Source organism: Panicum hallii, chromosome 6 (genome assembly GCF_002211085.1).
Source record: "Panicum hallii strain FIL2 chromosome 6, PHallii_v3.1, whole genome shotgun sequence".
NCBI classification, from domain to species: domain Eukaryota; kingdom Viridiplantae; phylum Streptophyta; class Magnoliopsida; order Poales; family Poaceae; genus Panicum; species Panicum hallii.
This window is the reverse complement of record NC_038047.1, coordinates 32197368-32269456: the sequence shown is the minus strand read 5'-3', so window position 1 is coordinate 32269456 and position 72089 is coordinate 32197368. Positions and strand designations below refer to the sequence as shown.

The 72089-nt window shown below is 47.3% G+C and overlaps 1 protein-coding gene across 1 annotated transcript; it reads right to left on the bottom strand.

The window, feature by feature from the left end:
• Positions 1–28579: 28579 nt before the first annotated feature.
• Positions 28580–31469, bottom strand: LOC112898205. The gene is made up of 2 exons (XM_025966579.1): positions 30436–31469; positions 28580–30339 (listed from the first exon to the last, which is right to left on the bottom strand). The coding sequence occupies exons 1-2, from the start codon at positions 31467–31469 to the stop codon at positions 28734–28736; spliced, it is 2640 nt and encodes an 879-aa protein (XP_025822364.1). The 3' UTR covers positions 28580–28733.
• Positions 31470–72089: the final 40620 nt, after the last annotated feature.

Here is a 72089-nt window from a genome sequence, read left to right as displayed (position 1 = left end):
CAAGATCCCAGGCCCCAATGCAGTATAGGACTCAGTCCCAAGTGACGGGAACACGGGCCCCTGAAGCACAGCCCAAGAGTCAGAATACCATGAGGGCCCCGCAGAGCAACACAAGTCTGGCCGCCTCCGACAACAACAATGTTAGGGCCTGTTTCAACTGCCGTGAGACGGGGCACTTCATCGCCAACTGCCCTTACGCCAAGAACAAGCCGGCCACGTCAGCCTTCTCCAACACAGTGAATGGGCCCAGACCAGCCCTGACCGGTGCCAACCGAGTGCCCGTCCGCAACAACGACGGCAGCCAGCAGGTGAAGCAGCAATCATTTGGACGAGCCCGCGTCACCCACATCGACGCGCAGGAGGCTCAAGAAGCTCAGGGCGTAGTGCTCGGTGAGTACTTAGTCAACTCGACTCTGGCGACAGTATTATTTGATTCTGGAGCATTACACTCGTTTATATCCTCGAGCTATGTGGAGAAACACAAAATACCTACAGTACTACTAAAAACACCCCTATTAACCCGGACGCCTGGAGGCGACATCAATTGTCAGTTAGGGTGCCCCCGGGTAAGGATCAATTTAAGTGGGGTAGACTTTCTAGCAGATTTAGTAGTACTTAAGCCTGGAGGAATAGACGTGATCCTTGGGATGGACTGGTTAAGCCGACACAATGGTCTCATAGGCTGTCCCGACAAAGTGGTACACCTAACAAACCACGAAGGAGTACAAGTAATCTGCCGTACCCGGGATAGCAAGTACGACCCAATGGTATTTAGCATGGAAGCCAAGCCCTTAGAAGGAGTCCCGGTAGTAAACGAATACCCAGATGTGTTCCCCGAAGAGCTTCCCGGTATGCCGCCAGATAGGGATATAGAGTTCGTCATAGACCTTATCCCCGGAACATCCCCTATAGCCAAGAGACCCTATAGGATGGCGGCCTCTGAGTTAACAGAATTAAAGAAACAACTGGAAGAACTGCAACGAATTGGATTCATTAGACCAAGCTCGTCGCCGTGGGGAGCCCTAGTGCTGTTTGTCAAGAAGAAAGATGGAAGTATGAGGTTGTGTGTAGATTACCGAGCTCTGAATGAGGTTACCATTAAGAATAAGTACCCCCTCCCCAGGATTGATGACCTTTTCGATCAGCTAAAAGGAGCCAAGTACTTTTCCAAGATCGATTTAAGGTCGGGATACTTTCAGCTCAAAATTAGAGAAAGTGACATCCCTAAGACAGCTTTTGTCACCCGCTACGGGCAGTTTGAGTTCACCGTAATGTCCTTCGGACTAACTAATGCCCCCGCCTATTTTATGAACCTCATGAATAAGGTATTCATGGACGAGCTAGATAAGTTTGTCGTAGTTTTTATTGACGACATACTTATCTACTCCAAGAGTGTTCAGGAACACGAGCAACATCTGCGGGTAGTGTTGGGAAAGCTAAGGAAGCATAAACTATATGCTAAATTTAGCAAGTGTGAATTCTGGCTGGAGAAAGTAGCTTTCCTTGGTCACATTCTGACCGCGGAAGGCGTAGCAGTGGACCCAGAGAAGGTCGAAGCCGTGTCCAATTGGCAGCAACCGACCAATGTTAGTGAAATCAGAAGTTTCCTTGGATTAGCCGGATACTATCGAAGGTTTATTGAGGGATTCTCTAAGATAGCCCGGCCCATGACGGAACTTCTTAAGAAGGAGAGGAAGTTCGCCTGGACGGAAAATTGTGAAAGAAGTTTTCAAGAACTGAAGCAAAGGTTGACAACCGCCCCAGTGCTGACCCTACCGGACATCCATCGGGACTTTGTCATTTATTGTGACGCATCCCGACAAGGGTTAGGGTGCGTGCTGATGCAGGACGGGAAAGTTGTTGCATATGCTTCCCGCCAACTCCGGACCCATGAGCAGAACTATCCGACCCATGATTTGGAACTTGCAGCCGTGGTGCATGCCCTTAAGATTTGGAGACATTACTTGATTGGAAATAAGTGTGAGGTTTACACCGACCACAAGAGTCTGAAGTATATCTTTACCCAGCCGGATTTAAATTTGAGGCAGAGAAGATGGTTGGAGCTGGTCAAGGACTATAATTTGGAAATTCAGTATCACCCCGGAAAGGCGAATGTGGTAGCCGACGCCTTAAGCCGGAAATCCTATGGGCCCAAGGATGACAACCTGCGCGAGGAAATGGCACGATTAAATGTGCACATTGTCCCTCGAGGTTCCAGCCATGTGTTAAGCGTCCAATCAACCCTAGAGGATAGAATTAGAGAGGCTCAAAGCTCGGATCGAGAGTTAGTAAAAATTTGCAAACAAACTGGAGAAAACAAAGCACCGGGCTTCAGGGTAGACGATAAAGGAACGTTATGGTACGAGAATAGGATTTGCGTACCCCAGAATGGAGATTTCCAGAAATTGATCATGGACGAAGCCCATAACTCGGCCTACTCTATCCACCCAGGATCCACCAAAATGTATATGGACATAAAGCAAAAATATTGGTGGAACGGAATGAAGGCGGATATTGCAAGATTCGTGGCTCATTGTGATACCTGCCAAAGGATCAAGGCCGAACATCAGAAGCCAGCAGGATTATTGCAACCCTTGCCCATCCCGGTCTGGAAATGGGATGAAATAGGAATGGACTTCGTAGTAGGCCTACCCAGAACACAGAAGGGACATGATTCCATATGGGTAATAGTGGATCGACTCACTAAATCGGCACATTTCATACCCGTAAGGACCACTTATGGCGGAGAAAAGCTGGCAAAACTTTACGTGGAAAATATAGTGAAGTTACATGGAGTGCCCAGCAGAATCGTCTCGGATAGAGGGACCCAATTTACATCTAGGTTTTGGAAAAGCCTACATAAAGCCATGGGCACTAAGTTAGATTTTAGCTCCGCATACCACCCACAGACGGATGGTCAAACCGAGAGGGTGAATCAGATCATGGAAGATATGCTGAGAGCATGTGTCCTGACCTATGGAAATGATTGGGAACAGAGTCTGCCCTATGCAGAATTCTCGTACAACAATAGTTACCAAGCCAGCCTGGGCATGTCGCCATTCGAAGCTCTCTACGGAAGAAAGTGCAAAACTCCCTTGATGTGGTCGGAAGTTGGAGAGCGTGCACTAGTGGGACCCGCACTTATAAAAGAGGCAGAAGAAAAGGTAGCGGGGATCCGCGAGAAATTGAAAGCAGCTCAGTCCCGACAAAAGAGTTACGCAGACAGAAAGAGGCGAGAGATAAGTTTCCACCCAGGAGATTTTGTTTATCTCAAGGTCTCACCCATTCGAGGAACGCGAAGGTTTCAAGTACAAGGAAAATTGGCCCCCCGATACATTGGACCGTATCAAGTTCGGAAGAAAGTCGGAGCCGTAGCATACCAACTGGAGTTACCAGAAGAAATGTCAGATATACACCCCGTATTTCATGTCTCGCAATTAAGAAGGTGTTTAAGAGTACCCGAGGGAGAACATGTGCCGGTGGAAACAATAGATCTGCAGCCGGATCTGCGATACCAGGAAGTGCCGGTCAAAATTCTGGACACAGTCATCAGAAGGACAAGAAACTCCGAAGTACGGATATGCAGAGTCCAGTGGAGCAGACACGGAGAAGAGGAAGCCACCTGGGAACGCGAGGAGGCCCTAAAGAAAGAATTTCCCCATTTGTTTAGGAGCTAGCCGAATCTCGGGGACGAGATTCATTTTAAGTGGGGTAGGTTTGTAACATCCTGAAAATTTTACCCAGAAATCACGCGCTAAGAATTTCGTTTTCGAGAACCATTCCACCGAAACCCTAAATTTTACGGCACCCGAATCTAATCACAGTCACGCTATCTTTTCTCCTCGTGCAGCGCGCGAGCGCCGCGCGCGCGTGACCGACCAGCCGCGGTCACCGCCGTGAAATTCGCCGCGCGGTTGCCGCCGCGAATTCCGCCGGCACGCGTCGTCCTTTTCCCCTATTTTCTTTTCCATTCTTTTCTCCCTTTTTCCTATTCTGTTTTTTTTCCTTTTTTTCCTATTTCCTTCTTCCCTTTTTCTTTTTCTCCTCTTCTTTTCTCTCCTCCTTCCTTCTCCTCCCTGTTTCCTCCTCCTTCCTCTGCCACCCGGCCACGCGCTTGCCGTGGCCAAGCGCACGCGCCCGCCCGCGCGCCCCGCGTGCCCCGCGTGCCCACGCGCCGCGCGCCGCGGTGCCCGTCACCCCTGGCCCGCGCCACGCCGCGCCGCCCGCGCACGCGCGCGCGCCGCCCGTCGTCGGCCGCGCCGCCCGCCGCTGCCCTCTGCCGCACCCCGTCGCGCGCGTCGTCGCCCTGGCCGCACAGCGCCGCCCCGTTCCCGCCGCTGGCCGAGCTGTCCCGTCCACCCGCCGCTCGCGCTCCGCTCCGCGACAACCGCAAGCGGCCGAGCGCCATTGAAGGCACCCCGCGCCGCTCGCCGGCCCTCCCCACCGGTCTCCACCGCTCCCCCCATCGCGGCCGCCTATAAATGCCCTCCCCCCCCCGCGCCTCGGCACCCCGCAGCCCGCGCCACCACTCCCAGCTCTCTCCCCCAAGCTCCCCTCGCCGCCCCATCAACCCGCTCTGCCCGACCGCCGCTCGCCCGTCGGCCGGCCACCTCGAGCCGCCTCCGCCCGGGGTAAGGCTCGGGATGAGGTCCCCTACTCCCCCTCCCTCTTTTCCCCCGATCCCTAGCCGCCATTAAGCCCTGGGCCGCCGGATTGGGGCCGGCGCCGAGCTCCTTCCCCCCCCTCTGTTTTCCACGGGCATGAGGAGGAAGAAAGGGGGCTGTTGCCCAAAAGCCCCTCCCTTTTCTTTTTTTTTTTTCAAAGAAGCCCCCACTCTAACACCCCTATTCACCTCTTTTCACAAAAGGAACCCCGCTCTTTGTAATATTTCAAACCAAGCCCCCTCTCACCACGTAAACCTAATTACACTCGACACCCGTTAGTATGCCTGAATATTTCTAGTATTTGCAATTAGACCCCTACCCATTTCAGATAATCGTGAATGAGCCCCTGGACCCCTGTTTAAGCCCTAAAACCCGCTTTGGCGCGTCATTTTATGTGCGAAACGACCTCCGATCGACCCGAAACTTTACCACGCCTTTTATAGTATAGTTTTAGCCATGCCATTAAGGAACCACCTAAAGATATCACCCTTAACTCCGTAACTAAATTATTTCCGATTCAAGCCCAACGATAAAAGCTTTTAGTTCTTTCGCTTGATTGTGTGTCTGTTTGTTTGCGTCGTAGGAGACGGAGTGAACGACGAGGTTCCCGACTGCGACCAAGCAACTGAGGACCAGTTCTGCGACCCCGAACCCGAAGGACAGTGCTTCGATCAGGACTTTCCGCAAGGACTTGACGATGGCAAGTTCAATTCCGCCCTTTGATGCATGTTTTTGTCCTAGTTTTTATAAACACAACCCGATGGCCTGTTTTATAAAATTGCATGGTTTTTGCGTGCCGTAACCATGGTAGGATAGCCACCCTTGCTGTGACAACCATACCTGGAACACCTGATTCTATAAAGAAAATGCGTGTGTGTGGGAAAGGGTAAAATGTGGATTTGAAAGACGAGTCGGACGGGATGGATGGCATTTCTGTGTGATTGCCGTTGGTGTGCTCGTACTTGTGTGGTTGAGCGTGGAAGGGAGATATCCATCTTGTCACCCCTAAGGACCGAGTTGATGTGTCGTCTCACCTAGCTTCCTGTCGTGCAAACCACTTGACCGTTGTATGGGCAACGGCTTGGCCTAACCCCACTAGTTAGTCTGATAGCCATCAGGAGAGCTGGGAGCAACGGGTGATCAAGGAGACGGGATAAGCTCTGTGTGACTTATGCCCCGGTTAAACCTCGGAGATAGGTCGAATGGCCCCTTGATGGATCCTGTGGTGGCTAGTCAGGTCTAGCTAAGGTGGGTAATGGCTTTGTTGGGATCTGCACCGGCACTAAGGTGTTCGTGCTGTGGTACCCCACCTGTGGGTAAAGTTGCACACCTCTGCAGAGTTAAAATCTATTCGAATAGCCGTGCCCACGGTATTGGGCAAGTTATGGTGTGGTCACATAACTAGTGTTTCTCTTGGGAATGATTGGGCTGGTGTGAGTTGTTTGGAAAGTGTCCGGCAGTTGTGCCGTGTGCTACGGCGGACGGGGAGTCCGGTAGCGGTTTAAAACTTGGATCCTGCATGGATCAACATCGTATGCTCTTTGGTACTTGAAAGCTTGTTTTGAAGATGTTTTAAACAAACCTTTGCATGCAACCGAGTTTTTCTGCAAATAAACCCCAACACCATCCTTGGATTATCCTGTGCATATAATTCTGTTATTTCCCCTCCGTGGGTGTGATTGAACTTGCTGAGTACGTTTGTACTCACCCCATTCTTACTTTTACAGTGGAAGACCCCGACTACGTCCCCGAAGATATCGAGTAGGGTTCCGTCCTGCACCCAGTCTTGCCTGTGGTCGAGGCCACCACTGGGACTCCGCATGGCGCAAGACTCTGATGATCCCCTTTTCGTAGTTAGTGTAGTAGTGTGGGTTTTTGTTGTAATCCTCGCGATAGTGGCGCTTCACTGCCCATTACCGCGTAGAGTTGTACGGTGATGTACCATCTGATGTAATAAAAGTGTTATCAGCCTCCTGGGACTGATAAGGCAACACTTTTAAGTCTTCCCTGATGGGGAGGACGCTTCAGATTAGCATGGTCTTCTTTAGTCCTGGAATATATCAAAATATCATCGATGAAGACCACGACAAATTTGTCAAGTTACGGCATAAAGACTGAATTCATAAGATACATGAAATATGCCGGTGCATTGGTAAGACCAAATGACATAACCAGATATTCATAAAGTCCATATCTGGTTGAGAAGGCCGTTTTTGGAATGTCACAAGGCCTAATCTTGATCTGATGATAACCAGAGCGTAGGTCAATTTTTGAGAAGACCTTAGCTCCAGCTAACTGATCAAACAATATGTCAATGCGGGGAAGAGAATACTTGTTTTTAATGGTAACCGCATTGAGTGGACGATAATCAACACATAGCCTTAGGCTATTGTCTTTCTTTTTGACGAAGAGAGCGGGACAACCCCAAGGTGACGCACTTGGGCGTATAAAACCTTTATCAAGAAGATCTTGGAGTTGGATTTTCAATTCAGCCAATTCATTTGGAGGCATACGATACGGCCTCTTCGAAATAGGAGCGGTGCCAGGTTGGAGTTCAATAATAAATTCGATGTCTCTGTCTGGTGGCATTCCAGGTAAGTCATCTGGTAAGACATCGGGATATTCACAGACTACTGGAATATCTTTTACTTTCACGTCTGTGATGGCATAAGTGCAAGAGTGCAAATACTCTTGCTGAGGCAGATAGAGGGTAGTTGCTCCTTGATGTGGTGAATCAATCTCAATAACTCGGGAAGAGATATCTAGCAGTACTCTATGTTCTGCCATCCAATTTGTCCCAAGTATAATATCAATACCCTCTAGGTTTAATAGAATCAAATCAGTTCTGATTTCCTTGCTACCCAATTGAATTGGCACCTTTTTGACCATTTGGCCAGATGAAATTTTTCCTCCCGGGGTAGAGATCACATATGACCCCTTAGTAGGGCAAAGATCAAGTCCTATTCGGGTACTGCAGTTGTTACTAATGAAACTATGAGTTGCTCCTGAATCGAATAATGTAACAACTGGTTTGTGGTGTACCGAAAATGTACCCGACATGATAGGAGCTCCATCCGGAAGTTCTGCAAGGGTAGTGAAATTGATTTGTTCTTGCCGGACTTGCATCATCGGCCTCTTACCCTTGTTCTGATCATTCTGACTGGAACTCTGCCCTTGATTAGATCTCTTGAGTTGCGGACAATTTCTAAGGAGATGATCCGCACTTCCACACTTTAAATAGCAATGAGTGTTGCTTTTCTGTCGAGCTTGTTGAACATTCGGCCGTGGCCCAAATTGTTGTGGTTGTTGTAGAAGTACAGGAGGTCGATACTCTTCTTGCTGTTGAGGCGGCTTAAGAACCAGTCTGCCGATCGGAGCATTTCGTGGTGGTGTTTCAGGCAATACATTCTGACCAAACTGATACCACGAGGGTTGAACACTCATGGATCCAGTGGAGACCTTACGTTTCTTTTCGGCACGATGTGCCGTGATGCAATCCTCCTGAGTCAGTGCCATGTTGACCAACTCACTGAAAGTATTCGCCTTGACAAGATTCAGATGCTCCTTGAGCTTAGTATTCAAACCTCGACGAAAACGATCTTGCTTCTTGGCATCATTATCAACATAATAACCCGCATACTGACATAGGTGATTAAATGCCTGTGCATACTGCAGTACAGTGCGGGTTCCTTGAGTAAGTGCCAAGAACTTATTCAGTTTCCGTTCCACCAGCCCTTCAGGTACATGATGTGCCCTAAAGGCATTACGGAATTCTTCCCAGGAGATAGCATGACCATCAGTTTGCATAGCACAATAATTATCCCACCAGATACGGGCAGCTCCGTGCAATTGTTGGGCAGCAAAATAAGTCTTGTTGGAGTCCGCACATGGAATCGTAAGAAGAGCAAACTTAGATTCAGTGGTGCGGAGCCAAGCATCAGCATCCAAGGGCTCCTCCGCTTTACTGAACAGCGGGGGCTGAGTACTGAGGAAATCTTGATAGGTTGCCACCAGAGGTTCAATACGACCTTGTGACTGCTGGTGTTGTTGATTCTGCTGTGCTTGTACCAACAGATTGAGAAGTTCGGTTTGCCGAGCCATAACTTCGGCTAGATGTGAAAGTGATAGGGATGGTTGTTGGGTATTGCTGGATTGATCTGCCCGGAAACCTTCCGGGGTTCCACGTGTGGCTCCAACCATCTGAAACAAGAATTTAGATGATAAAATTTATTTACCCTGCTGAAGACTTACAAGGTAAATAGGATGAGACAACTGATTTTGATATGGCAAGGGCTGGAAAGCAGAAAGATACTTAAGAGACTTTATCAACACTACTACAAGAATCCCACTAACCACACCAAAGATCAACATTCTACCACACATCCTTAGAAGAACTAAGACACACATTGTATTCATGTATTTAATGATGAGTGATGCATGCACGTTCTACTCGTCCTCACAAACCAAAAACAACTGCCGAATATCTTCGGACTTACGTGGTTAGTTTCGGTGGCATAATACATACGTCTCTCACTATTAACTAGTCGATAAACCCTATCCGTCCTAGTTTCGTATTCGTGGTTAGTGTACCTGCAGAAAACCATAATATATAACCAATGAACCTTTCATGCCAGCATGTCATGAAAGCGTCCCCAATCATTACTGTTCACTATAGAAACAGCATCTGTACAATTACCGCCGTACAGACAACGTTAACATACGTTATCGAGATAACGTATTCACGGGGGGTACCGCAAAATGCGGGGATATGAACAGCGATCGCCATATCCTGCGCCGAACCATATACTCCCAATGTAGTCAACCGAGGTTGGTACATTGGCAGCATCTCAAGTAGGCCACTGCTTGAGAAACAGCGTTCGGTTCGCATCACCGACGGGAAGGCCAAGCTCCCTCAGTTGGCTGAGGATCCTTACCTTCTTACCTCACGATCGAAGGTGTCGTTACAGAAAGTAAGGTTGGGTTGTGCATGAATTTAAGTTTTGACAGAAAAATAATGCTGGTAGATAAGATTATATATATATATAGCCACCTCTATTTTCCCTTAAACATTACCCTAGGGCTTTACGTACTAAGCTCAATCCTTACGAATCCAACGTAGTTTTGCCAAACCTTTGGTTGATCAAACTTTTATGCCGAAAACATTTTTAAGGTAAAATGTATCTCCAGGGTAACCTTACAGCTCTGATACCAGCTGTGGCAGAACCAACCTGAATTATACCGGCTCAAGTACGCGAGTCCACTCTAGAGGGCTCCAACGTGCTTCAAACGGTATAATCCCTTGGCCTGTCGGGTAACGTCCCGATAAACCACCGATACACAGGATCAAATAAGGTTACCTCACACGAAGGTGAGTCCAGAGATACAATCACCATCACATTTTACATCACAGAGGAAATTACGTTACAAGGGTTCCAAAAGAGGTACGAAGATTTAAAAATTCAGAGAAAAGATTACAAACTGGTAAAACTATAGTTTTTAGCAGCGGAAAACATATGCGATAATTACAACACGTCGTTAAGACGGATGCCATGCTAAGCCCGAGCATGACATCGCTCGATATCACCAGTGTTGGCCGGGGACGGATCCCATTCCACGGACCAACCTTCTGAAAGAGCACAGGACCAGGGCAAGGGAAAAGTAGGGTCTTCAAGACATAACCTGCAAAACATATAACTAGCAAGGCTGAGTATACTAATACTCAGCAAGGCTTACCCGGGATTGGGTATACTTAGCCCATAACTAGACTTATGAAAGCTTATAATGGTTCTGGGTTTAGTTTCAGCTGAAAAGCAACAAGAGTAGATCCTTAATTTCAAGTTTTAGCTTTCAGATTCTAGTTAATTATCTATTCTAGGTAAGCACCTATAACTAAGCAAACATGGTGTAATCTTTGATCAAGCATCATCCTTGATAACCATAATATTGCTCTTGTTACTCTATGTGGTAAAGGGATCAAGCAGTCTCAATCTTCGTGAGAAGCGGACGATTCAGAATCGAATTTTCAACCTTGCAAGGTAAACCTAACTCACACGCTTGGAACATCCAACGATAGTTCCGAAGCAACAGTTTGCCTTTCATTCCGACTCGTGGACAGGTCCACCACAAGCGACTGCAGGAACATACGCACATCACTCGTGCAGGACATACGTCTGTAGCGCGACTACAAAACCCGTATTCCTGGTTGCCCTTGCAACACGTATTTCCCCAATCGAACCAAGTAACCAAAAGAACCAAATACATGTGGTGGGAGGTATGTCCACTCCTCGGGCCGATTGGCTACTAGGCTTACCGCTTACCCATAACTCACGGCATGTGGCTAGTACTTTCCAACGCTTAACCCGCACTACCACACACTGAGACCTTATCAGATTCATCAACACAGACGGGGTATCATCTCGACCATGATACCGTACAAAACTCCCGTCCGGCATCCTTATAGTGGTAATCAGGAATGTAAACATTACAATTCCTATATCGCGCGAGTGACAGGAAATCACCCGACTTCTACCGGCCCTATTAGCAGAGCATCTAGTCGATATGACCTCAAGTGCAATACATTGGTTCCTAGGATTTATGCATCTAGGGTTTCAAGCAATTCCTAAGAACTTAATGCATAGAATACATAAATAGATATAAATTGCAGTGTAATAAAATAATAGGTTATGTCCGGGGCTTGCCTTTACTGGTGGGCCTGGGGTTAGTCAAGTTAATAACATCCGAACTTTGATTCGGGCCTTCCGAGAGTTCCTTGACGAAGTTCTTGAGGTCTTCAGAACAACCTTCTTCTGGTTCCAGGATCTGTAAGAATTTCCACGGCTTGGTCCACGATCAGCTGATAATCACCTCCAGCGAGAATAGTCGGATCTATATGATATGCAAAAATATAGAATTAAGGGATGCATAGTCTTTTTATTTTATTTCACAATACGTTGCAGTCCAAAATATTAACACCCAAGAATTCATGGTGCAAAAGAAACTTAAATTTTGAATCATAACTATTCAACTTACGACTATAACATTAATTTAATTGGAAACAGGAATTAAAATACTTAAATTTAAATTTAAGATTGAAAGTAAACCCTAAATAATTAGGGTTATAAAGTTTTGAAAACTTAAACACAGATCAATTGCATATTTAAAAATTTTGATCAAAAGATTTAATTAAATAAGCTTTACTGAAAAGGCTTTAGCTAATTTTTATATAAAACAAATGGAATTGATTAATCTTATAAGAATTGAATTATAAACAAGATTAGGTTTAAAAAGTCCACATTATTACATACTTGATCTATGGAGATTGTATATTACAAATCATGATCACCAAGTTAACATGTAGGAATAGAATTTGGAACTATGAATACTATACTCTTATGTCAAATATTTAACATAGGTTCAAAAGTATTTGGTTTCACATCAAACCCACTTAATAGAAATTGTAGAGTTCAAAACCTAGTTTCAAACAAAACTGGTTTTGTAATTTTTGGAATTTCCTACAATTTTCTATTGAATTTACAAGTCAAAAATATCACCCACATGAAATAACAAACATCCCTTCACTTCTATTTTAAACACAGCACAAACCATCTACTTTCATAACATGGTCACAAAACAAAAGTGATAGGGTTTAAAATGAGGATTCAAATCCAACTAGTTTCACATTTTTTTGAATTTTCTACGATTTTCTAGGAGTTTTCAAAGTCCAGCACCTAGGAAAAGGGAAAGAAACCAAGATTTTTCATTTAGACCCTTGGAAAGAGTTCAATCTTCGCGAACAGGTCCCTCTGCCATGGATGGCCGGTGGAGCTCGGTTCCATCTCGAATTCCGGCGATGTAGCGATTAATTAACAAGAGGAATAGGATGGGGAGAAAGAGGGCACCCGGGCGCACCTAATGGTGTTCTTGGGAGGAGGAAGAACGGCCGGAGTTGGGCCGCCGGCGAGAGGCAGAAGCCGCGACGGCACGGTGGCGCGGGGGAACTGGGTTGCAGTGTGGAAGGGGTGCAACGGAGTGGGGGAACGGCTTCTATAGGTCCCGGGGGTGCTATTTATAGGAAAGGGAAGGGGAGAGAGGGGCGCACGGCCGGGGAACGACAACGGCGTGGAGGAGGCGGTACTGGTGGCGCCCAGGCGGCCGGTGGCGCGCGTGTGGCAGAGCAGGGAGGGGCCACGGAGGCGGGCTAAGGCGGCGGGCAGGGCTAGGGGCGGCGCACGAGGGTGAGAGGGCAGGGGGGCTGCACTGCAGTGACTGGAGACCGAGGAACGGCGGCGGCGCAGTAAAAACAGAGGAGCAGAGGAAAAACGGCCAGAGGTAGAAGAAAGGTAGGAGAGCGCCAAGGACCTGTTTGCAATTTGTAAAAACTTCAAGGGCCCAGAAGTAAAACTAAATTTCCCACTGATACAGGGCTCTAATGGAGAAATGACCAAAATGAAAGTTGTACAACTTTTCAAGCTCTACAACTTTGCTTTAGGGTTTGAACTCCAAAACTCATGGTATGCAACTTTATTTTGAAACTTTGGACTATCTTTAAGTTTTATAAGATTTCGTCCTTGCTACATATTTACACACAAAATTTTGGGCCTTAATGCAAGTTTCCAGGTAAGTCATGATTACTTGCATTCTTATAATTTGGCCCCTAGTAACTTTTGAAAATTACTTTTGTAACTCATGCATTTTGCACAAAAGGACTCGTATTTTTATAAAATTACACATAGGGTCTTATTGCTACAAATACAGCCAACCTTATACAAATCAACACATACATTACATTTCATGCATATTATGGTACAATTTGACACCTAGGGTGTCACAAATAATATCCCAAGCGTCTAATCAACCACTTCATCTTATGGGCTGATTGATGAGTAGCACACGTACCTTCATGGACTTCATGTAAGAGCCGATTGGATTCAATCGGCCCCAAGCACTTAAGTAGTAGCCCTTCCAGAGTCCTGTAGAACAAGTCGTCCCCTATCAAGACGTACTTCATGGCTTTGTAACGTGTCTTCTTAGGTGCCCCCGAGCTGGATCCTTCAAGTAATTGAAGATATCGGCTCTCCAATCCCCCTGATCCAGCAGGTTTATTGGGAAATCAGCTCCATCCGCCGTATCCTTGTAACCTGAAGCCATCTGGGCAAGATCATTGGCCTCTGAATTTTGCACTCTTGGTATCCAATAGAAATTTATATATCTGAACCGGGCCATTAGCTCCTGGCATTGTCTCCACAAGGGAAACAACAACTCACTCTCACATCGGTACGTTTCCGTGAGCTGAGAAATGACCAATTTCGAATCCCCAAAAACTTCTACTGCTTCTGCTCCGGCCTCAAGAAGTAATTCCATACCTTTGTGCACCGCTTCATACTCGGCTAGATTATTGGTGCGAGGTGTTGGCAATCTGATTAAAAAGGAATATGTTGCCCCCCGATGCGAAACGAGCAGGATACCTATGCCAGAACCATCTCCACAGACCGACCCATCAAAATACATTGCCCATGCGTGGATGGAAAGCGCTGCTATGTCTGAGCTGGTCCTTTCTGCAATGAGGTTGGCCAGCACCTGCCCTTTGACTGCCTTCGTAGGCTGGTACCGGATATCAAACTCTGACAAAGCAAACATCCACTTACTGAGTCGGCCTTTCAACACCGGGCTGACAACATATGCTTGATAACATCTAATTTGCAGATGACAATCGTCTCAATTTCGGTGTACCTGGTCTCTGCATCTAACATCCTTCTGCTGAGGTAAAAAACAACTCTCTCCTTGCCATCATGCAGGTGTACGATGACCGAAGCAATGGAAGTGTCACCTACTGACAGATAAACATGGAATGGCTTACCCTGCTGGGGTGGGACTAACACGGGCGGTTTGGATAAATACTGTTTGATATCTTCAAATGCCTGTTGTTGCTCTGGCCCCCAGCGGAACTCATCATTGGCTTTAATCTTTACCAACTCCATGAATGGCTCGATTCTTTCTGACAGAATGGAAATAAATCTCCTGACAAAATTGATCTTGCCAATGAGTTGTTGGAGTTCCTTCTTTGTAGTAGGTGGCACCATTGTTCTTACAGCTTCTTGACTTTTTAGGCCGATCTCAATTCCTCGTTCATGAACTAGAAACCCCAGGAACTGACCGGCCGATACACCAAAAGCACACTTCTTTGGATTCATTCTAAGCCTGAACTCCCTGGTTCGTTCCAAAACTCGCCGAAGATCTCCCAAATGCCCCTCAGCCGATGCAGATTTCAGAACCACATCATCAATGTAGATTTCCACCAGCTTACTGATCAAGTCATGAAACATATAATTCATGGCCCATTGGTATGTAGCACCAGCATTTTTCAGCCCAAAAGTCATGACCACATACTCGAATAATCCCACTGCACCTGGTACTCTGAATGCAGTCTTATGGATATCCTCTGGAGCCATAAAAATTTGGTTATAACCAGCGTTGCCATCCATGAAACTTAACATCTTATGACCAGCAGCTGCATTAATCAACGTCTCCGCAACTGGCATCGGGTACTCATCCTTTGGTGTAGCTCTGTTGAGATCTCTGAAGTCCACGCAGACTCGCCACCAGCCATCCTTCTTCTATACAGGCACAACACTGGAAATCCATTCAGCATACCTGCATGGCCTGATGAAGCCTGCTTCTAACATCTTTTTGACTTCTTTCTTGACTTCTTCTAGGACTTCGGCCTTCATTTGCCGCGCTCGTTGCTGGAACGGCCGAAATCCTAGCTTAAGAGGGAGCTGATGCTCAATAATACTTCTATCTAACCCGGGCATTTCTGTGTAATCCCAAGCAAAACAGTCCGCATATTCTTTCAGCAGCACTATCATCAACTCTCGCAATTCTAGATTCAACTTCTTAGTGATAAATGTTGGCCGTGGCTTATCCCTAGGACTAATGTTGATTTCTTCCAACTCGTCAGCAGATGTAAATCTGTATCCTAATTTTCCTTCATCCATTAAGTCGACACTGTAAATAAACAACGAATATGATGTAAAAGGATTCGGCTGATCGCAGGGACCGGCCAACTTGTTCTTTTCATTAATTTGCATCACTTTACAATCAACATATGGCCGGCTGCTCGAGCGGCCTCTTCGTGAACGTTATAACGATGTAACATGGTTGACAAAAACAATTCACTTCTTATTCTTTGGGGCCTATCGTGGGGATCGGCCTCTCCTATTACATTGGCACAATCTAACTTTGGCACCCCATCTACTCCGTAAGGCCAGTGGATAAGACCAGCCTCACCCCATTTTTTGTAGCTTCCACGCGGTCGCAGCCTTCCAAGCTAATCCCTGAGATCGGCTCCTGGTCTTCCGCATCCCAGACACTCATGGCGGCATGTGAAACTTCAACGGAATTGTCCGCATGGACCACTTCTACTTCGTCCCCATCCCATTGAATCAGACACTGGTGCATCGTGGAAGGGATACAACAATTGGCATGGATCCAATCTCTCCCAAGCAGGACGGTGTACGAGCCCTTGCTGTTGACAACAAAAAACTAAGTAGGGACGATCTTGCCTCCTACCGTCAAATCCACGTTGAGGACTCCTTGCGTCTCCGAAGTTTGTCCATTAAAGTCACTTAACGTGATGTTGGTTTTGATCAGATCCCCAATAGAATGCCCCAATTGGCGCCGCACTGAGTACGGCATTATGTTAACTGCCGCTCCTGTATCGACTAACATCCTGCTGACAGGCTGGCCGTTTATGTAACCCTTGAGGTATAAAGCCTTCAGGTGCCTGTAATTCCTCTCTCGAGGCTTCTCAAATATGACTGGCCGTGGCCCCAAGTCAAGCTGATATACTAGCACCTCCTCATGGCCTGGTGCATGAAACTCTGCAGAAAGAACAAACACCATGTGTGCATAAGACATCGGCTTTCGACTTCTTGGGATGGCACACTTTCTTAGAAGAACTCGTCTCTGCTTTTTGAGGGCGGTGAACTTTCTTCGTCAATTCCGGTCGCGCCTTCCTTAGTGTTTCCAAATATTGGGCCTCAGCTTCTTCCAGGCTGCACAACCGCTGCACCCTCCGCTTCGGGGATCGGTTAAGCCCGTCAGGGCACCAGCGTGGTCGGTGACATTTGTCTTCCTCACCTTCTGAATTTCCCCTTATGCGTGATGACTCGGCTTGTCCATGGCGGGGCTGCACTGGTCCTAAACGCTGAAAAACTGAGGCGCTTCTTGCATCTTGTTTCTGGGACTTGCACTCTAGGCAATCCTCAAGAGTAGGTAATCGTTTCATGCCAGAATCCCAATAGTACTTGAAGAACGGGCAATGCCAATGATCTCGCGTATCCTCTTGCTTCCTGAGGTATTTCCCAGTGCGTCGCTTGTATTCTTCTTCTTCAGTCTCATGTTGGAGACGCTGTTGATATTGATACTCATACTTTCTCAGAAGATGAGAGGAAACTGGTTGTTGATTCCTGACGTGTCTCACCTGCTCTTCGGTGATATAGTCCCTTTCTTCTTTTTGGGGCCGATTGCGGGAATCGGCATCCTGCTTCCTTGCATACTGACGTGATGTGTGTCCTGCCATGTTAATACCAAACGTAAAATCCAGCTGATGATGTGTTGACCGGTCGTACCTTTCCACCATGTTTACATTCGGGAATGGTTGAGTATCAACCTTCATGGCGTACTGCCCCAAAATTCATCGGCCTTGCTCAATAGCCGATTGTATCTGTCGCCGGAGTTCCTTGCAGTCACCGGTACCGTGAGTGAAAGAGTTATGCCACTTGCAATACAATCTCCCCTGGAGCTCCTGAGCTGTTGGGATCTTGCAACCTTCAGGGAACTTCAACTGCTTCTCTTTCAAGAGCAAGTCAAATATTTGTTCGACCTTGCTCACGTCACAATCAAATCCTTTTGAAGGTCCTTGTTGTTTCACCCACTTGCAGGATACGGGTTTTGCTCCCCGTGCCCACTCTGCAACTGCTATCTCTTGGTCGTCCCCAGAATCTTCGAGTCTTCAGCATCAACCATTACTACTTGTCGTTTGAACTTGTCTTGGTATAATTCTGGGTGGCATTTTTCGTATACCATCATTTTCTGCACCAGATGTGCCAAAGAGTTGAACTCCAGCTGGAAAACCAGATCTCTAATTGATTTTACCAATCCCAAAGACGCCAATTCAACTGCCTCTTTTTCTGAAATCTGAGTCGAGTAGCACCGGTTCTTAACTTCTTTGAAACATTGGATGTATTCCGCCACCGTTTCTTTCCGCTTCTGGCGGACCTGTGCCAAATCGGCAATCCCAGCCTCTGCAGCTTCTGAATGATATTGTATATGAAACTGTTCCTCCAGCTGCTTCCAGGTGCGGATGGAATCAGGACCTAATGATGTGTACCATCCAAAAGCTGGCCCTGTGAGAGACTGTGAGAAAAACCTCACTCGCAATGGATCCTACACCGAGATCATCCCTAGCTGCGCCAGATATCGGCTCACGTGCTCTATTGAGCTGGATCCTTCCACTCCGCTGAACTTGGTGAACTCAGGCAGCCGATACTCGGGCGGCAGAGGAATCAAGTCATACTCGCTTGGATACGGCTTGCTGTAGCCAATCGCTCGCCTTCTCGGGAGAATGCCAAATTGATCTCTCAAAATGGCACTAATCTGATCCATTGTATGAACTCCTGGGGCTGAGTGCGTACCTTCGTGACTCGGCCCTGTCGCGTAAGTGGCCAGCCATGCCTGTTTATCGGCATCGACTACAGATGTTCCCTGGTTATTCTCTGCGTGGGTTGCGCCGGGTTACCGCCATCCGGTATGTACGCACAAACATACCCATGCGGTACCTCCTTGGGGGGTTCACTGAAGAATTGGTGATCATCAGGGTCTCCTCCCACCTTGTTTATGACGTATGATGGAGAACCATGTTGCTCTGGAGCTGCAAATGCGTAAGGCACTGGTGACCTGGCTTGAGAAGGCAACTCCCCTTTGTGACTCCCTAAAGCAGGTCCTGTTGGAGAGTACTAGTGTTTCATAATCTCTTGCACTACACGTACCGCGACACGCTCAAGGGTGTTCACCAAACTCTCAGAATGTCGATGTAACGAATGAGCCACCATGTAGTTGACTTCCTGGCGGAGAGCTCGCGTGCGTTCTTCTGTAGGAGTAGATAGATCCACCTCGTCGAGTGCACCTTCAGATGAAAATCCCTTCCATCTGATGCCATGGTGACGGGTCCTTTCGAATGAGCCGATGAGATCGGCTTCAAAGAGAGCCTTTATATCATTATACTTCTGCTTGTGCTCATCAGACAGCTCTTCATAGGTAATCGGGTTCTCGTTCGGCATCTTGACAGCGGAAGTCAATGTAGCTGAAGAAGATGATGCAGTCGATTGTAGTTGATGTAGTCGAAGGAAGTAGTCGATGTACTCAATGAAATAGTCGATGTAGTCGATGAAGTAGTCGATGTTAGTCCCACTGGGCATGCCAGAATGTGTTGACGGTCAAAACCCACCGGCGAGCAGCGACAGGTAACACGAGGAGCCGGGAGGCTTCCGAGACGGCTGGTGGGTCCCGGTCCCTCGGTCAACGGCCCAGAAGTCCGGCACACGCCCTGGCTTGGTGAAGTGCTAGGTGTGCCACCTGACCTATACCTGATCAGGGAGGTGTAGAAGTCGTTATCAGTTATTTCCCTGCATGCACAGCCACGTCAAATATTAGTCCGAGCCGCAATCGGCTCTTAACATGACTCCCAAGATCAGCTAGAAGAGCCGATGGAGCCTCTGCACTGGGTCGGACCTGTCCTTATACCAGGTTGGACCTTCGGCTAACCCTCAGAATCGGCTATAAAAGAAGCCGATTGCACCCGTTTAACAAATCGGATCTACTAATATTTGAACGTCCGTACGAATCCGATGGAAAAGATAGAAACCTACTCCGTAATCATCAAGCTAATCCAATCTACGACAGTAAAAGTCTTCACCGTACAACCGGAACATCCTACGCGTGGTTAAGCCTAACAAGCATGAAAGATAACAAGACGCTATCCTAAAAAGGGGCCTAAAAACCAACTTAACAAGCCGATTCCCGGAACAATCCCTCCTTAGATTACCATAAAGCACCAAACATGCAGCCGGAACATTCAACCCGTTTGAAGGGCCTAATTATACAGATATTAAACTAAATTCTTGTAGTACAAAGAATTACCATAACAAATTAGATCTACTAGCCGAGAACAGAGCAAGGTGCTGCCCTTGCACCTGGGATCGCGCACAAAGGCAGCTAAACGATTACGAACAGCAAGCGGAGCATAGATATACTATCAAGATCTGATGCAGTATCATAATCGTTTAAGATAACTAGTATTGCTCGCCATCAACAACGCTTCAGCACGAGAAACACAAAGATAGATAGGTAGACACGACGCTGCTCCAACCATGCGGAGCATGATCGGAGCAGCATGTCGATTACCTGGAGAAACCCTTGGGGAAGTGGTGGCGATGCGCCGAGAGTTCGTTGTGAATATTGAATGATTGATTATTGAATCTCAGGATACATATTTATAGTCCGGAGACTTGATCTTTTTAACTAACCCTAGCTGATTATGATACAATCTCTAACTTACTATATTTAAACTATCCTTACTAGACGCACGGCCATCCCGACCCTTAATACGCTCGCACAGAAGCCGATTCGCATGCTGTCACGATTGTCTCCTTTAGCCCATGTTGCTCTCAGCCCATTCTCTGGCCCAGTCAAATTAGGGTGATAACAGTAACCTATCATAGTAGTTGGAAACTAGTAATCTGTTACTGAAAGTATGGAGTAAGGCTCCTTCAGCAAACTTACAAGTAATACCAGTCGTAAACCAGTAAACGGAGTTGTACTGGAAGTATGGGAGCGAGACCCCTTCAGTAACATAGCATACTAGTTGAAATCTAGTAATCTGTTACTGGAAGTATGGGAGCGACACCCCTTCAGCAAACTTGCACATAATACCGGTTGTAAGCTAATAAAACGGAGTTGTACTGGGAGTATGGGAGCGAGACCCCTTCAGTAACATATGATACCAGTCGAAAACTAGTAATTTGTTACTGGAAGTATGGGAGCGACACCCCTTCAGCAAACTTGCACATAATACCGGTCGTAAGCTTGTAAAATGGAGTTATACTGGGAGTATGGGAGCGAGGCCCCTTCAGTAACATATGATACTAGTCAAAAACTAGTAATCTGTTACTGGAAGTATGGGAGCGAGGCCCCTTCAGCAAACTTGCGCATAATACCGGTCGTAAACCAGTAGAACGGAGTTGTATTGAAAGTATGGGAGTAAGGTCCCTTTAATAACATAGCATACTAGTCAGAAACTAGTAATTTATTAATGGAAGTATGGGAGCGATGCTCCTTTTGCAAACTTGCACGTAATACCAGTTGTAAACAAGTAAACAAGTCGTACTGTAATTATGGGAACGAGGCTCCTTCAGTAGCACAGCGTACTAGTCGAAAACTAGTATTTTGTTACTAGAAATATAGGAGTGAGGCCCCTTCAGAAAACTTGCACGTAATACCAGTTATAAACCAGTAGAACGAAGTTGTACTGGAAATATGGGAGCGAGATCCCTTCAGTAACACAGCATACTAGTTAGAAACTAGTAATCTGAGCGTTATTGGAAATATGGGAGCAACGCCTCTTCAGCTAACTTGCACGTAATACCAGTCGTAAACCAGTAGAACGGAGTTGTACTGGAAGTACAGGAGCGAGGCCCCTTCAGCAAACTTGCACGTAATACCAGTCCTAAACTAATAAATAGAGTTGTACTAGAAGTATGGGAGCGAGGTCCCTTCAATAACATAGCATGCTAGTTGGAAACTAGTAGTCTATTACTGGAAGTATGAGAGCGAGACCCCTTCAGTAAATTTGCATGTAATACTAGTCGTAAACCAGCAAACGGAGTAGTACTGGAAGTATGTGGAGGTGACTGGAAGTCAATTAGCAAGGAAGTAACGACGAGGTCTTTCACTTGATCTTGATTAGCTCCTTGGGCAAGCCAGGACAAGTCGTATGTTGCCATTCAAAGATGTCTTGAATAGCCTAAAGGAAGTGACGACGCAATTCTTCACTTGCGTTGTTACGAAAGTGGTCATTGTGCGAAGATGACTCCGCTAGCCCGAAGGAATTCCTTAGGCAGGCCAAGAGAAGTCATATGATGCCATGCGAAGATGTCTCGGTTAGCCCGAAAGAATTCCTTGGGCAGGCCAAGACAGTTCGTATGGCGCTGAAATATGGATGAATGAACAAGCCCTGTATTGGGTAAATCCCTTGACTCCCTGGCAGAGTGGTTGAACGAATTCTTTTGGGAAAAACCTCTTCTTTCGAGATAAAACTCAAGACAGTGGTTAAATAAGTTCCCTAAAGATCTCCGTAAAACCTCCTTGAATCAGGTCTCAGTCTTCACGTGGGCAGCCGCCTTGTTGCGCTCAGCCCCAAAGCATAGAAACCAGACGAGCATAGATAGTTATCAATCTTGATTCGTTGGTGATTGCCGATGAAGCCGTATCACTCGTCGATAGAGCCAGAACGGTTTGTTGACGAGACCCGATTAGATGGAATCAATTCCAACTAGTCACTGATGGAGAGAGTCCCACATCCGACTATTTGTGCAGTCGAAGTAGTCATCAGCGGATCGCCGAGTGCCCTCGCGCGGGCGAAGTAGTCGTCGAGGAATCAAGGGTCCTGCCTTCCTGGGATGGTTCTAGGCCCAACAGGTTGTCGGGGTTGATGGCGCACAAGAGTGGGCTAAGCCGGGTAGCTTGGACGACTCCGTGCCCTTCCGATGCCCGGGCCCGCCCGACCAAGTTGGAGGCGCCATCAGGCCCTGGTGGCCGTTTGATAAGGGTAGTGCGTCATTGATGAAGTCCGAGTAGTCAGCGGAGACGGGAACCCATCGATGGATGGCGGCTAGTCCTCCTCTGACTTGTGGTAGATTATCCAAATCCTCCTCCGACTCATGGTAGACGATCCAAATCCTCCTCCGACTTGTGGTAGATGATCCAAATTCTCCTCCGACTAAGAGAATGTGGTACACGACCTCGGACCGAGGCGGATTTGGTTCAAAGGGTTCTGGGTTGTCAATCAAGTTGTCAATTGTACGGTTGACTTCCATGCAGGTGGTACGGGTGCGTCAGGCTGCTTCTGGTCAAAAAATTGAATTCTACTGAGACCGTTGGCGAGGTTATACGGGAGCAAGACCCATTGAGTAAACTACGCGTAATACTAGTTGAAAACTAGTAAACAGAGTGTTACTAGAAGTTTGGGGTCAAGGCCCCTTCAGTAACATAGAAAACTAGTTGGGAACTAATAATTTGAGCGTTACTAGGAGTTTGGGAGCAAGGCCCCTTCAGTAACATAGAAAACTAGTCATGAGCTAATAATCTGAGCGTTACTGGAAGTGTTTGATAGATAATCACGTAGGTGCTTTAATTGGCTAATGAATGGGTTCCACTAGTCATTGCCAAAGGGGGCGACCAATTTTGGGAGTCGCATGGCTCGGCTGTGACAAGGTTCCCTAAGTTTACCGAGGGAGTCATGATTAACCCGAGTAATAAACATAAATGGCAACACTAATTAAGTGGTAAAAAGGGGTGCTTTTAGGCAACTTCGAATTTGATGAACTCGATACGGTAGTTCTCCCTCGTGCCGAAGGTGACTGGAAGGACCACCATGCCAAGTGGATGTGCTGGGTTGCCTGGGACAATGCCGTAGAAGGGAGACTTGCTTAGGACGAGCATGTCCGTTAAGTCTAAGCCCATCTTTCTCAACGTGCTGGCGAAGATGAGGTTGAGACCGCTTTCACCGTCAATGAGTACTCTGGTGAGCTTGACCTCTGCCACCACCGGGTCCAGGACCAGGGGGAATTTGCCGGGCTCCAAGAAGCTAGTCCACTGATCGTCTCGTGAGAACGAGATGGGGACCTCCGACCATCGGAGTGGTCGTGGTACTGCCGGCTCGACGGACATGATTTCTCGGAGTAGTAGTTTTTGTTCCCTCCTGGAACTGAACTCTTCGTCACCTCCGAAGATGACGTTGATGGTTTTTGAGGCATCTTGGAACTTCACGTTAAGCGATTTGTCCCCTTGGTCGTCCTCTTCGGGCTCTTTATCCGTTGACTTGTTCTTCTTGTCATTGCTGGGATTGTTGAATGTACTCCGGAGGTTGTAGCAATCGATTGCCGCATGATGGCACCTGGATGCCATGGGCATTTCTTCTGCAAGAGCTTTTCGAATTGCTCCTGCGTCGTTGTCTTATGCCTCGCGGAGGACGATCCACAGCCGCGATGAGGTCGTCTGGCTTGCGCTTTCGGGATGAACCCGAGTAGTCCTGCTGGCTCTTGTCGATACGGTTGTCATTTGTGCGCCTCGGTTTGTTGTCGTTGCACCTCGGGAATCGTTCACGCATCTTCTCCTCTTGCTCGGACCAATCGTGCATCATGTCATGAAGTCCTGCAACAGTTTCTGGTCTGTTCCGCCCAAAGTCTCTATAGATGCCTGGGTCGGTGAGGCCATTGTAGAAGCAGTCGATGATGTCCTCTTCCGAGATGTTTGCAATGGTGGCTGGTACGTCGAAGAAACGGCGCGTGTATGATCGTAGGAGCTCGTTGTGTTCCTATTTACACTAAGCAAGGTCATGACGAGTACCTGCGCGGGCGATCGCCCCCTGGAAGTTGTTGATGAAGACTTTCTTGAGCCCCTCCCAGGAGTCGATCGAGTTGTTGCTGAGGCTCTCCAGCCATGTGAGCGGTGCAGGGTCCAAAGCCATCAGGAAGTAGACGACCTTGGTGGTGTTGGAGCCTCCTGCGATTTCTATGGCGGTAGAGTAACATCGTAGCCATTGCTGAGAAGCTTGTTTGCCATCGTACTTGGTGATCCCAATTGGCTTGAAGCCCTCAGGGTACTTGTAACTGTTGAACGTGCTGTGAACGCTAGAAAGCGATCACTGCAGTCGGTACCTTCTGGATCGGCTACTTCACGCTCTCTGCATCTGGAATCAATTATGGATCGCGCATCGCGTATTTCATTGATTTTCTGGCGCAGGTCTTCAACGGGTAAGTCTTGAGGATTCCGATAGCTGGGATGATTAGGTTGTCGCGGGTTGCCTCCTGGAGGTGGCTGCTGCCTCCTGCCAGTGGCCTGACTTCCATGAGGTTTGTCATTGTTATTGCGTAGTTGATGTCCGCCTGCTGTTCGACTGTTAGCCTGGTTGCAGCTCTCGCCCATGTGTTCTTCTCCGATGGCTGACGACGGGTTTTGTCGATCGAGCTGGATCCACGCTCTCTACGCGTAGCGAAGCGCTTGTCGCATGTTTGGATCGTTGCTGCGTTCGAGTATGGCGGTTACCCTAGCGATGTTAGCCACAGGGGTTCTGAAGCCCCGCTCGCTCACGACGGTGAATTCAGCGTCCAGTTCACGATGCGGGCTCTGTTCCTAGCCCTTCGTGCCTCACACTCGGTGTCATTTTTGTCGCCGGCGTTGGTTGTGGCCTCGTCTTCAGATATCATGTCAAGTGTTTTGTTGGGTGAGAGGCCATCCTCCTCCCCCTCTTCTGCCATCAACACTTGGCGTGATATGAGTTCGTCGGAGCTCGCTTCGACTAGCTCAGTTGATTCTTCTGCAGTGGTGGCTAATGGCTTGCCCTCCTGAAAAGGCAAGGGCTCGAGGTGTGCCACAAGTCGGTCTTCATCTTCGAGTAGATCGGAGAGTTTCATGCCCTTCCAATGCATGAAACGACCTTCTGGGTGGAGGTGATCATCAGACCATCATCACCAAGGCGACCTGCAGCCCCCGACGTGCCGTGGCTTCGGGTTTCCCGATTTGGAGTAAAAAGTCCAAGTCCTTTTCCAATGCGGAGAGGGACTCGGAATTGTGGGCCTCCTGAGGTTCAGTGGCCGAATTGCGTGGACCAAGTCGTGATCGGCTATGCAAGTCCTCAGATTGGAGCGAGCCCAATCCGAGCATGGTTGTTGCAGCACGGGGTGGAGTCGCGCTGAAAACGGACTCCTCCTCGATCTTCCTGGCGGAGCCATGGGTCAACAAGTCATCAAGATTGTCGACAAACTCGTCAAACTCGCTGTGAAAACGTGCTGTGAGAGTTTTCGGCTTCATGACATCGATGGTGAGTCAAAGGAAATCGCCCGCGCTGTCTGCGATGCAGACCTATGAGCCGAAAACGAGAGTCGTGCCCTCGGGGAGCATGGCACTGGTGAACTTGAATGATGCCATTGAGTTCGCCGGTGAATCTTCGATGCGGTCCCCTACCTGGCGCGCCAGCTGTCGGTGTTTTACCGCCTGCCCACCGAGGGGTATATCCGAGGTGGTGAGTTTCAGGTAGGGTGTCGCCGAGATCCGGAACTCGAAGGTGGAAGCAACACGAGGTTTAGACAGGTTCGGGCCGCGATGTGCGTAATACCCTACATCCTGTTTGGTGGTTTGTATTACCTTGGGTGTTGATGTGTTTTGAGGGGGTCCCTGCCCGCTCTTATGTATCCGGGAGGATAGAATTTCATGAATCCTAGTCTGACACTAGCTTAGGAATCTTACTCGAGTACAACTCAAGTAGCTTCCTTCTGTATCGACTAGTTCTACTTCGCATGCGAGTAGAGTACAACATAGATAAGGTATAGGACATGTCCTATCCCCTATTCCTGTATGAACTACGTTATGTACACAGTCCCGTAGCCCCAGGTCTGACACCTGGTCCTTGTCTTCGTCGCCAGAAGGAGGGAGGGGTCTACCTTCTTGAAAAGGGAGTTCGCCGGGTGTGGTAATGGATCGTGGTGGACTTGATTTAAGAAACCTGGAGGGTTTCACACCCTTCCGAGATCCAAACCTGCCCGACCAATCTGATCCCCTTACCAGACTCTGGGTCATATGAGCAGCTTAATCCGAGTAGTTGTCGGAAACAATAGCCCCCCGACGCGCGGTGGTTTCTCCTTCTCAGAGTGGCAGTAGATGATCCAAATTCGCTTCCAATGCAGAGAGGGTTCTGGGTTGAACCGCCTCAAACCAAACTAGACATGGTTTGGGGGTTTCAAGTTTGTTGATGGAGAGAGTGTGAGTTGCATAAAAAGTAGGCAGCGAAGCATAGCTTTGATCCGTGGGTAATTTGTCAACGAAGCCGACTAGTCGGAACTGATTCCAACTAGTTGTTGACCGTGCGGAACTAGTCACCGAGTAGTTTGAGACTCGTTCCCGACTAGTTTCTAGTCGAGATGAGTTGTTGGAGTTGTCATTGGCGCAGCTGATTAGTCGAAGCAGTCGTAACTGCGGCGCGATTCGAGTAGTCAAGGTTGTCACTACAGCGCGTCGATGTCGTGACGCGCGGTGAATTTGAGTGGAGTAGTCGAAATCTTTCGGCTCCCTGAGGTTGATACGCCGAAGGGTGGATTCTGCCATAAGGCGGAGTCGTATTTGAGTAACTTAGAGGGCTCTAGACCCTTTCAGTACACGAAACGGCCTTGCAGCATAGATGTTATGGTTAAACCCGGATGATTACCTGAAAATGATTCGGGGTGATCATTGGGTTGCGAGTGGTTGTTGAGAACTGGGCCTCCCGACGAGTGGTGGCTCCCTCATCCTCGAGTCCTCCTCGACTCCAACTTGTAGTTAACGGGTACTCTTTGTTTGAGTCTAAGTAGTTATCGAAAACGGAGGCCCCCCGACAGGCGGTGGCTCTCTCATCTCGAATCTTGAGAAGATGATCCAAGTCCTCCTCCAAGTCGGAGAGGGACTTGGATTGCGTAGCCTCCTCAGATCGGTTTGAATCCGATACGAGTAGTCCCGATGCAGCACGAGTTGAAGTGCGTCAAAAACGGAGATCCTCTCGATCTGCTTGGGTAGATCGAGGAGCAGCAACTTGTCGAGGTTGTCGATAAACTCGTCGAGATCGCTGCTTCGAGTTGATGTAGAGGCCTCCAGGCTTTCTGGAGTCCACTAGGTGGCTGTTGAAGCCACCCAAGCCTTTGGCGACGCGGATCCAGGAGCCAAAGATGAAAGTTGTGCCCTCGTCGAGCACGGTGCTGGTGAAGCTGTGAGATGCCATCAAGTTCTCCGGTGGATGCTCGATAAACACCCCTACCTGGCGTGCCAGTTGTCGATGTTTTACCGCCACACCATCGAGGGATACCTCGAGGTGGTGAGTTTGTAGGTAGGGTGTCACCGAGATCAGGAACTCGAAGGTGCAACAAACACAAAGTTTAGATAGGTTCGGCCGCCGAGAGAATAATACCCTACGTTCTATATGGTTTGTATTGCCTTAGGTGGTGATCGCGTGATCTCCTAGGTGATCTGTTGCATGAGGCACGAGTTGTCCCTCATGCTCTTTCTTGAGGAGTGTCACTGTCCACCCTTGTATAGTCTACGGGACAGGGTTATATGGAAGTTCTAGTCAGATACGATCCCTAGAGTCCTACACGAGTGGTTTTCGGGTAGTTTACTACTGTCTCCGACTAGTTTTACTAGTAGTTCTACTGTGTTATGAGTAGTTACATGTAAGATGTAGACCATGTGCGCAGTCCTTAGGGAAAAAATTTCTGTTTCTCTCCTGGCTGTATATTCGTGTCCACTTGGGTTTGCCAATTTGACATTATCCTCGACAAACCAAAAGGATGCTATGCCTATGCTGGTTATTTTCTGATAAGGTTCTAGTGATGTCATTGTTGCAATGTATCATGTGGAACGAGAGAATATACACAGGGCATGCAACTCTTTTGATGCCCTTGCCAATTGCCATGGAATTGCTCGCCATGAATGGGCACAGATTTATAATAGGATAAGTACTCGTTCAGATTTTTTTTCATGAGCTTCTAGCTCTATGTACCGAGAATTTAACATTATATTATGCTGTGTTTATTTGATGATTCAGGAGACTGGGATATGTTGTTGTACATTGTAACTAAAGATGAATGCATCTTCATCCCCAAAACGCCCAAGTGAGCTCTCCGTAGTATAAAAACAGCTCAGCTAGTTCGTGCTCAGGACACCGGCCGGGGTAGTACACATAGCACTGAAGTGATCATCATTAGTAAACTAAACCTCAGGAACATGGGAAGACTGGTCATGACCATTTACTACCTGTTCTTCAATCCACCCATTAGAACTAGCTCCGCCGCCGCCGCAGCGGCGCTCACCGAACAACCAAATTGCGACGTGTACAGCCATGAAAGTCAGAACAAGCACAGGCAGCACGGCTACAATCCGCCACTCGCGGGTGCTGCCAGCCGCGTAGGCCGCCAGGAGGCCCAGCAGGTCGAGGACGACGGCCGTGTTCGTGGCCAGCAGGAGCAGCTCGTGGTTCTCCGGGCGGTGCCGCCGCAGGATCTGCTGCAGCAGCAGGGCGATGACGACCACCGACGCGACAAAGGAGGTGGAGTTGCTGTAGAAGAAGACGTGGTAGCGGCGCTGGTCGGTGTCGTGGAGCACCGGGTTCCCAGCCTCGCGCCCATGGCCGCCGCCGCCGGTGCCGTCGTCCTGCCACAGGCCGCCCGGCGGGGCCAGACCGGCCTGGTAGGTGACGCCTGCGGCCAGGATCCCGAGCAGCATCAGGTACTTGCGCTTGGCGTACACTTCGTCGCGGTACTCTGTCTCCTCGGCGTCTCTGGGTGTAGGTTCTTCTTCTTCCTCGGCCGGAGCTGGCGAATCGACCTCTGCCATTGCCGTCCTTGGTTTGAACAAACTAAACATGATGATGTTCAGAGCGACGAAGGCGATCACCAGGGCAACGAGCACAAGCGCGAAGATGGACGTTCTCAACCTCCGAGCGCTCCCGGCCGCGTAGGCGCCCATGAGACCGAACAGGCCGGCCACCTGGCACGCGTACAGCGCGTAGCACCGTATGGCGAGCCGCGAGAGGTTGGGGTTGACGAGGAGGAGGATGAGCGCGATGGACGCCATGAAGCTCACCGTGTTGCAGTAGAAGAAGACCCCGAAGCGGCGTGGGAACTTGTCGAGGAGCACGGCGCCGCCGGCGTGGCGGTGGCGGCCGAGGGGCGAGTTCTCCTCAATCCAGAACCCACCCGGCGGCGTGAGCCCCACCTGGTAAGTGATGGTAGCGACCAGGATCGCCACCAGCAGCAGCCGCTTGTGCTTCTTCTCCGGCACCGTGCCGTCGGCGCCGGTCGCCCGCAGCGTGAAGAACAGGACGTGTACCAGCACGTAGAGAAGGACGGCGCCAGCGAGGGCGACGACATGGACGGAGGTCCTGAGGTTTCGGCAGCTTCCGGCGGCGTAGGCTCCGATGAGGGCGAACATGTCCAGCATCATCGCCACCAGCAAGGTGTGGCTCTTGACCAGCCTCACGTTCTGGACCATGAGGATGACGACGAGGGACACCACAAAGGCGGCCGAGTTGCAGTAGAAGAAGGCCTTGTATCGTGCCGGGTCCTTGGACAGGAGTATGGCGTCGCCGGCCCTGTGCCCCTCGCCGTCGTACGTCCAGAAGCCGCCCGGCGGATCTAGCCCTGCCTGGTAGGTAATGGTCGCCGCGAGATTGGCGAGCAGCAGAACGAGGGACTTCACCTTCTTTATCGCCCTTTTCTCCACCGTGTTGCCTGTGCTCGCCGCTCGAGGAGCAACAGTGTTGACGCTGCCTTGTGAACTTGACGTCGCCATTGTTGTAGCTTGGTTGTCGTGGACACTAGCACATTTGCAAGATGCACACAAGTGAAAATGTCATAATCAAATTCCATCCCTTTGCCGGAGGTGGTGAAGGAGAAGTCTCATTAGTACATACCGATTGTTGTTAGATTCCGATGCTGGAGCGTCAGCACAAACCAGGCTCTTGAGTGAAATGATAGCCACCATAGTGAGGAATATGAATGCGAGAACCGCGCCGAAGAGGCTGACAACATAGACGCTGCAGTTGGAGTCCCGGCAGCTGCCGGCATCGTAGGCCGCCAACAGGCCGAGCAGCGCGCTGAGGACGAACACGTGCAGCGCGAAGGACCGCGCCGTCCTGGCGCTGAGCTTCCTGTCCAGGAGCAGGACGATGATGAAGAGCGACGCGACGAAGGCCGTGGTGTTGCAGTAGAAGAACATCCTGAAGTGGCCCCTGTGGTGCACCTCCACAAGCGAGTCGCCGGGGCGGTAGCCGTGCCCGTGCCCTCTGCGGCGGCCATTGTCCATCGTGTCCCAGAAGCCGCCGGGCGGGTTCAGCCCGGCGACATAGGTGAGGCCCGTCGCGAAGGTGGCGAGCAGCAGCAGGACCTTGCACCGCTCCTTGGGCTTGAGGACGCTGGAGGAGGACTCCGTGCGCCGCCGGCGATCCTCCTCCTCGTCGCGGCGGTCGACCGGCGGTGGCGGAGGGTGTTGCAGGCCCTGCAGGATGTGGACGCCCACGTAGGCTGACAGCGCGAGAACCAGCGCCGTGGCGTACACGGTGGCGGGCCTGTCCCGGTAGCTGCCGGCGAGGTAGGCCCCCATGAGGGCGAGCAGGTCGAGCACCATGACCAGCCGCAGCACGGCTAGCTGGACCCGCGTCGGGTTCTTGAGGAGCAGGAGGAAGATGACCACGAGCGACGCGGCGAGCGCGGTGGAGTTGCAGTAGTAGAAGGACAGGAACCGGCGGCGGTGCGTGATCCGGAGGACAGGACCCCCCGCCGCGACGCCGGGCCCGTCCTCCTGCCACACCCCGCCCGGCGGGGTGAGCCCCGCCACGTAGGTGACGCTGACCACGAGCGCCGCCAGCAGCAGGAGCTGCTTGCGGAGCCTGTACTCCGATGAGTCCTTGGGCTCCTCCTCCTCGACGCCGGGCGCCGACGACGGCATCGTCAGTCGCTTGCTAGGTTCTCACCGAGTGGCAGCTACAGAGAGCGTCGTAGAGCGCGTCAGTGAAGCTTGCTGTCCTGTTACACAGGTAGGATAAGCCATGGCCCGTGATCTCAAGGCAGCATCAGGGGAAGGTGGGTCTCTGCAGGCAAAGTAGTTTCTAGTAGCAAAGCGGTCATGGAGAAGAGTGTCCGGTGATTGACTAATGTTGACCTGAAGACCTCAACTACTCTGAAAACTAAAATAGACGCACCGCACGCACACACGCATGCCAATACAAGATGCGCTCCAGTTTTGGCGGCAGTCCTTACGATTTGAGAGGGGCCATCCTCGACCTGGCACGGAGGCCGCTGCAAGCATAGAGATCTGATACCGCTCAAGCCTCCAGGTCTGTCAGACAGTGTAGCAGATGCATGGATTATTGGCTTCTAGTTGCTTTTCAGATCCTATTGCATTTTCTACAAAAGATTACAATTGGGGAAACCACTAGCATTTGAAGTACCTTCGGAGGATGTCAACCCATGCGGTCAGTCCTATAAACGATACATATGGGTTTCACTTGAAGATTCAATAAAAAACAATGCTAGAAGATTGCATGGAACTGAAAGGTTTGTAGCCCAAGAAGGGGGATTGGTTCTTTTTCGATTTCTACCAAATCCTTAGCTACAACTAGTATTGCTCAATCTACAAATTTTGAACCTATCAACTAGAGCACACTAACATGAACATCCTAAATAGGTAAACACATTAACACTCATATTGCCTAGTTAAGATCACACTATCAAGCAAACAACCTAAGCAAAGGAGCACACTAGCAATAGATCATTCTACTCAACAAACAAGCACACAAAGGAGACAACAAGTAAAACCAAAGTAAATGCTTGAATGTAAAGATAGGGACACGAGACAACCGGATTTTTTTCCGTGGTATCGAGGAGTTGACGCTCCCCCCTAATCCACGTTGGAGCACCCACAAAGGGTTGCGCTCCCTTGCATCACCAAGAAGCAAGTATTCACTAAGAATGCTCCTTCTCCATCTTCGGAGCGACGAGCTTCAAACTGCACACAATCTCCTCTTCTTGGGGCTCCCACAAACTCCAAGAGATCACCAAGAGCCTCCGGGTCACCAAGACCATCTAGGTACCGTCAAACACCAAGAGTAACAAGCTCCTAAGCCTTCACTTGACCTACACTAAGCTAGCCTTAAGCTCAAGCACACTTGCTACTCACAAAGGGTGATTTCTTCTTGTTTGAATCAACTCTAAAGCTCAAACTCTTCTTCTCATAGCTTCAAGTGTTTCTCTTCTGCTCTGGGGTGGCCTCAGATATTCAGGGTGTCAAAGGCAAATCATATGACCCGGGAAGGAGTATATATAGGCTAGAGATCAAGCCATAGCCGTTGGAAGATCCTTTCCTGAAAAGTACAAAGCGTCGGTTAAACTGGTGGACATCATCGATTTAACCGATCACACTGAACTCAAATAGTAGCTGTTAGAGTTCTGACTGGGGTATGGCTGTTGGCGTCATTGTAACGACCAATGCACCGACGTGTATATGTTGAGTGTCAGTTTAACCGGTGCTGAAGAGAATTGCTGAGCGAAACCTCCAAAACTCTCTGATGCATCTAACGACCAATGCACCGACGCTTTAAAGTTGTGCATCAGTTTAACCGGTGCTGAAGGGAATTCTCAGCCCAACTTCCAAAACTCTCTGGAGGTATCAACGACCAATGCACCGACGCTTGATTCAATAGCGTCGGTTTAACCGGTGCAACTATGGTTTTCTTCACCTGATCACCGTACTAATTCAAAATACACCAACCTGTTATATTTTGTAGTGTCGGTTTAACTGACCCGTTGATTCCATTTGGGCCTTAATCAATTGACTTGGAGTTGATTTCTTTGTTGAAATCTTTCTTCTTTTAAGTGTTGTTTTGACTTTTTTGAGCTGTCTAGGACTGAGCTTGAGCAAGTGTGCATGATTTCTAGGCCAACTCTCACTATGTCAAGCTACTAACTTAAGAACGCCCCTTAATAGTACGGTCAACAACTAAAAACTATAAAACCTGAACTAATTCAAGTGTCCACCTCCTTGTGACACTTGATACTAGAAAGGTCTTAATCTTCATGTTCGAGTTCTTGACACGCATTTCAATGCAAATTAAGGGGTCTCCTTACATATTTTATATGTGACATAACCATTATTTCATGTTGCCTTCAAAACACATGTTAGTCACATACGATTTTCATTAATCACCAAAACTTACCATGTGCATCTATCGGCCTAAATGCGCTTCAATCTCCCTCTTTTTGGTGATTGATGACAACACAAAGTAGAGAAATAATAATATGAAATTGAAAGCGCTCAACAACAACATATGCAAGAAAGATATAGACACGAAGTAAACAAGCATGCATTAACTAAAGGAGAAGCACATGTAAGGACATGTCAACACAAGATCATATGCAAGAATCAAATGACATGTCCATACAACAAAAACCATGAAAGGTCCAAATCACGCCACAAACCTCCCTGCTCCCCCTATCTTTCTCCCCCTTTGGCAACAAAGCACCAAAAAGGAAGGCTAGAGCTAAAAAGCTACTCCTAGGTTGGAGAAGGCGAGGCCACCGTCCTAGGCACGGTGATGAAACGGTCAGGGTTGTCATCCAAAGAGTCATCGCCGGTGGAAGCAGGCTCAACCTGAGAAGTCGACGGAGCAGCGGAAGAAGTAGGAGCTGAAGAAGCTACTGGCTCCATAGCGACACTCGTGGACTCCGTCATTAGGGCAAGTGAAGCTGCGAGCGAAGTGACAACAGGAGTGCCCGTTTAGCTGGGACAAACGACCTCAGGGCGGATCGGCAGAGTAAGAGGTGGAGTCTCAAAGGTGAGAGTCGTGACCGGCAAAGAAAGAACCACTGAAGCAGGTAAACATGACTGAGCTGTGCTCCGCTGAAGCCGCTGGAGAATCTACTGCCACTCTAAGTACTATGCACGCTGTTGCTCGGTCATCGGACTCTGCTGTGGCACCGGAGTGGAGAACACAAGCTGTGGCACCGGAGCGGAGAACACCCCTGTCTGAAGTAGTGGCGACATTGGAAACGACACTAGGGGTGTCTGCATGTAACCGCCAACAGGTGGAGGAGGACCAGCTGGGTCGTACTGGAGCTATTGAGTACTGGGAATCTGTGGCTCTGGCGGTCCAGCGTGACGGTTAATTGTCCCAAAGCAGCCTGAGAAGAAAGTAAACATCTTCTGCTGAATCTGCTGCTACTGTAGGAGCTGCTGCATCATGGCATCCTGCTGCTGCCTGATCTCTCAAAAGAGTATCGTCTGAGCCTCGTGCTGGTGAGCCTGCTCAGCCTGCATCAGCCCCTGCTGGTGTGTCAATGTCTGCAAGATCTAGGCTAGAGTGTCTGGTGCTGTGACCTGTGCAGCTGCAGCTGTCGTGTGCTGGAGGAGGAGCCATCGCTGAAGTGTCAAAAGTAGTAGTTGCGACTGATAGTCCTGCCTCATCATCATGAGCGGCTCGAGGAGCAGGAAAAGTCGGAACGAAGCCCCCGTTGTCATCCAAGTCATTTGAGTCCAAGGTGAGGTAAGATGGGAGACGAGCCTCTGCTGCTGCAAGTGCCTCGGTCTCCGCTCTCAAGGGGTTTGCCTCTGCCTCTGCTGCATCCTCTGCCCTCTCCTGGAGTATCTGCTGAGTCCTATACTGGCCAGCTGTGGCAAAACCGCCTGAATTATTCCGGCTCAAGTGCGCTAGTCATCACTATACAGGCGATACTAACTCAACGCACCTCAAATGGAACAACCCATTGGTCTGTCGGGTCACCGCCCGATTCAACCACGGTTACGCAGGATCGAGGTAGGTTTACCTCGCATGAAGGCAAGTTTACAATCACACAACCGCTCACCAACTCTTAATTCACAGAAATATTAAACATTATTACAATCTGTTTCAAACTTAAAGTAAAGTTATATAAACATTACTTAAAACCACAAGCTATGCAAGCTTGTTCAGAGTCACAGCGGAAGAAATTAACACGCGACTACACACGTCGTGAAAGTTGACACCACGCTCAGCCTGAAACATGGCGTCATTCCGGAGGGTCATTGCAAGCCGGGGACGGATCCCACTCCACAGACCAGCCAAACGGAACAGAGAATGGCCAGGCTGGATTATCCATTTGGTTCTCACAGGCCATACCTAAAAGACAGACTAGCAAGACTGAGTATGCTAATACTCAGCAAGACTTAACCGAGATTGGGTATACTTAGTCCGAAGCTAGACCATGGAGGCTTGAGAGGTAGTTTTCTTTTTGCTGAAAAGCAACAAAGAGTATGATCTAACTTTCACGTTTTAGCTTTCAGATTCTAGTTTCATTAACCATTCTAGGTAAGCACCTATACTAGATAAGCAAGGTAGAGATTAGCATTCATCAAGATTATTCCAACAATAGTTAGTGTTCTTACTCTATGTGGCAGAAGGAGCAAGCAGTCTCAATCTGTACGAGAAATGGACGATTCTGAATCGAGTTTCATAACCTTGCAAGGGTAAACCTAACTCACACGCTTGGAATATCCAATAATCATTCCGAAGCAACCATTTGCCTTTCATTCCGACTCGTGGATCAGGGCCACCACATGCGACTGTAGGACCATACGCACATCCAATGTTCAGGACGTACGTCTGTTGCGCGACTACATGACCGTACTCCTGTCCGCTGTGATAGGAAATCACTCGACTTCTACCGGTCCTATTAGCATAGCACTAGTCGGACTCATTGTCTAATATTCAGTACATGGGTTCCTAGGGAGATGCATCTATGGTTTCCAGACAACTCCTAAGAACTTAATGCACACATATAAATATATAAAAGTAAATTGTAGTGTAAATAAGATACTAGGTTTATGTCCGGGGCTTGCCTTCACTGGCGGGGCTGGGGTCAGAGATGTTAATAAATCCTTCCGAACTCGGGTTCGGAGCTTCAGTTAATTCTCCAACGAGGTTCCCAGCTTCTTCAGAGACTTCCACTTCGGACTCTGGAAGGATATGATAGTCTCCGTCAGCGAGAAGCGTTGAATCGGCGAAGGGGAGAATGGCGGCGAGGTAGCTTCGGTGGAGGTCCAGCCACGGGGAATGGTTCGGGAGCTTCAGTGGAGCAAGGGGAAACTTCCTGAGGTGTTGTGGTGGTGCGGGGAGGATTGGAGAGGGTTGCCCATGGCGAACAGAAGGGCGCCGGAGTTGGAGGAGATGGCGGCTGTGGTGCTCGGGGTTCCGGGCAATCAGAGAGCAGAAACGGGAATGGAATCGGAAGAGAGGGAAGTAGTGCTGCTCTTGAACCAGAAGAGATGAGGCGAGGAGGCACGCACGGGCAATGCCACAGCGACGGCGAGATGGCAGCGGCAGAGCTGCGGGACGGCGTGGCACCCGCGCGAGAGGGCCAGGGAGGGGAAGCTAGAGCGGCGTTCGGGTTGGGGGCGACGCGTGGAGAAGCTAGGAACTGGAGGTGGTGCCGGGGAGCGACCGAGGCGCAGCACATGGCCGGGGAAGCGGCGCTGACACTGGCAGCAGGGTTGCAGCGGGCGAAGCAGAGGAGTTGCCAGAGGAGGAAGAAGAGAGGAGGAGGTCCGACGGACTTCGTTGGAAATTGCAAAAACCTCAGGGACTTCATTGTAAATAGAAATTTCCCACTGATCCAAAGCCCTAATGAGAGAAAGGTCAAAATAGAAGTTGTAGAACTTTTCAAAACCTATAACTTTTCTTTAGGGCTTAAGTTTAGAAACTTAAAGTACAAAGTTTTATTTCACCATTTTGCACTCAATTTAATTTTTACATAGGACTTGTCCTAGTAGTGCAAAACTTATGAACTTTTGGGGCTTATTTGCAAGCATTTAAGGCTGGTCATGATGACATTCACCTTTTTCACTTTGACCCTTGGTAATTTTTGGAAAGTTACTTTACACTTCAACTAAGTTACATAAAAGGACTTATACTTTCATAAATTTACACAATTACCCTTATTCTCATAACTTTATTAGATTTTCACACAATTTCATACACACCAAACGTTATTTCTATTGGTTTGATATATTTGACACCTAGGGTGTCACAGTATGGAGATGCCCTGCGTGATCCCAAAAGACGTTTGAAGGAGCCGCCATCTGAAACAAGAATTTAGATGGTGAAATTGCAGGTTTTCAACAAAATGGTTGAAATTACTGCAGAAATAAAGGTGAGTCAAAAGTATGGAATGACTGGATTGCATTACCCTGCTGAGAACTCACAAGGTAAATGGAATGAGACAACAGATTCTGATAGCAGCGAAGGCTGGAAATCAGATGGATGTTATGATACTCATCTCTAAGAATGTCTCAAGGAGCAAAGCAGGATGGTACTTGGGATAGACAACACTTCAGATGTCCTTACTGAACACACTTTCAACTTATTTACTTATTTTGTTCGTGAATTATGCATGCACGTACTACTCGACCTCACAACCAAAAACAATTGCCAAATATTTTTGGACTTACGTGGTTAGTCTCGGTGGCACAATATTTACGTCTCTCTCTAATAACTAGTCGATAAGTCCTATCCGTCTTAACCTCTTAATCGTGGTTAGTGTACCTGCAGAAGATCATATTTATATAACATGAACCTTTCATGGCAGCACGTCATGAAAGCGTCCCCAAACAGTACTGTTCACTATAGAAACAATATCCGTACAATTTCCGATGTACGGACGATGTTAGCATACGTTACATCTGCAATGTATTCACGGGGGTACCGTATAAAATGGGGGTATGAATAGCAATCACCATACCCTGTGCCGAACCATATACTCCCAATATGATCAACTAATTGTTGATATATTGGCAGCATCTCAAGTAAGCCACTGCTTGAGAAACAACATTCGGTTCGCATCACCGACGGGAAGGCCAATCTCCCTCAGTTGGCTGAGGATCCTTACCTTCTTACCTTCTTGTCTCAACGTTGAGGAATAAGACAATACGAATAGATGTCTAGGGTTGGTTGTTCTTGAAAGTAAGTTTTGACAGAAAGTAGTGTTGCAAATTAGAGCTGAACTATACACATATACATACTAGTAGCCACCTGATTACTCCCATATAAACCCTTAGGACTTTACGATCTAAGCACCAACCTTAACGAATCCAACGCACTTTGCAATTTCTTTTATTAAGCCAATTTTATCCTGAAAACATTTTTATGAGCAGCTGCAATACTGGATACCTTTAGATCTAAGGGTATCAATTGTAAGCGTAAACCTACAACCCTGATACCAGCTGTGGTAGAACCAATCGGCTTGAATTATTCTGGCTCAAGTGCGCTAGTCATCATTATACAGGTGATATTAACTCAACGCACTTTAAACAGAACAACCCATTGGTCTGTCGGGTCACCGCCCGATTCAACCACGGTTACACACGATCGAGGTAGGTTTACCTCGCACGAAGGTGAGTTTACAATCACACCACAGCTCACCAACTTTTAATTCACAGAAATATTAAACATTATTACAATCTGTTTCAAATTTAAAGTAAACTTATACAAACATTGTTTAAAACTACAAGCTATGCAAGCTTGTTCAGAGTCACAACAGAAGAAATTAACACGCGACTACACACGTCGCGAAAGTTAACACCACGCTCAGCCCGAAACATGGCGTCATTCCGGAGGGTCATTGCCAGCCGGGGACAGATCCCACTCCACGGACCAGCCAAACGGAACAGAGAATGGCCAGGCTGGACTAACCGTTTGGTTCTCACAGGCCATACCTGAAAGACAGACTAGCAAGACTGAGTATGCTAATACTCAGCAAGACTTAACCGAGATTGGGTATACTTAGCCTGAAGCTAGACCATGGAGGATTAAGAGGTTCTGGTTTTCTTTTTGCTGAAAAGCAGCAAAGAGTATGATCTAACTTTCATATTTTAGCTTTCAGATTCTAGTTTCATTAACCATTCTAGGTAAGTACCTACACTAGACAAGCAAGGTAGAGATTAGCATTCATCAAGATTATTCCAACAATAGTTACTGTTCTTACTCTATGTGGCAGAAGGAGCAAGCAGTCTCAATCTCCGCGAGAAACGGACGATTCTGAATCGAGTTTCATAACCTTGCAAGGGTGAACCTAACTCACATGCTTGGAATATCCAATGATCATTCCGAAGCAACCGTTTGCCTTTCATTCTGACTCGTGGATCAGGGCCACCACAAGCGACTGTAGGACCATATGCACATCCAATGTGCAGGACGTGCGTCTGTAGCACGACTACATGACCGTACTCCTATCCGCTGTGCGGAACGTATTCCTGCACGTTGGTGCGTGTGCGAAAAACCAAATTATAAGTGGTGGGTGGTATGTCCACTCCTCGGGCCGGTTGGTTACTAGGCTTACCGCTTTCCATATTTCGCGGCATGTGGCTAGTACTTTCAAACACTTGATCACAGCTACCACACACTGCGACCATATCAACTTTTATCAACACAGACGGGGTAACCTTCCAAGTCATCATACTGCACATGACCGCGTCCATCATCCTTATAGTGATTGCAGAGTAGTAAACATTCAACTCCTATATCGCGCGAGTGACAGGAAATCACTTGACTTCTGCCATTCCTATTGGCAGAGTATCTATTCGATAAGGACTCAGGCACAATGCAAAGGTTCCTAAGATTCATGCATCTAGGGTTCCATTTCAACTCCTAGACTTAATGCATAATATAGATATATAAGTAGAAAACTGTATAAGTGTAATAATTTAAAGTACTGGGTTATGCATCAGGGCTTGCCTTCTTGAGCGGGGCTGGGGTCAGGGATGTCAAAAACTTCCGAACCTTGGTTCGAGACTTCAGTTAATTTCTCGGCAACGTCCAGTTGGTCTTGTATTTTTGTGGGTAAGTTTACTTCTAGCAGATGAGCTTACTATAAATTTTTCATAATTTTCTAAAAATAGAAACTAAAGCATTTGAATTAAGTTCAAATGTCAAGTTTAAATTCAAACCTTAGGTAAAACAGTGCCATAAATTCTTGAAAGATTTACTATAAACTACTCAATTACGGAGCATCACATGGTATAAAGATCTAACCATGAAAACCTTAGTAACATGCTTGAATAAATTTAAACCATTTCAAGCTTGATTTGCATAAGTTTAAATTAATTCAAGTTAGGTTCAGTACTACAAGTAAGATTTGCACGCAAGCTGACTCATACCATAAACAGGCTACGTACCAAAAATCACAAGCAATAGAGCTAGCATGCGAAAGTTATACTCAAGATACCCTTTTGATAAACTTTAAAATAACTCAAAAATCATTTGGTTTCAAACTGAACTCCTTTAACAAAAGTTGTAGAGCTAGACTTTTTGAGTACAACAAAACTAGTTTCACAATTTTTGGATTTTTCGACAATTTCCTATGGATTTTCAAATTTGGCTGATTTGAATCTTTGCAATTGGGTCCTTGGCCGGGCTACACAGAGAGACCGATCGACGCCGACCAAATTCCGGCGAGAGGGCTCACCGGCAGCAATGGGAAACTGGGGGAAAAGGTTCAGGAGCTCATGACGGTCATGGGGGTGGCCGGTGTTAAGGAAGAGAGGGGCCGAGGCGGCGTGTCGACGGCGATCAGGGGTGGGCGGCGGGGCTCCGAGGGGCGGCGATGGCGTTCCGGTGGCCGGAGTGCTGGAGGGCGGTAGGGAAGTAGCTAGAAAGCTTCCTCGGGGTGATGTGATGCTGGTGGTGTGCTTGGCTGGGGCTTGGAGGCGGCGGAGTGTCGGGACGACGGTGAGACCGAGCGGCGGCGGAGCTTGAGCTCACTGGCGGCGTGGTCTGGCTGTTCTAGCGCGGGAGAGTGAAATTGGGTGGGCCTGTGAGCATCATTGGGTGGCGGCGGTGCTACTGGGGCAATGGATTGAGGGTGGAAGACGGCAGAGGCGGCTGACGACGGCGAATCGAGGCAGCGGCGGAGCTCCGGCGAGAGTAGTCGAGCGGAGGAAGGAAAGAGAGGTAATGCGGCGCGGTGGAACGGATAAAAGAAGTCGAGAGGGACTCCTGGGCAAGCTTTAAGGCCAGGAGAAGCATGGCACATGCGAAGCAGCCATTGGCAAGCTCAGCGGCGCGCGTGGTGGCTCGGGCAGCGGCGGCGCGACGTGGAGGGGCGGGGAGGTGGCCAACAGAGGCCGAGAAGCGGCGGGTGCGGTGCTGGAGGGGTACGTGGTGCGGGGAAGAGCGGTGCGGGGCAGCTGGAGCTCGGGAAAATGGCAAGCGAGGGCAGCGGGGTCGGGCGCAGAGAAGAACAGAGAGAGGAGGAGCTGGAGGTTGAAGACAAGGACTGATCTGCGATTTCCCAAAAATGCAGGGACTCCAATGTTAAGCCAGGTTATCTTTCAAACCATAGCTCAAATGAAAATGTGCCCAAAAGCAAAAGTGTAGAGCTTAGCAAGATTTACAACTTTGCTTTAAGGTTCAGTTTCAAAACAGTTAAGAATTTGAATCTAATTTGAAACTTGGAAAGAGTTTAAACTTCACGGATAACCTATTTAAATTCTACACTCCAATTGAATCCTGAGGGTAGTTTCACTTTTCACAGAGGTCTAAAAGTAATACTTGTTTCTTGTAAAACAACCCTTTACATAATTTGATTTTACCCCCCATTCTCACCCATTTTGCACCAAAGGTCCTAAATTTTCCAGAATTACAAAAATACTCTTTTGCCTTTACATTCAAGTTTTAGCACACATACAAAAAGTCAAACACACACACTTTATACTAGAATCTAGTGTGTTTTAATCCTAAGTACCTGAGTGTCACAGCCTTCCCCCCTAAAAAGAATCTCGTCCCAAGATACCGGAACAGAATGGAATTGGACGATCAGATTTGGGAGTTGGCTTGAAGGAAGTCTGGAAAGTTTCGCTGAAGATATGACTCGGTTTCCCAAGTAACAAAAGTTGTAGAGCTAGAATTCTGGAGTACAACAAAACTGGTGCAAACATCCCATTTCATCTGAGATTGTCCTCAACCCAGGAAATCTTTCCAAGGGCAAACATCCAACCCGAACAACAATGGCAAGGGCAAGAAGCAGATGGTACAAGTCCGCCAGGGGAGGGTGAACTTGACAACTCTCTCCGAACTCCCCGAGGGTACGCCAATAATGATGGTTACTTTCTCTATAAACCATCAACCCGTGATTATACTTTTGGATTCTGGTGCAACCCATAGTTTTATCAGTTCAAAATGTGGGACAAAAGTAGGCCTGAATTTCTATCCTACTAAACAAGCCTATACGATAGCAACTCCTGGCGGTAAAATTGCATCAAATCAAATCTATAGAAAGGTGCTAATTCAGTTGGGTAGCAATCTGATAAAAACAGATTTACTGTTATTGGACCTAGAAGGAATGGATGTCCTCCTAGGCATGGATTGGATGACTAGGCACCGAGTGTCATTGGATATCTCTTCCCAAACTGTGGAGATAGATTCACCCAATCATGAAACTACTATTCTCTATCTTCCACAACGGGAGTGCATCAACTCTTGTGCCTATGCTGTAGAAGAGATCAAGTTAAAGGATATCCCTATTATTTGTGAATACCCAGATGTTTTCCCAGATGATTTGCCTGGAATGCCCCCGGATAGGGATATTGAGTTTATTATAGAACTACAACCCGGTACAGCCCCCATCTCTAAGAGGACCTATTGTATGCCACCCAATGAACTGGCAGAGTTAAAAATCCAACTCTAGAACCTCCTTGATAAGGGTTTTATTCGTCCGAGTGCTTCACCATGGGGTTGTCAGCCCTATTTGTGAAGAAAAAAGACAATAGCTTAAGGCTGTGTGTAGATTATCGTCCCCTCAATGCGGTAACCATCAAAAATAAATATCCTCTGCCCCGCATTGACATTCTGTTCGATCAGTTAGCCGGAGCCCGGGTATTCTCTAAGATTGACCTCCGCTCCGAATATCATCAAATCAAGATCGGGCCGAGTGACATTCCAAAAACAGCCTTTTCCACTAGATATGGACTCTATGAGAATCTGGTCATGTCGTTTGGTCTTACCAATGCACCAGCATACTTCATGTATCTCATGAACTCTGCCTTCATGCAAGAACTCGACAAATTCATAGTGGTCTTCATTGATGACATTCTGATTTATTCCAAAAATCTGGAAGATCATGCGAACCATCTCCATATTGTTCTTCAGAGATTAAGAGACTATCACTTGTATGCTAAATTCTCCAAATGCGAGTTTTGGACGAGGCCCACCTGTCCAAATTCTCTATGCACCCCAGCAGCACCAAGATGTACCAAGATTAGAAACAGAACTTTTGGTGGACTATTATGAAGCGAGAAATTGCAAAGTATGTCTCGGAGTGTGATATTTGCCAAAGAGTTAAGGCCAGTCATCTAAAAACTGCTGGTATTCTTCAACCTCTACCCATTCCCTCCTGGAAGTGGGAGGATATCAGCCTGGATTTTATCGTTGGCTTACCCAACACCTCCCAAAGACATGACTCTATTTGGGTAATCATTGATCGATTAACCAAGACCGCCAATTTCCTTCCCGTGCATACTACACCAGCTGTGGCAGAACCGCCTGAATTATTCCGGCTCAAGTGCGCTAGTCATCACTATACAGGCGATACTAACTCAACGCACTTCAAATGGAACAACCCATTGGTCTGTCGGGTCACCGCCCGATTCAACCACGGTTACGCAGGATCGAGGTAGGTTTACCTCGCATGAAGGCGAGTTTACAATCACATAACCGCTCACTAACTCTTAATTCACAGAAATATTAAACATTATTACAATCTGTTTCAAACTTAAAGTAAAGTTATATAAACATTATTAAAACCACAAGCTATGCAAGCTTGTTCAGAGTCACAGCGGAAGAAATTAACACGCGACTGCACACATCGTGAAAGTTGACACCACGCTCAGCCTGAAACATGGCGTCATTCCAGAGGGTCATTGCAAGCCGGGGACGGATCCCACTCCACGGACCAGCCAAACGGAACAGAGAATGGCCAAGCTGGATTATCCATTTGGTTCTCACAGGCCATACCTAAAAGATAGACTAGCAAGACTGAGTATGCTAATACTCAGCAAGACTTAACCGAGATTGGGTATACTTAGTCCGAAGCTAGACCATGGAGGCATGAGAGGTTCTAGTTTTCTTTTTGCTGAAAAGCAACAAAGAGTATGATCTAACTTTCATGTTTTAGCTTTCAGATTCTAGTTTCATTAACCATTCTAGGTAAGCACCTATACTAGACAAGCAAGGTAGAGATTAGCATTCATCAAGATTATTCCAACAATAGTTAGTGTTCTTACTCTATGTGGCAGAAGGAGCAAGCAGTCTCAATCTGTACGAGAAATGGACGATTCTGAATCGAGTTTCATAACCTTGCAAGGGTAAACCTAACTCACACGCTTGGAATATCAAATAATCGCTCCGAAGCAACCGTTTGCCTTTCATTCCGACTCGTGGATCAGGGCCACCACATGCGACTGTAGGACCATACGCACATCCAATGTTCAGGACGTACATCTGTTGCGCGACTACATGACCGTACTCCTGTCCGCTGTGCGGAACGTATTCCTGCACATCGGTGCGTGTGCGAAAAACCAAATTACGAGTGGTGGGAGGTATGTCCACTCCTCGGGCCGATTGGTTACTAGGCTTACCGCTTTCCATATTTCGCGGCATGTGGCTAGTACTTTCAAACACTTGATCACAGCTACCACACACTGCGACCTTATCAACTTTTATCAACACAGATAGGGTAACCTTCCATGTCATGATACTGCACATGACCCGGTCCATCATCCTTATAGTGATTGCAGAGTAGTAAACATTCAACTCCTATATCATGCAAGTGATAGGAAATCACTCAACTTCTGCCGGTCCTATTAGCAGAGCATCTATTCGATAAGGACTCAGGCACAATGCAAAGGTTCCGAAGATTCATGCATCTAGGGTTCCATTTCAACTCCTAGACTTAATGCATAATATAGATATATAAGTAGAAAACTGTATAAGTGTAATAATTTAAAATACTGGATTATGCATCAGGGCTTGCCTTCTTGAGCGGGGCTGGGGTCAGGGATGTCAAAAACTTCCGAACCTTGGTTCGGGGCTTCAGTTAATTCCTCGGCAACGTCCAGCTGGTCTTCAGAAAACCCTTGCTTGTGTTCCGGGACTAGTTCGTAGTCTCCGTCGTCGAGTGTCGTTGACTCTACATGATATGCAATGATTTGAATTAGGGGGTTCTTGAGTTAAGAATTTTACTTCACGATAAAGTTGCAATCTAATAATGGATAAACACAACTTCATGATACAAGAATTTTGAATTTAACCCTATTATTGGTATCTTAATTATTGAATTAATTGAATTAGGTTAACAAGTTTGATTTTTATTTTGAAATCCACAAAGGCTATGGTCTTGTATTTTTGTGGGTAAGTTTACTTCTAGCAGATGAGCTTACTATAAATTTTTCATAATTTTCTAAAAACAGAAACTAAAGCATTTGAATCAAGTTCAAATGTCAAGTTTAAATTCAAACCTTAGGTAAAACAGTGCCATAAATTCTTGAAAGATTTGCTATCAACTACTCAATTACGGAGCATCACATGGTATAAAGATCTAACCATGAAAACCTTAGTAACATGCTTGAATAAATTTAAACCATTTCAAGCTTGATTTGCATAAGTTTAAATTAATTCAAGCTAGGGTTCAGTACTACAAGTGAGATTTGCACACAAGCTCACTCATACCCTAAACAGGCTACATACCAAAAATCACAAGCAACAGAGCCAGCATGCAAAAGTTGTAGAGCTAGCATTTGGTTTCAAACTGAACTCCAGTAACAACAGTTGTAGAGCTAGACTTCTGGAGTACAACAAAACTGGTTTGACAATTTTTGGGCTTTTCTACAATTTCCTATGGATTTTCAAACTTGGCTGATTTGAATCTTTGCAATTAGGTCCTTGGCCGGGCTACACAGAGAGACCGATCGACGGCAACCAAATTCCGGTGAGGGGGCTCACCGGCGGCGAGGAGAAAGTGGGGGAAAAGGTTCAGGAGCTCATGACGGTCACGGGGGTGGCCGGTGTTGAGGAAGAGAGGGGCCGAGGCGGCATGTCGACGGCGAACAGGGGCGGGCGACGGGGCTCCGAGGGGCGGCGATGGCGTTCCGGTGGCCTGAGTGCCAGAGGGTGGCGGGGAAGTAATTAGAAAGCTTCCTCGGGGTAATGTGGTGCTGGTGGTGTGCTTGGCCGGGGCTAGGAGGCGGCGGAGCGTCGGGACGATGGTGAGATCGAGCGGCTGCGGAGCTTGAGCTCACCGGCGGCATGGTCCGGCTGTTCTAACGCGGGAGAGTGAAACTGGGTGGGCCTGTGAGCATCAGTGGGTGGCGGCGGTGCTACTGGGGCACTAGATTGAGGGTGGAAGATGGCAGAGGCAGCTGATGACGGTGAACCAAGGCAGCGGCGGAGCTCCGGCGAGAGTAGTCAAGCGGAGGAAGGAAAGAGAGGTAATGCGGCGCACTGGAACAGATAAAAGAAGTTGAGAGGGACTCCTGGGCAAGCTTTAAGGCCAGGAGAAGCACGGCGCACGTGAAGCAGCTGCTGGCAAGCTCGGCGGCGCGCGTGGTTGCTCGGGCGGCGGCGGCGCGACGTGGAGGGGCGGGGAGGGGGCCAGCAAAGACCGAGAAGCGGCGGGTGCGGTGCTGGAGGGGCACGTGGCGCGGGGAAGAGCGGCACGGGGCAGCTGGAGCTCGGAGAAAATGGCTGGCGAGGGCGGCGGGGTCGGGCGCAGAGAAGAACAGAGAGAGGAGGGGCTGGAGGTTGAAGACAAGGATTGATTTGCAATTTCCTCAAAATAGAGGGACTCCAATGTAAAGCTAGGTTATCTTTCAAACCATAGCTCAAATGAAAATGTGCTCAAAAGCAAAAGTGTAGAGCTTAGCAAGATGTACAACTTTGCTTTAAGGTTCAGTTTCAAAAGAGTTAAGAATTTGAATATAATTTTAAACTTGGCAAAATTTTAAACTTCACAGATAACCTATTTAAATTCTACACTCCAATTGAATCCTTAGGGTAGTTTCACTTCTCACAGAGGTCTAAAAGTAAGTACTTGTTTCTTGCGAAACAACCCTTTACATAATTTGATTTTACCCCCCATTCTCACCCATTTTGCACCAAAGGTCCTAAATTTTCCAAAATTACAAAAATACCCTTTTGCCTTTGCATTCAAGTTTTGGCACACATACAAAAGGTCAAACACACAAACTTTATACTAGAATCTAGTGTGTTTTAATCCTAAGTACCTGAATGTCACAGCCTTCCCCGCTAAAAAGAATCTCGTCCCGAGATTCCGGAACAGAATGGAATTGGACGATCAGATTTGGGATTGGCTTGAAGTAAGTTTGGAAAGTTTTGATGAAGATATGACTCGATTCATATTTCAAAATCTCACCATTTGAATTCTTGCTTCAGATGGTGGCTCCTTCAAACGTCTTTTGGGATCATGCAGGGCATCTCCATACCAATGCCTTGCACTGGGAGGGTTTTCCCCGTCTCTTGTGGGAATCACTTAGGTTATTCTTCTACACCGAGCGCCCGCAGTATGATGGAGTGGAATATAGGGAGGAAGGTGTTCCTCGGTGCAGAGTTAAGATGACCATTCCTCAGCACCCTTTTCATTCTCACTGGCAGCCCATCGAAGTCGATGTGGTGGGCTATCGTCTCGTCAACACTATTGAGACCGCAGCTCTTGAGGCCATTCACACTTTCTGTGACCAACATCCCGCAGAAGTTGCTGGGTATCCTATCGGCCTATTTCCTACAATAGATTCCAATGATCCTGAGTGGAATTTCCGGACAGCTCATTATGGCCACATGCTGGGAGATTTAGCCGAAGAAACGCTCCGTGGTACCATCAGGTTCATGAATGCCCAACATCACTATCAGATTGTGCTGCGCCACGGTATGAGTCTGTTGACTGGTATAGCTCAAGGTCATTACAGAAATGCTGATCAACAGGTCACTCAGATAGAAGAGCTTCAAGCATTGGTCACGGAAAAGGAGAAAATTATCGCAGAGCGAGAGGAGATCATTGTCCACCGGGAGGATCAGATCAATGAGAGTGATGCAATAATCACTCAACGCAACATGATTATCGAGTTTCTCCAGGAGCAAGTCCACGATTCTGAATAGTCTTCACGTTTTCCTCTGCTTCAGTGACAAGGTCGGGTCCAAAGATTTTACGCTCGCCAATTTGTGACAAACTCAAAGGAGTTCGGCATCGGTGACCGTATAATGCTTCGAATGGGGCCATCTTGAGACTTGTTTGATAACCGTTGTTGTAGGAAAATTCTGCCAGTGATAAGCATTTGTCCCAATTTTTGTCGTACTGAAGTATGCATGCTCTAAGCATATCTTCTAGATTCTGATTTATCCTTTTCGTTTGCCCGTCTGTCTGAGGATGACATGCGGAGCTTCGGATTAACTTAGTTTCGAGAGCATGTTGAAGTTGCTCCCATAATCGAGCGATGAATTGTGCTCCACGATCAGAAATGTTTTTCTTAGGTACTCCATGACGACGAACGATTTGATCTAGATAGATCTCAGCATACTTTTTGGTGTTGTAAGTAGTATGCACGGGAAGGAAATGGGCGGTCTTGGTTTGATTACCCAAATAAAGTCATGTCTTTGGGAGGTGTTGGGTAAGCCAACGATAAAATCCATGCTGATATCCTCCCACTTCCAGGAGGGAATGGGTAGAGGTCAAAGAATACCAGCAGTTTTTAGATGACTGGCCTTAACTCTTTGGCATCAGAGCTGTAGGTTTACTCTTACAATCGGCACTAAAACTGCAGCAGCTCCTAAAAATGTTTTCAGGATAAAATTGGCTTAACAAAAGAGTTTACAAATCGCGTTGGATTCGTTAAGGTTGGTGCTTAGATCGTAAAGCCCTAGGGGTTTATATGGGAGTAATCAGGTGGTTATTAGTATGTATATGTGTATAGTTCAGCTCTAACTTGCGGCACTACTTTCTGTCAAAACTTACTTTCGAGCACAACCGACCCTAGATATCTAGTTGTATTGTCTTGTTCCTCAACATTGAGACAAGAAGGTAAGAAGGTAAGGATCCTCAGCCAACTGAGGGAGATTGGCCTTCCCGTCGGTGATGCAAACCGAACGCTGTTTTTCAAGCAGTGGCTTACTTGAGATGCTGCCAATATATCAACGATTAGTTGATCATATTGGGAGTATATGGTTCGGCACAGGGTATGGTGATCGTTGTTCATACCCCTATTTTAAATGGTACCCCCGTGAATACGTTGCAGATGTAACGTATGCTAACATCGTCCGTATGGCGGGAATTATACGGATACTGTTTCTATAGTGAACAGTACTGTTTGGGGACACTTTCATGTCGTGCTGCCATGAAAGGTTCATGTTATATAAATATGGTCTTCTGCAGGTACACTAACCATGATTAAGAGGTTAAGACGGATAGGACTTATCGATTAGTTATTATGGAGAGACGTAAATATTGTTCCACCGAGACTAACCACGTAAGTCCAAATTTGGCAATTATTTTGGTTGTGAGGTCGAATAGTACGTGCTTGCATAATCCATCATTAAGCAAAGTAAGTGCATTAAATGTGTTGTTCTTTAAGGACGCATAGAGTATTGTTTATCTCTAGTATGGTTTCAATAGGGTTCTTGTGGTAGCCTTAGTTGAGTTTTCGGCATCCTTCAAAATCTCACCATTTGAATTCTTGCTTCAGATGGCGGCTCCTTCAAACATCTTTTGGGATCATGCAGGGCATCTCCATACCAATGCCTTGCACTAGAAGGGTTTTCCCCGTCTCTTGTGGGAATCACTTAGGTTATTCTTCTACACCGAGCCCCCACAGTATGATGGAGTGGAATATAGGAAGGAAGGTGTTCCTCGGTGCAGAGTTAAGATGACCATTCCTCAGCACCCTTTTTGTTCTCACTAGCAGCCCATCGAAGTCGATGTGGTGGGCTATCATCTCGTCGACACTATTGAGACCGTAGCTCTTGAGGCCATTCACACTTTCTGCGACCAACATCCCGCAGAAGTTGTTGGGCATCCTATCGGCCTATTTCCTGCAATAGATTCTAGTGATCCTGAGTGGAATTTTTGGATAGCTCATTATGGCCACATGCTGGGAGATTCAGCCGAAGAAATGCTTCGTGTTACCATCAGGTTCATGAATGCCCAACATCACTATCAGATTGTGCTGCGCCACGGTATGAGTCTGTTGACCGGTATAGCTCAAGGTCATTACAGAAATGCTGATCGACAGGTCACTCAGATAGAAGAGCTTCAAGCATTGGTCACGGAAAAGGAGAAAATTATCGTAGAGCAAGAGGAGACCATTGTCCACCGGGAGGATCAGATCAATGAGAGTGATGCAATAATCACTCAACGCAACACGATTATCGAGTTTCTCCAGGAGCAAGTCCACGACCTCATCCTTGAAGTTGATGACGCCGTCGCTCACATCAACGAACTTCAGCAGCAACCAGCACGTCCTGCTGTACCTGAAGCACCTGAAGGCGAAGAAGAAGAACCAGAGGAAATTGAGGGAGTTTTTGATCTCGACTCCGAGCACGGAAACCCAGAGCCTAATCCTCAGTCAGATCATTCCTCTTCTGGCAGCCAGTCCTCCGTAGGCGACCTCGACGATTTCTAGTCCATCCAAATCGTCGATCTTTCAGATGTAACTAGTGAAGGATGTTGTGACATAGGTAGTGAGTAGTCTACCTGGATCTAGGGCCACTTGCTGTAATATATGTGGCATGTGTACGTATGACTTGACCCGTAACAATTGGACTACCCTAATGTAATATATTAAGGATAATCAGTGTCTGCTCTATAATCTAAGCTTTGAGTCCTGTTGTTTATATCAATATCCTTGCACCTGGAATGAGTTCGTTAAATAGAATATGTGAATTACGTATCTGTTTAACAGTGTTATATCTTCTAAAAATAGGAGCAAGAATATGTTGTTGATAATAGACATCTCCTTTGTTTTAGATGGTTGGAGCTACACGTGGAACCCCGGAAGGTTTCCGGCCAGACTAAGCTAGCGGTTCCCAACAACCGCCACCAGCACCGCCAAATCTAGCGGAAGTCATGGCACGACAGACGGAACTCCTTAACCAGCTAGTACAGGCCCAGATGAACCAGTCTCATCACACGTCCCGAGGCCGTGATGAACATCCATCGGCTGGTTACCAAGACTTTCTCAGCACCCAGCCCCCATTGTTCCATATAACCGAGGAGCCCCTTGATGCTGATGCATGGCTCCGCACTATAGAGTCCAAGTTAGCATTGTTATCTGCACCATGCTCAGACGCGAACAAGGCACTCTTCGCGGCTCAACAACTTCGCGGCACCGCCCGCATATGGTGGGACCATTACTACGCCATGCAGCCAGCTGGTCATATTGTCACATGGGACGAATTCCGGACCGCTTTCAGAGCGCATCACATTCCAGAAGGACTCATTGAGCGAAAGCTCAATGAATTTTTAACTTTGACCCAGGGAACCCGCACTGTCATGCAGTATGCACAGGCCTTCAATCACCTGTGCCAGTATGCGGGTTATCATGCGGACACTGACGCTCGTAAATGGGATCGTTTCCGTCGTGGCCTGAATACAAAGCTTAAGGAATGGCTGAACCTGGTAAGGGCCGACAACTTCAACGAATTGGTCAATATGGCCATTACTCAAGAGGATTGCATCTCAGCCCATCGGGCAGAAAAGAAACGGAAGACACCCATGGGACCCTCAAATGCGCAACTGCCAAGGTATCGGTTGGTCCAGAACACTGCCACCCGAACTCCATTCCGAAACAATCTACCAGGCAGATGGGTAGCCAGGCCTCCCCAGCAGGCTCAATTCAATCGGCCGCCGACAGCGCAACCCTAGCAGCAACAGCAGCAAGGCCCGAGGCCGAGCTTTCCGCCGTCCAACCAAGCAAACAACAACAATCATTGTTTCAACTGTGGCAGCTCATCCCATTTCATCCGAGATTGTCCTCAACCCAGGAAATCTTTCCAAGGGCAAACATCCAACCCGAACAACAAGGGCAAGGGCAAGGGCAAGAAGAATATGGTACAAGTCCGCCAGGGGAGGGTGAACTTCACAACTCTCTCCGAACTCCCCAAGGATGCGCCAATAATGACGGGTACTTTCTCTATAAACCATCAACCCGTGATTATACTTTTTGATTCTGGTGCAACCCATAGTTTTATCAGTTCAAAATGTGGGACAAAAGTAGGCCTGAATTTATATCCTACTAAAGGAGCCTATATGATAGCAACTCCTGGCGGTAAAATTGTATCAAATCAAATCTATAGAAAGGTGCCAATTCAGTTGGGTAGCAATCTGATAAAAACAAATTTACTGTTATTGGACCTAGAAGGAATGGATGTCCTCCTAGGCTTGGATTGGATGACTAGGCACCAAGTGTCATTGGATATCTCTTCCCGAGCTGTGGAGATAGATTCACCCGATCATGAAACTACTATTCTCTATCTTCCACAACGGGAGTGCATCAACTCTTGTGCCTATGCTGTAGAAGGGACAAGTTAAAGGACATCCCTATTGTTTGTGAATACCCAGATGTTTTTCCAGATGATTTGCCTGGAATGCCCCCGGATAGGGATATTGAGTTTATTATAGAACTACAACCCGGTACAGCCCCCATCTCTAAGAGGCCCTATCGTATGGCACCCAATGAACTGGCAGAGTTAAAAATCCAACTCCAGGACCTCCTTGATAAGGGTTTTATTCGTCCGAGTGCTTCACCATGGGGTTGTCCAGCCCTATTTGTGAAGAAAAAAGACAATAGCTTAAGGCTATGTGTAGATTATCGTCCCCTCAATGCGGTAACCATTAAAAACAAGTATCCTTTGCCCCGCATTGACATTCTGTTCGATCAGTTAGCTGGAGCACAGGTATTCTCTAAGATTGACCTTCGCTCCGGATATCACCAAATCAAGATTAGGCCGAGTGATATTCCAAAAACAGCCTTTTCCATCAGATATGGACTCTATGAGTATCTGGTCATGTCGTTTGGTCTTACCAATGCACCAGCATACTTCATGTATCTCATGAACTCTGTCTTCATGCAAGAACTCGACAAATTCGTAGTGGTCTTCATTGATGACATTCTGATTTATTCCAAAAATCCGGAAGATCATGCGAACCATCTCCATATTGTTCTACAGAGATTAAGAGACCACCACTTGTGTGCTAAATTCTCCAAATGCGAGTTTTGGCTGGATACCGTTAAATTTCTGGGTCACACTATCTCCTGTGACGGTATATCCGTTCATCCAAGTAAAGTCCAAGAAGTGCTAAACTGGAAACCTCCTACGTCAGTCCATCAGATTCGCAGTTTTCTTGGTCTAGCTGGCTATTATCATCGTTTCAATCCAGACTTCTCAAGAATAGCCAAGCCTATGACTGAACTATTAAAGAAAGGAGTTAAATTCTCCTGGGATCAGAAATGTGAAAATGCATTCCACACCCTCAGAGCACATCTCACTACTGCCCCAGTTTTGGCTCAACCGGATGTTTCCAAACCTTTTGACATCTATTGTGATGCTTCGGGAATCGGACTTGGTTGTGTGCTTATGCAAAACAACTGAGTGATTTCTTATGCATTGCGAGCACTCAGGACTCATGAACAGAACTATCCTACACAAGATCTTGAACTCCCAGCCGTTATCCATGCACTTAAGATATGGAGACATCATCTGATGGATACAAAGTGCCATATCTATACTGACCATAAAAGCCTCAAGTACATCTTCACGCAAGCAGATCTAAATATGAGACAAAGGCGTTGGCTAGAGCTTATTAAGGATTATGATCTAGAAGTACACTATCATCCAGGCAAGGCCAACGTCATTGCGGATGCACTTGGCCGTAAGACACATTGCTCTTGCTTGTCAGTAAAGGCTTTCAATGAGACTCTTTGTTGGGAGTTGAGGAAGCTCAATCTAGAGATCATTCCTCAAGGTAGCTTGAATCATCTCTCAGTTGAAGCTATGCTTAAGGATAACATCATCCTGGCACAACAACATGACAAAGGGATCATAATCATTAAGCAGAAGTTAGCACAAAGAGAAGAAAAATATAAGTGCTTTCGAGTAGATCACGAAGGGGTTCTATGGTTCAACGAGCATATCATTGTACCCAAGGACCATAAGCTTCGTAAGCAGATATTGGACGAGGCCCACCTGTCCAAATTCTCTATGCACCCCGGCAGCACCAAGATGTACCAAGATTTGAAATAGAACTTTTGGTGGACTCGTATGAAGCGAGAAATTGCAAAGTATGTCTCGGAGTGTGATATTTGCCAAAGAGTTAAGGCCAGTCATCTAAAAACTGCTGGCATTCTTCAACCTCTACCCATTCCCTCCTGGAAGTGGGAGGATATCAGCATGGATTTTATCGTTGGCTTACCCAACACCTCCCAAAGACATGACTCTATTTGGGTAATCATTGATCGATTAACCAAGACCACCCATTTCCTTCCCGTGCATACTACTTACAACGCCAAAAAGTATGTTGAGATCTATCTAGATCAAATCATTCGTCTTCATGGAGTACCTAAGATGATCATTTCTGATCGTGGAGCACAATTCATCGCTCGATTCTGGGAGCAACTTCAACATGCTCTCGGAACTAAGTTAATCCGAGGCTTCGTATATCATCCTCAGACAGACGGGCAAACGGAAAGGATAAATCATCTTCGAGTATCTCCTACCTGAGGTATTCAACGGTTTAGCGTAAAAGGAAAACTTGCCCCTCGATATGTCAGACCCTTTGAGATTATCGAAGTTTGTACACCCGTAGCTTATCGTCTTCAACTTCCTCCTCAACTAGCGGCCATTCATGATATCTTCCATGTATCTCAACTTAGGAAGTGCGTCAAGATTCCTACCAAGATCATCGATCCCCAAGCCACCAAAATCGAATCTGATCTAACTTATACCGAGCATCCGATCAGAATACTAGACACAAAGAGAGAAATACTAGAAGAGAAACTATCAAGATGTTCAAAATTCAGTGGGACCATCACACTGAAGAAGAAACAACTTGGGAAACCGAGTCATATCTTCAGCGAAACTTTCCAGACTTCCTTCATGCTAACTCCCAAATCTGATCGTCCAATTACATTCTGTTCCGGAATCTCGTGACAAGATTCTTTTTAGGGGGGAAGGCTGTGACATTCAGGTACATAGGATTAAAACATACTAGATTCTAGTATAAAGTTTGTGTGTTTGACCTTTTGTATGTGTGCTAAAACTTGAATGTAAAGGCAAAAGGGTATTTCTGTAATTCTGGAAAATTTAGGACTTTTGGTGCAAAATGGGTGAGAATGGGGGGTAAAATCAAATTATGTAAAGGGTTGTTTTGCAAGAAACAAGTACTTACTTTTAGATCTCTGTGAGAAGTGAAACTGTCCTAAGGATTCAATTGGAGTGTAGTATTTAAATAGGTTATCTCTAAAGTATAAACTTTTGCCAAGTTTTAAATTAGATTCAAATTCTTAACTCTTTTGAAACTGAACCTTAAAGCAAAGTTATAGAACTTGCTAAGCTCTACACTTTGGCTTTTGGGCACATTTTCATTTGAGCTATGGTTTGAAAGATAACCTAGCTTTACATTGGACTCACTGCATTTTTGGGAAATCGCAGATCAGTCCTTGTCTTCAACCTCCAGCCCCTCCTCTCTCTGTTCTTCTCTGCGCCCGACTCCGCCGCCCTCGCCGGCCATTTTCTCGAGCTCCAGCTGCCCCGCACCGCTCTTCCCCACGCCACGTGCCCCTCCAGCACCGCACCCGCCGCTTCCCGGCCTCTGCTGGCCCCCTCCCCGGCCCTCCATGTCGAGCCGCCGCCGCCTGAGCCGCCACGCGTGCCGCCGAGCTTGCCAGCAGCTGCTTCGGGCGTGCCGTGCTTCTCCTAGCCTTAAAGCTTGCCCAGGAGTCCCTCTCGACTTCTTTATCCGTTCCACCGTGCCACATTACCTCTCTTTCCTTCCTCCGCTCGACTACTCTCGCCGAAGCTCCGCCGCTGCCTCGGTTCGCCGTCGTCAGCCGCCTCTGCCATCTTCCACCCTCGATCCAGTGCCCTAGTAGCACCGCCGCCACCCACTGATGCTCACAGGCCCACCCAATTTCACTCTCCCATGCTAGAACAGCCGGACCACGCCACCGGTGAGCTCAAGCTCCGCCGCCGCTTGATCTCACCGTCGTCCCGACGCTCCTCCGCCTCCTAGCCCCGGCCAAGCACACCACTAGCACCACATCACCCCGAGGAAGCTTTCTAGCTACTTTCCCACCGCCCTCCAGCACTCCGGCCACCGGAACGCCATCGCTGCCCCTCGGAGCCCCGTCGCCCGCCCCTGTTCGCCATCGACACGCCGCCTCGTCCCCTCTCCTCCTCAACACCGGCCACCCCCCTGACCGCCATGAGCTCCTGAACCTTTTCCCCCACTTTCCCCTCACCGCCGGTGAGCCCCCTCACCGGAATTTTGTCGCCGTCGATCGGTCTCTCTGTGTAGCCCAGCCAAGGACCCAATTGCAAAGATTCAAATCTTTCTAGGGGCCTTTCTGTGGAAAACTCAGTACGCCCCAATTCAAATCAGCCAACTTTGAAAATCCATAGGAAATTGTAGAAAAATCTAAAAATTGTCAAACCAGTTTTGTTATACTCCAGAAGTTAGCTCTACAACTTTTGTTACTGGAGTTCAGTTTGAAACCAAATGCTTTTTGAGTTATTTTAAAGTTTAGCAAAAGGGTATCTTGAGTATAACTTTTGCATGCTAGCTCTATTGATTGTGTTTTTTGGTATGTAGCCTGTTTAGGGTATGAGTGAGCTTGTGTGCAAATCTCACTTGTAGTACTAAACCCTAGCTTGAATTAATTTAAACTTATGCAAATCAAGCTTGAAATGGTTTAAATTTATTCAAGCATGTTACTAAGGTTTTCATGGTTAGATCTTTTTACCATGTGATGTTCTATAATTGAGTAGTTTATAGTAAATCTTTCAATAATTTATGGCACTGTTTTACCTAAGGTTTGAATTTAAACTTGACATTTGAACTTAATTCAAATGCTTTAGTTTCTGCATCTGCTAGAAGTAAACTTACCCACAAAAATTCAAAACCATAGCCTTTGTGGATTTCAAAATAAAAATCAAACTTATTAACCTAATTCAATTAATTCAATAATTAAGATACCAATACTAGGGTTAAATTCAAAATTCTTGTATCATGAAGTTGTGTTTATCCATTGTTAGATTGCAACTTTATCGTGAAGTAAAATTCTTAACTCAAGAACCCCCTAATTCAAATTATTGCATATCATGTAGAGTCAACGACACTCGATGACGGAGACTACGAACTAGTTCCGAAACACAAGCAAGGGTTTTCTGAAGACCAAGTGGACGTTGCCGAGGAATTAACTGAAGCCCCAAACCAAGGTTCAGAAGTTTTTGACATCCCTGACCCTAGGAGTTATTCTAGGATTCCTTCTTTTTTCACTTACCACACGCCGTACCAACAGAAAACTAGCCCGCTCAAGAAGGCAAGCCCCAATGCATAACCCAGTATTTTAAATTATTACACTTATACAGTTTTCTACTTATATATCTATATTATGCATTAAGTCTAGGAGTTGAAATGGAACCCTAGATGCATGAATCTTAGGAACCTTTGCATTGTGCCTGAGTCCTTATCGAATAGATGCTCTGCTAATAGGACCAGCAGAAGTCGAGTGATTTCCTATCACTCGCGCGATATAGGAGTTGAATGTTTACTACTCTGCAATCACTATAAGGATGATGGACGGGGTCATGTGTAGTATCATGACTTGGAAGGTTACCCCGTATGTATTGATAAAAGTTGATAAGGTCGCAGTGTGTGGTAGCTGTGATCAAGTATTTGAAAGTACTAGCCACATGCCGCGAAATATGGAAAGCGGTAAGCCTAGTAACATATCGGCCAGAGAAGTGGACATACCTCCCACCACTCGTAATTTGGTTTTTCGCACACGCACCGACGTGCAGGAATACGTTTCGCACAGCGGACACGAGTACTGTGGCAGAACCAACCTGAATTATACCGGCTCAAGTACGTGAGTCCATTCCTGAGGGCTCCAACGTGCTTCAAACGGTATAATCCCTTGGCCTGTCGGGTAACGTCCCGATAAACCACCGATACACAGGATCAAATAAGGTTACCTCACACGAAGGTGAGTCCCGAGATACAATCACCATCACAATTTACATAACAGGGGATTACATTACAAGAGATATAAAAGTAGTACAAAGTTTCAAACTTAGAGAAAACAATACAATCTATTTAAGCTAAGACCTTTAGCAGCGGAAAACATACGCGATGATCTAAAGCACGTCGACAAGACGGATGTCATGTTAAGCCCAGGCACGACATCACTCGGTATCACCAATGTTGGCCGAGGACGGATTCCATTCCACGGACCAACCTTCTGGAAGAGCACAGGGCCAAGGCAGGGAAGAGTAGGGTCTTCACAGATGTCACCTGAAAAAAACATACAACTAGCAAGGCTGAGTATACTAATACTCAGCAAGGCTTACCCGGAATTGGGTATACTTAGCCCATAACTAGACTCATGAAGGCTTATAACAGCTCTGGGTTTAGTATCAGCTGAAAAGCAACTAAGAGTAGATCCTTAACTTCAAGTTTTAGCTTTCAGATTCTAGTTAATTATCCATTCTAGGTAAGCACCTAAAACTACTCAAGCATGGTAGGATCTTTATCTCAACCATCAGTATTACTCATCATATAGTTGCTCTTGTTACTCCGTGTGATAAAGGGATTAAGTAGTCTCAATCATCGTGAGAGGCGGACGATTCGAATCGAATTTAACCTTGCAAGGTAAACCTAACTCACACGCTTGGAACATCTAACATTTGCTCCGAAGCAACCGTTTGCCTTTCATTCCGACTCGTGGACAGGTCCACCACAAGCGACTGTAGGAACATACGCACATCACTCGTGCAGGACATACGTCTGTAGCGCGACTACAAAACCCGTATTCCTGGTTGCCCTTGCAACACGTATTTCCTCAGTCGAATATAAGTAACCAGAAGAAGCAATCGAGTGGTGGGAGGTATGTCCACTCCTCGGGCCGATTGGCTACTAGGCTTACCGCTTACCCATAACTCACGGCATGTGGCTAGTACTTTCAAACGCTTAACCCGCACTACCACACACTGCGACCTTATCCAATTCAGCAACACAGACGGGGTATCACCTCAACCATGATATCTCTCAAAACTCCCGTCCGTCATCCTTACAGTGATAACAGGAATGTAAACATTACAACTCCTATATCGCGCGAGTGACAGGAAATCACCCGACTTCTACCGGCCCTATTAGCATAGCAGCTAGCCGGACTCAAATACTAGTATTCAATACATCGGTTCCTAGGAGAATGCAACTAGGGTTTCAAGAAATTTCCTAAGAACTTAATGCATAGAATACGTAAATAGATATAGATTGCAGTATAATTAAAATAGTGGGTTATGTCCGGGGCTTGCCTTTACTGGTGGGGCTGAAGTTAGAAATGTTAACATCTTCCGAACTTTGGTTCGGGGCTTCAGATATTCCCTTGGTGACATTTACTTGATCTTCAGGAACATCCGCCGTAGACTTCTGGAAGATCTTGTAGGAACTGCGTGCGGAAGTAGTCGTATCTACATGCAATGCGACATCACATTCAAAGCATGCACGTGAAGTTATTTCACCTCACAACAAAATTGCAATTCAACACTCCTTTAACATATTACTTACATAACAAACAAAAGACTTGCAACTAAACTTGGATAGAGCTATAGGGAAACAACTATTTGGAATCAGCTACTTGCTGAGGGTTACCACAGAGCTGGTTGGAAACTACAGAGGTTTAGCCGATGGAAAGGTGCATCGGTTTCCTAGGTGATCAATAAAAGCATCGATTACCTTGACAGAAGGATGATTCCTAAAGTAGTTGTCTTAACTGAGATGTGCTTAGGTGTTATCTAGGTAACTAAGTGTGGTTGTATCGACTCGATTACGCCAGCACAACTATTGAGTGACGTACAGCCGATGGGGTATGGTTAAGGGTATAGAACCGATAGATATGTAGCCGATTTCTCAGTTGATAAATCGACTGATAGAAGTGTATAGATAAGGGTGGGAAAACTAAGGATCGATCGGCCGTGTTTGACCGATATGGAAAACGACTAGAATTGGCTTGGATCGGCCGATAGCAAGAACCCTAAAATCATGGGTGTCTCTCCGATACATCGACTCCGTGCAGTCGATGTAGGACAGAACAAAAGGACTATATCGGCAGTGGCCGATATAAGAAGGATAACCACCGGATCAACTGACCAGCCGAGGGTAGAAGTATCGACGGCAGCTGTTACACAGGAACATCATAGACTCAAGAAAACTGATGCTTAGCGGCTGGGCTGATAGTCTGATACTGAAGCACAGCTGCCGAGATGTAGCGGCTAAGCAGCAGTTGCACATGAACTAACAAAGATCCTTATACGAAAAGAATCTTAAGGAAACGGCAATCAAGACATGGATCACGTCTTGACGGCAAGGATATGAGCACCGGGGTGATAGGATCAACTAGATGTCACACCCTATAATTTATCTTTCAGCTATAACACATGCATACAATATAAGGTACAAACAAAGCATTCATTCCCTAACATTTAACCTAGACCACAGATCAAGACTTTCAATTCAAGAGCATAACACAAACTTGTAAATGTTCACTGATTTGAAATAAAGAAAGTTTTGAAAATTTTACAAAGAACATCCTAGAACTTTCTAAAACATAGCAATCAAGTCCCTGGTCGGGGAAAACAAATAACTGGAAGTTAACGACGATATTCCGGCAAAGAAATTGCCGGCATTAAAAAGATTCAACGGATCAGGGCAAACCTTGGGGTAGCCTTGGTTATGAAGAAAAATACGCGGAAAGTGAGTTCCCGCGGTGAATAGGATTGACGATAAGGTGAGCTCGATGGTGACGAGATTTCGTGGATGACGAAGGAGTTTGTCGGGGATGGTTGCCATGGGTGGAAGATGCCTGTTGTCTTGTATATGTACGCGCTTGCTGACTCGAGTCGAGCCGGTCACCGGTAGAGCACTCTCGCTCGTATCCGTGGACGTGCTAGTCCAAATCCGTCCGGACCTTCGCTTTCGCCTTGCCGCGCCACACTCGCCCTCTCTGCCTCTGCGAGGGCCATGGTCTGCTTGCACCTGACCACCTCCAAACCCTCCACGAAAAGTTCACAGTGCCGCCTGATCTCGTCCACTGCTTTCTCTTCAACGGCCTTCGACGTCTTCTACGCGCGACTCCACTGCTTCCTGGGCGGTTCCGCCTGCAGCCGCCGCATTACAACTCCTCTCGCATCGCGCGCGACCTTCCTGCACATCGTCGCCCTGCACGCTGTGCAGCTGCTCCTCCGCTTCCAGCTGCCGAACCCGTGTTCGCTCGGCCTCCGCTCCACCTGCGCGCGCTCGCCCGCGCCACTGCCAGACTTCCCGCCGCCACAGCCACCGGCACTCGCCTTCCCTGCACCGCCGCCTCCGTGACCGGCATGGCCACCACTGCCACACCCTCGCTGGCTCCCTGTGTCTGCGCCCCAGCCGAGCCGCCGCACATAGCACTTGCTCACGCGCTCCTCCGCATCACGCACGCCTACTGCCGCGCGCGCTCCGCACACCGATCCGCGCTACGCCTGGAGCCACCCACTGCCTGCTTCCGCGCCACCCGAGCCATGTCTTACCGCACACGCCTGCTGCTCGTGTGCCTGCACCGCTCGGCGCCCCCTGCCACGAGCCACGCCGAGCTGCGGCCGCGCCCGCCGCCTTGCCGGGCCGCCCGCCGCTCGGCCTGACCGCGCGCCTCGCACCGTGCCTCCTCGCGCAGCGCCGCCCCGCCTGGGCCCGCCTGCTGCCGCTGCGCCTCCGCCTGGGCCGTGCCTCCACCCCGACCTGGCGCCGCGTTCCGCCGCTCCGGCTCACTCCCCGCGCTGCGCGCCTCCTGCGCCGCCAAGCCGCAGCCGCGCCCCACACCTGCGGCCGCCCGCGCTCTGCTCCGCCTGCACGCGCTGCGCCTGGACCGCCCGTGCTTGCGCCACCCGGACCGCGCCGAGCCGCGGCCGCCCCAACGCCCAGCGCGCCGCTGCCGCCAGCCGCCGGCCAAGCCGCGCGCCAGAGCCGCTGGACGCCGCCAGGGGCTGCTCGCCAGCCGCGCGTCCCGCGCGCCGCGAGCCGCCGCCCGGCGCCTTGCGCCGCTTACTCCTGCGCGCTTGGGGGCCGCCTGGCCTGCTCCTGTGGTGCCTGTGCTGATCCGATTGGAGGAGGAGAGAGGGAGGGAGTGGATGAGAGTGTGCTGCCGGTGGACAAAGCAAAGAAGGAAACGCCAGTGAAGGATAAAGAAGAACAGAGAGAGAGAAGGGGATAGGGATGGAGACCAAGGGAACAGCGCCAGCAGAGAAATTTATGGAAACAGCAGGAGGCGTCAGGGATAAGGAAACAGAGAAGGATGAGCAGATTTCTCCAAGGACCTATACGTAAATACAGAAAACTGCAAGGGCCTATCTGTAAAACCAAATTTCCTGTTGATTTAAAACTCAAATGAAGAAATGCCCAAAACGAAAGTTGGAGAGTTTTTCAAACTCTACAACATTGCTTTAGGGCTCAAATTCAAAAACTCAAAATTTGTATCTTTACACGTGAATCTTTGAACAAAAGTCGAATTTGTATTACTTTTGTCCTAAAGAACGTAACTTTATAAAATTCAGGACCTAAATGCAAGCATTTATGACACGTCATAATGACGGGATAGACTCGTCATAATGGTTGGATAGACATGTCATGATGACTTGCACTTTTTACACTTTAGTCCTGAGTAACTTTTGAAAGTACTTTTGTAAATCAGAAACTTGCATAAAAGGACTTGTATTTTTTATAAAATTACATAAACACCCTTATTATTTTTTTTACCATTTTACCCAAAATTTTTACACACTTCAACACACACATTTCAAATACAACTTTTGGATAAATATATATTTTTTTACAAGGGACAAAATAAGAAAAACATGTTTGCAAAACCACCCTTCACTTATTTTGAAATTACTCTTTTCCAAACACATTTTGCAAAAACAACCCTAGGTTTTTCTGTATTTACAAAAATACCCTTTTTACTTGCACTTTAAATTTTCAAAAGCTTCACATAAGCACACATAAGCTTTATACAAACAAACACATGTTTCACACTAACAAAATATAGGTCTAGCATTACAAATACACGAACTGTCACAGCCTTCCCCCCTAAAAAGAATCTCGTCCCGAGATTCGGACGAAAGACTCTGTAAGGGAAGAAAAGCAAATCACACATTAGAAGTGGCAGGAAGCAATCACACTAGAGATGATTGATGTTGATGGTAAAAGTCATTGGAGTATGACAAGATAAGTATAACGAGAGCATGGATAGATTGTACATGGATGAGTATAACAAGATAAGAGAGGAAAAGGTAATCAAGTTCTCATAGAGCTAAGATCATCACATGAGATCGATAAGTGTTGGCGACACTAACACTCATCACAAAGCTCATGGATAGCAAGTGAGGATAGAACAAAAGATTGATAAATGATGTTCGAAACATTCCTGCTCAGAGTTCATTATCTGAATAATTTAGATGATATTGATTGTAAAACATGGCTATTTATGCCGATGTAATCAAGGGATAATGACAAAATGCTCCAATTCAGAGTGCAATGCTCGACATATGACCATGAACATGATGCATTGTTAAGATGTATGATTGTAATGATGGTGCAACATGAGGATGAGGGATCCCATGCACGATCAAGATGGTGCAATTACCATGATGCTGACCAAATGATGCATACACTATGATGCAAGGATGATGATACTTGCAATGTATGCACGTAAGAAATGCATGGGTTGATGATGCACATGACTCGCATCCTACAACCGTTTGCTCGTAACTAACACCTCAGTAGCTCTATATCCTTAAGCAAGGATCAAAAGTTAGGACACTAGTAAGGTTGCATAAGAAGAGATTGCAGTGTTGTTACGTCACATGCACCTAGTCACCAGTGCGCTCCTAATGGCTCAATCATGTGACTGCAGTGCACATGAGGCCTTAGGTTTCGACACGGCATCATGGTCATGTGATTAAACACCACCACAAAAGAGGAATAGCAACCCTGTAGTGCCAACAGCAACAAGATAGACTTAGGAAGCCGAAGACAACCTAAAGTTATACTAGAGGCACACCTGTTAGTCAGTCTACGGATTGTCGATGACGATGCAACACCATGCACTGACCAAAAATGATATGTATTATGATGCATAACTTTTGCCATCAATCTTTTTATTTTACTCAAAATCATCTGAGCAAAAATTGAAGGTACAGCTCTCAGATGTTGTAACCAGAATAGCCAACAAGATAAGGTACAACATTAGGAGAGGATAGATGGATCACTAAATGATGGATTGAAGGATTTGATGATAGTTATCAAGGTTTAATCATCAAAGGAAAAGTTCAATGATTTTGCCGAAACAGATTTAAAGCAAAATCAAGGATTTAATTTGGCTGTCCAGCCAAGATTGGTGATAGGGTTCAAAGATAACCCAATCCACTTGATTCCTAAAAGACTTTCTTAACTCTAAGATAGCCTAGCAGATTACATTAACTCCTACAACACAAAGTCAAAACAGGCATTCAAATACAAGCAACATATTTCAGTACATCAACGTATCAAACAAAGCAATCAGGTCAATCCAAGATATCATGATGTATGCACGTTCTACACGTCCTCACAAACAAAAATAACTGCCAAGTAATCTTGGTCTTACGTGGTTAGTTACGGTGGCATCATATAAATACGTCTCTCCCTATATATATACTAGTCGTTCTTACGTTCAAGCTTACGCAACGAGGTTAGCATACCTGCAGAAAACACAATATGTATATACTGAACCTTTCATGCCAGCATGTCATGAAAGCGTCCCCAATCATTACTGTTCACTATAGAAACAGCATCTGTACAATTACCGCCGTACAGACAACGTTAACATACGTTATCGAGATAACGTATTCACGGGGGTACCGCAAAATGCGGGGATATGAACAGCGATCGCCATATCCTGCGCCGAACCATATACTCCCAATGTAGTCAACCGAGGTTGGTACATTGGCAGCATCTCAAGTAGGCCACTGCTTGAGAAACAGCGTTCGGTTCGCATCACCGACGGGAAGGCCAAGCTCCCTCAGTTGGCTGAGGATCCTTACCTTCTTACCTCATCGTCGAAGGTGTCGTTACTGAATGTAAAGTTGGGTTGTGCATGAATTTAAGTTTTAACAGAAAAGTAATGCTGGTAGTTAGAGTTATATATATAATATAGCCACCTCTATTTTCCCTTAAACACCACCCTAGGGCTTTACGTACTATACATAATCCTTAACGAATCCAACGCGGCTTTACCAAACATTTTGTTGGTCATACTTTTATACTGAAAGCATTTTTAAGGTAAAATGTATCTCCAGGGTAACCTTATAGCTCTGATACCAGCTGTGGCAGAACCAACCTGAATTATACCGGCTCAAGTACGTGAGTCCATTCCTGAGGGCTCCAACGTGCTTCAAACGGTATAATCCCTTGGCCTGTCGGGTAACGTCCCGATAAACCACCGATACACAGGATCAAATAAGGTTACCTCACACGAAGGTGAGTCCCGAGATACAATCACCATCACAATTTACATAACAGGGGATTACATTACAAGAGATATAAAAGTAGTACAAAGTTTCAAACTTAGAGAAAACAATACAATCTATTTAAGCTAAGACCTTTAGCAGCGGAAAACATACGCGATGATCTAAAGCACGTCGACAAGACGGATGTCATGTTAAGCCCAGGCACGACATCACTCGGTATCACCAATGTTGGCCGAGGACGGATTCCATTCCACGGACCAACCTTCTGGAAGAGCACAGGGCCAAGGCAGGGAAGAGTAGGGTCTTCACAGATGTCACCTGAAAAAAACATACAACTAGCAAGGCTGAGTATACTAATACTCAGCAAGGCTTACCCGGAATTGGGTATACTTAGCCCATAACTAGACTCATGAAGGCTTATAACAGCTCTGGGTTTAGTATCAGCTGAAAAGCAACTAAGAGTAGATCCTTAACTTCAAGTTTTAGCTTTCAGATTCTAGTTAATTATCCATTCTAGGTAAGCACCTAAAACTACTCAAGCATGGTAGGATCTTTATCTCAACCATCAGTATTACTCATCATATAGTTGCTCTTGTTACTCCGTGTGATAAAGGGATTAAGTAGTCTCAATCATCGTGAGAGGCGGACGATTCGAATCGAATTTAACCTTGCAAGGTAAACCTAACTCACACGCTTGGAACATCCAACATTTGCTCCGAAGCAACCGTTTGCCTTTCATTCCGACTCGTGGACAGGTCCACCACAAGCGACTGTAGGAACATACGCACATCACTCGTGCAGGACATACGTCTGTAGCGCGACTACAAAACCCGTATTCCTGGTTGCCCTTGCAACACGTATTTCCTCAGTCGAATATAAGTAACCAGAAGAAGCAATCGAGTGGTGGGAGGTATGTCCACTCCTCGGGCCGATTGGCTACTAGGCTTACCGCTTACCCATAACTCACGGCATGTGGCTAGTACTTTCAAACGCTTAACCCGCACTACCACACACTGCGACCTTATCCAATTCAGCAACACAGACGGGGTATCACCTCAACCATGATATCTCTCAAAACTCCCGTCCGTCATCCTTACAGTGATAACAGGAATGTAAACATTACAACTCCTATATCGCGCGAGTGACAGGAAATCACCCGACTTCTACCGGCCCTATTAGCATAGCAGCTAGCCGGACTCAAATACTAGTATTCAATACATCGGTTCCTAGGAGAATGCAACTAGGGTTTCAAGAAATTTCCTAAGAACTTAATGCATAGAATACGTAAATAGATATAGATTGCAGTATAATTAAAATAGTGGGTTATGTCCGGGGCTTGCCTTTACTGGTGGGGCTGAAGTTAGAAATGTTAACATCTTCCGAACTTTGGTTCGGGGCTTCAGATATTCCCTTGGTGACATTTACTTGATCTTCAGGAACATCCGCCGTAGACTTCTGGAAGATCTTGTAGGAACTGCGTGCGGAAGTAGTCGTATCTACATGCAATGCGACATCACATTCAAAGCATGCACGTGAAGTTATTTCACCTCACAACAAAATTGCAATTCAACACTCCTTTAACATATTACTTACATAACAAACAAAAGACTTGCAACTAAACTTGGATAGAGCTATAGGGAAACAACTATTTGGAATCAGCTACTTGCTGAGGGTTACCACAGAGCTGGTTGGAAACTACAGAGGTTTAGCCGATGGAAAGGTGCATCGGTTTCCTAGGTGATCAATAAAAGCATCGATTACCTTGACAGAAGGATGATTCCTAAAGTAGTTGTCTTAACTGAGATGTGCTTAGGTGTTATCTAGGTAACTAAGTGTGGTTGTATCGACTCGATTACGCCAGCACAACTATTGAGTGACGTACAGCCGATGGGGTATGGTTAAGGGTATAGAACCGATAGATATGTAGCCGATTTCTCAGTTGATAAATCGACTGATAGAAGTGTATAGATAAGGGTGGGAAAACTAAGGATCGATCGGCCGTGTTTGACCGATATGGAAAACGACTAGAATTGGCTTGGATCGGCCGATAGCAAGAACCCTAAAATCATGGGTGTCTCTCCGATACATCGACTCCGTGCAGTCGATGTAGGACAGAACAAAAGGACTGTATCGGCAGTGGCCGATATAAGAAGGATAACCACCGGATCAACTGACCAGCCGAGGGTAGAAGTATCGACGGCAGCTGTTACACAGGAACATCATAGACTCAAGAAAACTGATGCTTAGCGGCTGGGCTGATAGTCTGATACTGAAGCACAGCTGCCGAGATGTAGCGGCTAAGCAGCAGTTGCACATGAACTAACAAAGATCCTTATACGAAAAGAATCTTAAGGAAACGGCAATCAAGACATGGATCACGTCTTGACGGCAAGGATATGAGCACCGGGGTGATAGGATCAACTAGATGTCACACCCTATAATTTATCTTTCAGCTATAACACATGCATACAATATAAGGTACAAACAAAGCATTCATTCCCTAACATTTAACCTAGACCACAGATCAAGACTTTCAATTCAAGAGCATAACACAAACTTGTAAATGTTCACTGATTTGAAATAAAGAAAGTTTTGAAAATTTTACAAAGGACATCCTAGAACTTTCTAAAACATAGCAATCAAGTCCCTGGTCGGGGAAAACAAATAACTGGAAGTTAACGACGATATTCCGGCAAAGAAATTGCCGGCATTAAAAAGATTCAACGGATCAGGGCAAACCTTGGGGTAGCCTTGGTTATGAAGAAAAATACGCGGAAAGTGAGTTCCCGCGGTGAATAGGATTGACGATAAGGTGAGCTCGACGGTGACGAGATTTCGTGGATGACGAAGGAGTTTGTCGGGGATGGTTGCCATGGGTGGAAGATGCCTGTTGTCTTGTATATGTACGCGCTTGCTGACTCGAGTCGAGCCGGTCACCGGTAGAGCACTCTCGCTCGTATCCGTGGACGTGCTAGTCCAAATCCGTCCGGACCTTCGCTTTCGCCTTGCCGCGCCACACTCGCCCTCTCTGCCTCTGCGAGGGCCATGGTCTGCTTGCACCTGACCACCTCCAAACCCTCCACGAAAAGTTCACAGTGCCGCCTGATCTCGTCCACTGCTTTCTCTTCAACGGCCTTCGACGTCTTCTACGCGCGACTCCACTGCTTCCTGGGCGGTTCCGCCTGCAGCCGCCGCATTACAACTCCTCTCGCATCGCGCGCGACCTTCCTGCACATCGTCGCCCTGCACGCTGTGCAGCTGCTCCTCCGCTTCCAGCTGCCGAACCCGTGTTCGCTCGGCCTCCGCTCCACCTGCGCGCGCTCGCCCGCGCCACTGCCAGACTTCCCGCCGCCACAGCCACCGGCACTCGCCTTCCCTGCACCGCCGCCTCCGTGACCGGCATGGCCACCACTGCCACACCCTCGCTGGCTCCCTGTGTCTGCGCCCCAGCCGAGCCGCCGCACATAGCACTTGCTCACGCGCTCCTCCGCATCACGCACGCCTACTGCCGCGCGCGCTCCGCACACCGATCCGCGCTACGCCTGGAGCCACCCACTGCCTGCTTCCGCGCCACCCGAGCCATGTCTTACCGCACACGCCTGCTGCTCGTGTGCCTGCACCACTCGGCGCCCCCTGCCACGAGCCACGCCGAGCTGCGGCCGCGCCCGCCGCCTTGCCGGGCCGCCCGCCGCTCGGCCTGACCGCGCGCCTCGCACCGTGCCTCCTCGCGCAGCGCCGCCCCGCCTGGGCCCGCCTGCTGCCGCTGCGCCTCCGCCTGGGCCGTGCCTCCACCCCGACCTGGCGCCGCGTTCCGCCGCTCCGGCTCACTCCCCGCGCTGCGCGCCTCCTGCGCCGCCAAGCCGCAGCCGCGCCCCACACCTGCGGCCGCCCGCGCTCTGCTCCGCCTGCACGCGCTGCGCCTGGACCGCCCGTGCTTGCGCCACCCGGACCGCGCCGAGCCGCGGCCGCCCCAACGCCCAGCGCGCCGCTGCCGCCAGCCGCCGGCCAAGCCGCGCGCCAGAGCCGCTGGACGCCGCCAGGGGCTGCTCGCCAGCCGCGCGTCCCGCGCGCCGCGAGCCGCCGCCCGGCGCCTTGCGCCGCTTACTCCTGCGCGCTTGGGGGCCGCCTGGCCTGCTCCTGTGGTGCCTGTGCTGATCCGATTGGAGGAGGAGAGAGGGAGGGAGTGGATGAGAGTGTGCTGCCGGTGGACAAAGCAAAGAAGGAAACGCCAGTGAAGGATAAAGAAGAACAGAGAGAGAGAAGGGGATAGGGATGGAGACCAAGGGAACAGCGCCAGCAGAGAAATTTATGGAAACAGCAGGAGGCGTCAGGGATAAGGAAACAGAGAAGGATGAGCAGATTTCTCCAAGGACCTATACGTAAATACAGAAAACTGCAAGGGCCTATCTGTAAAACCAAATTTCCTGTTGATTTAAAACTCAAATGAAGAAATGCCCAAAACGAAAGTTGGAGAGTTTTTCAAACTCTACAACATTGCTTTAGGGCTCAAATTCAAAAACTCAAAATTTGTATCTTTACACGTGAATCTTTGAACAAAAGTTGAATTTGTATTACTTTTGTCCTAAAGAACGTAACTTTATAAAATTCAGGACCTAAATGCAAGCATTTATGACACGTCATAATGACGGGATAGACTCGTCATAATGGTTGGATAGACATGTCATGATGACTTGCACTTTTTACACTTTAGTCCTGAGTAACTTTTGAAAGTACTTTTGTAAATCAGAAACTTGCATAAAAGGACTTGTATTTTTTATAAAATTACATAAACACCCTTATTATTTTTTTTACCATTTTACCCAAAATTTTTACACACTTCAACACACACATTTCAAATACAACTTTTGGATAAATATATATTTTTTTACAAGGGACAAAATAAGAAAAACATGTTTGCAAAACCACCCTTCACTTATTTTGAAATTACTCTTTTCCAAACACATTTTGCAAAAACAACCCTAGGTTTTTCTGTATTTACAAAAATACCCTTTTTACTTGCACTTTAAATTTTCAAAAGCTTCACATAAGCACACATAAGCTTTATACAAACAAACACATGTTTCACACTAACAAAATATAGGTCTAGCATTACAAATACACGAACTGTCACAAGTACGGTCATGTAGTCGCGCTACAGACGTACGTCCTGCACATTGGATGTGCGTATGGTCCTACAGTCGCTTGTGGTGGCCCTGATCCACGAGTCGGAATGAAAGGCAAACGGTTGCTTCAGAACGATCATTGGATATTCCAAGCGTGTGAGTTAGGTTTACCCTTGCAAGGTTATGAAACTCGATTTAGAATCGTCCATTTCTCGTACAGATTGAGACTGCTTGCTCCTTCTGCCACATAGAGTAAGAATAGTAACTATTGTTGGAATAATCTTGATGAATGCTAATCTCTACCTTGCTTGTCTAGTATAGGTGCTTACCTAGAATGGTTAATAAAACTAGAATCTAAAAGCTAAAACATGAAAGTTAGATCATACTCTTTGTTGCTTTTCAGCAAAAAGAAAACCAGAACCTCTCAATCCTCCATGGTCTAGCTTCGGGCTAAGTATACCCAATCTCAGTTAAGTCTTGCTGAGTATTAGCATACTCAATCTTGCTAGTCTGTCTTTCAGGTATGGCCTGTGAGAACCAAACGGATAATCCAGCCTGGCCATTCTCTGTTCCGTTTGGCTAGTCCGTGGAGTGGGATCCGTCCCTAGC

Excerpts from the sequence above, each read along its gene's own strand:
- LOC112898205 (XM_025966579.1), bottom strand. The coding sequence starts at position 31,469 with ATGCCGTCGTCGGCGCCCGGCGTCGAGGAGGAGGAGCCCAAGGACTCA. Across the intron at positions 30,340-30,435 it reads TCGGAATCTAACAACAATCG|TGTCCACGACAACCAAGCTA; the intron begins GTATGTACTAAT and ends CAAATGTGCTAG.